Raw genomic sequence first — 72,089 nt, 5'->3', positions numbered from 1 at the left:
TGGATGCGGCAAGGACCATGATGGCGGAGTTCAAGTCCCCTACAACTTTTGGGCTGAAGCCATCAACACCGCATGTCACACATCTAATCGGCTCTTCCTCCGCAAAGGCTTGAACAAGACTCCATATGAGATACTCATCGGTGACAAGCCCAACCTCAAGTACTTCCAGGTATTCAGGTGTAAGTGTTTCATTCTCAAGAAAGGTGTCCGTTTGTCTAAATTTGAGGCTAGAGCTTGTGAGGGCGTATTTGTTGGTTATGCCACAAACTCTCATGCTTATCGTGTTCTCAATAAGTCTACGGGACTTATTGAGGAAACATGTAATGTGGAGTTTGATGAGAATAACGGCTCCCAAGTGGAGCAAAGTGGTACTTGTGATGTAGGTGATGAAATTCCTCCTCAAGCCATAAGAAGAATGGGTATTGGTCATATCCTACCCATTGAGGAACCCCTTGTGGCCAAAGGAGAAGGACAATGTTCTACTCAAGTGGAACCTTCACCAGCCCAAGACCCACACGCTTCCGAAGAACATAGTGAGGGCCCTCAACCTCAAGAACAAGACCAAGGGCAAGATCAAACTCAAGATGGTGTTGTAACATCAAGTGATGCCCAAGGTCAAGCTCCCTCCTCCGAGCAAGTTCAAAATCAAGTTTCACGATATCAAGAACAAGCTCAAGACGACGCTCAAGATGATCAAGTGACCACTCCTCGTCTCACCCCTGAGGAGGAATTGGAGTGTCGTGCAGCCAAGGTTGCTTCCAAGCTTTCCACCAAGGATCATCTCATGACGAATGTGCTTCGAAGCTTAAGAAAGGGGGTAAACACTCATAGACAATTAGCAAACTATTGTGAACATCACACGTTTGTCTCTTGTGTCGAACCCCACGAGGTCTATGAGGCACTCGAAGATCCGGATTGGCTCAATGCCATGCATGAAGAACTCAACAACTTCGAGCGTAACAAAGTGTGGAGATTGGTGCCAAGGCCAACGGTGAACCACAATGTCATTGGAACCAAGTGGATATTTAAGAACAAGCAAGATTCTCATGGGATTACCATTCGCAACAAGGCTCGTTTGGTATCACAAGGCTACTCCCAAGTCGAGGGTATCTACTACGGTGAAACCTTCGCTCCCATTGCTTGTCTTGAATCCATTCGCATGTTGATTGCATATGCTTCTCATCATAACTTTAAGTTACAACAAATGGATGTGAAGAGTGCTTTTCTTAATGGTCATATTAATTAATTGGTTTATGTCAAGCAACCCCCCAGGTTCGAGGATCCCTACTTCCCCAATCATGTGTATCAACTCGATAAGGCACTCTATGGCCTTAAACAAGCCCCACGTGCGTGGTATGACCACCTTACCGAGTTGTTACAAGACCGTGGTTTTGAAGTTGGGCTAATCGACCCCACTCTTTTTACTAAGAAGGTCAAATGGGAGTTGTTTGTGTGCCAATTATATGTTGATGATATTATCTTTGGTTCCCCTAACAAAGCTTTCAATGAGGAATTTGTTGCTCTCATGACCTCAAAGTTCGAGATGTCTTCCATGGGAGAGTTGAAGTTCTTTCTCGGATTCGAAGTGAAGCAAAGGAGAGAAGGAACCTTCATCAACCAAGCCAAATACACTCAAGACATGCTTAAGAGATTCAAGCTAAGTGATGTCAAGCCGGCGTCCACTCCCATGCCCACCAAGTGCCAACTTGACATTGATCCCAATGGTAAAGCGGTGGATCAAAAGGTATATCACTCCATGATTGGTTCCTTGCTTTACCTTTGTTCATCTAGACCGGATATCATGTTGAGTGTGGGAATTTGTGCACGGTTTCAAGCCGCACCTAAGGAAAGTCACTATGTGGTGGTCAAACGAATCTTTCGATATTTGGCTCATACCCCAAACTTTGGCTTATGGTACCCAAGAGGAGCAAACTTCAAGCTTGTAGGTTATTTAGACTCGGATTGGGCGGGAGAAAAAGTGGATAGGAAGTCCACTTCCGGAGGGTGCCAATTTCTTGGCTGCTCTTTGGTGAGTTGGTCTTCCAAGAAGCAAAGTTGTGTGTCTCTCTCGTCCACGGAAGCGGAGTATGTGGCTGTCGGTAGTTGTTGTGCTCAACTTTTATGGACGAGGCAAACTTTAAAGGATTACAGTGTCATTTGTGACAAAGTGCCTCTTTGGTGTGACAATGAAAGTGCCATCAAGATTTCTCCTAACCTGGTGCAACACTTCAAGACGAAGCATATTGATATTCGGTATCACTTCATCCGGGATCACATAAGGCGAGGGGAAATCGAGCTCAACTACGTCAACACTCATGATAACCTGGCATATATTTTCACAAAACCCTTGGATGAAGCAAGATTTCGCGAGTTAAGGCATGAGCTAAATATCATTGATTCGAGCAATGTTGCTTGAACCCTTGCACACCCCACCATACTCAACTTGTTATCTTGTTTAGATGTAGGCATGGACATAGGGGGAGTGGTGTTCTCTCAATGAACTCTTCCTCCCCTCATTATGCATAAATTGATCAACTCTTTCACATTGTCTTGTTGAAAGACGAGTTTTGATCATGTGCCCAAGGATAATTCTTCGCGATGCCATACCAATTAACTCATACATAGGTGGCTACGGCCTCCGACCCCCTTGATAGTGTTGTGCCTTGTGTTAGTCCTTCTTGTCCTTGCCTTAGTTTGTTTTCTTAGGCGCTAGGTGTTGGGGTCTCCAAGTGTGGTTCTCTTTCGTTTTCTTTTTGTTTTTTCTTGGAGACCCACCTTTTTCCCCGTGCCTTCTCTATCCCAAGCCTTCCCTTCCTCAAGCCATCTAGTCTAATTGCACACACTTGTCCTTGGATTTGGTGATGGTGACCGGGCGGTACAACCGGGGTCACAGGCGGTTCTACCGCTGGTGCTCTCCAGGCGGTCTCCCAGCGGTGCTTGAGCGGTTCCACCGTTCAACCACTGGGGTGCCCGTTTGGCCGGTTCTACCGGTTGGTTACGACGGTACTACCTCTGCCTCTTGGCGACGGAAGTACCGCCCGCAACCACTGGCTCGTACCAGGCAGCGGTACAACTGCTTCCTTGAGCGGTACAACCGCCGCGCAACTTTGGGCCTATATATTCCCATCGGGGCTGTTGGGGGTTTCTTTTCTCTCTCCCCCAGCACTTCCCATCTTGTGCCCTAGCCGCCGGCCACCATTGCCTTTGCCCCGGAGTGCTTCTTGCGCTTCAAATCCGTGGGGTCTCCGTGGATCCTCTCCAAGGAGGCCTCCTCCTTCCCGATTTCTTCCCATGGATGCTGGTAATGCCCTATTGTCCTTCGTTCTTCGTTCTAGGGTTTGTTCCCCTTGTTCTAGGACATTACTTGACATTCCGCGTTTATTGTTTAAACTATTGGGTGGAAGAGATCCCTTTTTGCCTCCTTCTTAGATTGCACGTCTTTGATAGTAGAATATGGCTAGTATGATTTGTATTTCGCGGTTAAATCTAGCCCTACCCGTAGTACCATTGTTCAGCGGTTCTACCGCCTCTGCAGGCGGTACAACTGCTGGAGCGGTACTACCAGTAGGAGAACCGGTTCAACCGGGATATCTACACCATGTAGCCCTGTTTCATTTTCTAAGTCCGTGCAATATATCTTTTCTTCTATTTGTGTGTGTAATCCTCTCATCTTTGCTGGGTTTCTTGTGTTCTCCTTGTGCGTGTGGTCAGGTGGCTCTAGTTCTTGCTCTGCTCCTCGCAAGACCAAGAAGAGGGCACGACGGACCTTGCGTCCGGTTGTGTCTGATGACGAAGAAGAGGTTGTGATTCCCACCAAGCCCACTCGTCGTGAGAAGTTTGCCGCTGCCAAGCAACGTGTGGTTTTGCCCTTGCATCATTGGAAAGCCAAGGATTGGGAAGCTTTCCGCTCGAAGAATCCTTATGAGGTTCCCATTGCTCCTCGTTGGACCACTATTCAGTTCCGGAATGAGATGCAAGTGCGGATTGTTCATGAACTCTTTGAGCATAACAAGAACAGGTATGCCAAGCAGTGGACCATCGATCTTGACCATTGGAGGAACAACTTGGAGTATTTTGGTGAGGCACTGGCTCTCTGTGAGGAGTTTGATCTTGTCAAGCTCATGTCTATCAACTGTGACTTTGATGTTCAACTCGCCCATCAGTTCTATGCCACGGTTCACATTGGAGAAGATGACGCGCGCACTCTCACTTTTCATGTGTCATGATGAGCTCTTTCAAGTTCTCTGGAGGGCCTTTTGCAATGCTCTTGGGTATGACGATACCGGTCTGGAAGGTAGAGGTGGCATTCGCCCTCATGACCATCCTGAGTCTATGCCTAAGGAGAAGCTTGCCCCTCTGTACATTCGGGGTCGTGGTATTATTGGAGAATCTAAGGATTTAGTGAAGGTCTATGACATCATGCATCGTGTGTTTCGCAATGTGCTTCTGTCCAAGGTGGGAAATCAAGATGAAATCCATGGCTATCTTGTTGACTTGATGGTTGCAATGAAGACCAAGGTGGGTTCTGGGGAAACGTTTGACGTGTCCAACTGGCTGTGGCACGAGATGTACAACATGGTCATCTACAGGAAGGTCCCCATTTATGCTCCGTTTGTCATGTGCTTTCTGAACTCAGTATGGGAGGTTCGTCGTCCTGGAGAGGCTCTCACCTCTCCCGATAATCTCACTATTCATGAGGTCAAGCTTCTTAAGAAGAAGAAGCACGCCGAGCCACGCTTCCCTGCCAATGCTCCTGAGGATGTCTATGCCACTTCTGACGATGAGTACTTTGAGATGGAGCTAGGGGCCAAGCCCTCTTGGGTGGAGAAGCTCACTGCCAAGGTGAAGAAGACTTTCTGCCTCCAGTCTGACATCCAGAAGAGTATGTATGAGGCCCATGTCAATGAGAAGCATGCCCGGCATCGCCAAATTGCAAAGATGAAGCACCTCAATATGTCGGTTCAGAGTGGCTCTGAGAAGAGCATCACACCGGAGGAGCGTTGGATATCTACCCACAGCTGCTGGTCTGATGATGAAGCTCCTCCCCATCCATCCACATCCTTTGCTGCAGCTGATGATTCCGTGGAGGAATCCGATCAAGACGATGTTGACGAGTCTGATGATGATACGGATCCAGATGCTACCGAGGAGTCGGAGGAGGATGATTGAGCCTTGGGACGCTAGCTTCGCTCTTTTTCCTTTTTGGTGTGTTGATGCCAAAGGGGGAGAGAGTTTTAGGTCTCGGGATTTGCATGGGTTTTATTTGCCTTGTTGCTTGTGTTTTTCCTTTTCCGTCGTTTGTGTTGTACTTTGTCCTGTGAACCTTGTTGCTTGGCTCTGCTTGCATGGTGTAAGACATGTGCGTATCTAGCTATCTATCTTTCTTTTCCGTGATATTGTTGTGTATTCCTTTATTATCTTTACGTTCGTATTATGGTCTTATTTCTCACCATGTTTAGTAGGAGTGGCGAGTCTATAAAATCTAGGGGGAGTCTCGTCCCTAATATGTGCTCTCAAATAGCCTTCTAAATTTGGGGCACACATCTAGGGGGAGTCCCGTCTACATTTTCTAGACTTTTCACTTGCAAATCGTGGTGTTGTCATCATCACCAAAAAGGGGGAGATTGTAAGGTCATTTCCCTACTTTGTGTTTTGGAGGATGATGACAACCCTTTATTGACCTAATCTTATGCTAAGTGTTTCAGGTTTCGGTTTTAGGTCTTCTTCGGTTAGCTATTCTCTCTGAAGAAAAAAGGATTGAAGACGGTGTTTTCTACTCGTTTGTTTATCTCTTTTGGTCATAGGGAACCCGTACTATCAAGAGGGAATCCACATTGGAAAGTGTTGGGGGTATCCATTCACGTACACTTACCTCACCACTCTCTTGTCTTCCCCTTCCTTCCTACTGTCTACTGTGGGCTCCAGTGGTTGTACCGCTCTCTGGAGAGGTTGTACCGCTGGGTCTTGGCGCTGACCAGTTTTATTCGAGTGGTTGTACCGCTGCTTCCGGGCGGTGGTACCACCAATGCTCAGCAAGGACTAGGGCGGTTGTTCCGGCCAGGCACCGCCCAAGTACCGGTGTGGCCTCTGTTTTGATGCGGTACTCGTGCGGTGGTGGCCCGGTTGGTCCGGTCGTACCGGTACCACCGGGGTCCGGAGCGGTTCTACCGCTCAGGACTTAGCCGCCTGAGCGCTCGAGGCCATGCGGTTGCACCGGCCCGGTACCGCTCGACTACCGCACTCAGGGGTGACTCCCTTCTGTTCCTATGCAGTAGTTGGGCGGTGGCTGGGCGGTTAGTCCGGTTGTTCTTCTCAACCGGTACTACCGCCTGGTCGCCCGGTTGTCCCGCCTGGTAGGGTTCTGCACGTAAATTGTGAGTCCCGGTTGTACCGGGACCAGGAGCGGTTGTACCGCTGCAGCACTGAGAACACAATAACGGTTGGATTTTTAGGATTGCTATATAAGGGTGCTTCTTCCACCTACCACACCTACCTCTAACCTCTCTCTTTCCACCATTAATGCTACTCAAGCTCTCTTTGCCCGATCTCTCTCTCTAGCCACTCAAACTTGTTGATTTTCTAGGGATTGAAGGAGGAGACCTAGATCTACACTTCCACCAAAGGATACTTGCTTCCCATACTTTCTTGTGTTGATTTTGTTACTCTTGGGTGCTTTGTGCATCCTAGACGGGTTGAGGTCACCTCGGAGCCATATTCCATTGTGGTGAAGCTTCGTGGTTTCGTTGGGAGCCTCCAATTAAGTTGTGGAGTTTGCCCCAACCTTGTTTTTAAAGTTCCGGTTGCCGCCTCCAAAGGCACCAATAGTGGAATCACGGCATCTCGCATTGTGTGAGGGTGTGAGGAGAATACGGTGGCCCTAGTGGCTTCTTGGGGAGCATTGTGCCTCCACACCGCTCTAACGGAGACGTACTTCCCCTCAAAAGGAAGGAACTTCGGTAACACATCCTCGTCTTCACCGGGTCCACTCTTGGTTATCTCTTACCTTTACTTGTGCAAGCTCATTAGTGTTACTTCTCCTGGTTGCGTGTTTGTTTGTTGTTGTTGCATCATATAGGTTGCTCACCTAGTTGCATATCTAGACAACCTACTTTGATGCAAAGTTTAATTTGGTAAAGAAAAGTTAAAAATTGTTAGTTGCCTATTCACCCCCCTCTAGTCAACCATATCGATCCTTTCACCAGGGAACTTCGGTCCCCATCCAGACCTCACTCTTAAACGTGGCTTTGGACCTAATGCGACCCCTCATCATCACAGAGGAACCTCTTCTGAATCACGCCCAGCTCGGACTAGGGGCTGGAAATAGGGAATTTTACCTCCCACCCACCACCCACTTCATAGCCACTATCGAGGATTTAACCAACATGCTTGATTACGCCTCCGAAGACATCGATGGTATGGACGACGATGCTGGAGAGGAGCAGACCCAAAACCCGCTGGTCACCGGACGTTGGACGGGCACCTCCTCGTATGACATATACATGGTGGATATACCTAAAGACGGCGACGACAATGATGAGAAATACCCAGTCAAGGATGAACCTCCTGAGATACCGCCAAAACATCGACGTCAGCGGCGCTACTCTAAATCGCGTCACGGTAAGAACGTCGACACTAGCACCGGAGATAATGATACTCTGGAGAACGTCGAAGACGAAGAAGCCCCTATCGGGCCAACATCCGAACAGGACGATCAGGAGGACGGGCAAATTGATCCCAACGAGCAAACAGGGAACGAAGACTCAGAGGACACTAACTATCTGCCACTCTCCGAGGACGACGTGAGCCTCGGCGACGAAGATTTTATCATGCCAGAGGAACCCCTCGAGCAAGAGCGCTTCAAGTGCCGGCTAGTAGCAACTGCAAGAAGCCTAAAAGAGAAGCAGCAACAGCTTCAAGCTGACCAAGATCTACTCAACGGTAGATGGACTAATGTCCTGGCAGCCGAAGAGTATGCCCTCCAATGCCCAACAAAGAGTTACCCGAAGCGTAAGCTGATACCCCAATCCGACGATGAGGCGCTGGAGCCCATACCGCCCGCACATAATGCGGCTGACGGACCCAACCAACCACCATGTGGCCAGGGCAGAACGACAGCTCAAGCCGAACACCAGGCCGCTCCACCTCGCCGTAAAAGCAGAAAAACAACAGCTCGGGGATACACATATGACCTACGACAGGACCTGGAAAATAGAGCATGTCAGACCAAATCAATCTATGAACCGCGGGGGCACGCCCCGACACGAGAGGACGGTCACCAATCCTGGCGCGGCAAGCACAATCAGGCCCCGGCCGAAAACCGCATACGAACTTCATCTGAACTGCGCTGTGACACGGCTCGATATAGGGCGCCGCACACCCTCTATGCTTCACCGATGAGGTAATGGAGCACCAGTTCTTAGAAGGGTTCAAACCCATGAACATCGAATCATATGATGGCACAACAGATCCTGCAGTATGGATTGAAGACTTTCTTCTCCACATTCACATGGCTCGCGGTGACGATCTACACGCCATCAAATACCTTCCCCTCAAACTTAAGAGACCAGCACAACACTGGCTGAACAGTCTACCAGAAAATTCTATCAGTAGCTGGGAGGACCTGGAGGACGCATTCAGAGACAACTTCCAAGGTACCTATGTTCGGCCCCCAGATGCCGATGACCTTAGCCACATAATGCAGCAACCTGGGGAATCGGCCCGACAGCTTTGGACAAGGTTCCTAATAAAAAAGAACTAGATTGTGGATTGTTCGGACGCAGAAGCCCTCGTGGCCTTCAAACATAGCATCCGAGACGAGTGGCTTGCCCGACACCTCGGCCAAGAAAAGCCGAAGTCCATGGCAGCCATCACCGCACTTATGACCCGTTTTTGCGCGGGAGAAGACAACTGGCTTGCTCGCAGAAGCAATAGCACCAACGACCCTGGTACCTCCGAAACCAGGGATGGCAATGGCAAGCCACGACGCGACAAGCACAAGCATCGAAACAATAACGAAGGAGCCCAAGACACGGCGGTCAACGCCGGATTCAGCGGCCCCAAACCCGGTCAACGAAAAAAAGCCATTCAAGGCAATGAGAGATGGCCCATCCAGTCTAGACAGAATACTGTACCGGCCTTGCCAAATTCATGGCACCCCCGATAAACCTGCCAATCATACCAACAGAAATTGTTGGGTCTTTAAGCAGGTCGGCAAACTTAATGCCGAACACAAGGGAAAAGGATCACCAAGCGACGACGATGACCAAGAGCCTCATCAGCCGAACACAGGGGGACAGAAGCAATTTCCCCCCGAGGTAAAAACGATGAATATGATATATGTCACAAATATCCCTAGGAGGGAGCGCAAATGCGCACTACGGGACATCTACGCCATAGAGCCGGTCGCCCCCAAATTTAACCCATTGTCGGCTTGTTTGATCACCTTCGATCGAAAGGACCACCCAACCAGTATCCGTCACGGAGGTTCGGCAGCTTTGGTCCCCAATCCAATCATCGGCGGATTCCACCTTACGCGAGTCCTCATGGATGGCGGCAGCAGTCTCAATCTACTTTATCAAGACACTGTCCGCAAAATGGGCATTGATCCGTCAAGAATCAAGCCCACTAGAACTACCTTCAAAGGAGTAATACCTGGCAAAGAGGCCGACTGTACGGGCTCAATCACACTTGAAGTAGTCTTCTGCTCGCCGGACAACTTCCGAAGCGAAGACTTGATCTTCAACATCGTCCCCTTCCGCAGCGGCTATCACGCACTGCTCGGACGAACCGCTTTTGCCCGCTTCAATGCGGTCCCGCATTACGCGTATTTGAAGCTCAAGATGCCCGGTCCACGTGGCGTCATTACAATCAATGGAAACATGGAGCGCTCCCTCCATACTGAGGAGCATACACCGGCCATTGCGGACGAAGTACAAAGCGGCCCTATCAAGCCGCACAGCTCCTTGGCTATTCGGCCACCGGACTTCTCCACGCAGGACCGGTCAGTTCTACATGCCGGCGGCCCGGCAACTATAGGGCTGGATTAGAAGCCTAGCTAGCCTTCGTCGACCGCCACGTACATCAGCGGAATTCGTATCGTGCGTGCACAATTATGCACTCAAAATACCTTGGGCATCGGCGGAGGCAATATGTGGACAGGCCTATAAAAAGGTTCGTCCTTATACGGCCTTCCCCTTTATTTAATCATCTTTTCTTTTTTACCACAGGTGAATCAAAACCCACACATTCTTCGAACCCACGAGGACTTTTTCCGTGCTCGGTTCTGTATACATGGCCGAAGACCATTCCTTTAAAGGAATCTTTCTTATTTGGGCGAAAAGCGGCGTAGACATGCGGCAGGAAGACAACAAATTTTCTCAAGAACCTGTATAGAGCTTTTCCCTTAGCCCTAGACCCCCGGCATGTAAAATGGCCTTGGTGATTATGGTACCTTCTATAAGATTATGTTTTGACGTATCAATCAGATTTCAGTGAACCAAAATTCTTATTCGGCATCATTTTTTATTCCGCCTATTAAGTGGTCCTACGTACACACCTCGACATAAAATTGCCAGGGGCTCTATAAGGCAACTTATGTGTTGCCAAACAAAAGTCCGAACAACTTTACAACACAATTCGGCATCCCGAGCTTGACATTATATGCATCGGCTCCGAATCATGTCTTTGGTCAATAGTTGGGTTGCCTGGCTCCTGTGCTTGCTACCTTACGTTCCGTCTGATCGGCTAGGGTAGTAAAGGGAGAACTACTATGATTGCGTTTCTGGTTTGTCCGGTTAAGCACCTGAATAGGGAAAGCTGAAAACTGACTGTCATGATGCGGCAAGAGCTGGTCAACCACTCGGCGATTCATTACAATCCTTAGCAATTTTTCCGTATTACACGAAGGACCGTTTCCCGGTCACATATGTAACGCACCCGCATCAGGGTAGCCGCGTACATACTAGGGACTACCTAATAGACCCATTGTCAAACTCCTATAGCTAAGTGAGAGCAATAAAATCGAATAGTCCGATTGTCTGGTTCGCCGCACTAACACCTCCTTTAAGGACCAAGACGTTGGGTTAAGTGTAGTTATGTGCAATTCCGAACACCCCAGTAGCATCTACATGGGGGCTGAAGCCGACGACTGGGAACTCTTAGATATAACAAATGGCTGCACAGGAGGATAAAAACTTTTCATCAAGGAATGAATATATTACAAAACATTTAGTTTGTAACACAAATCCTAGGACAGTTCGGCCCCTTTTATTCGAACACTACGTCCTTAGAGCATTGGCCCTCTATAAGGCGAGCACCTTTTAACACGTCCTCAAAATAGCGCTCCGGTGTGCGGTGGGCCTTGCTTTCGGGAGGACCCTCAACTGCCACCTTTTTGGTATTCATTTTTCACCCAGTGCATCTTGACACAGGTGAAATCTATACGCGCTCCTTCCATACATGACCATGATAACCCGCAAGTATAGGGGATCGCAACAGTTTTCGAGGGTAGAGTATTCAATCCAAATTTATTGATTCGACACAAGGGTAGCCAAAGAATATTCTCAAGTATTAGCAGCCGAGTTGTCAATTCAACCACACCTGGAAACTTAATATCTGCAGCAAAGTGTTTAGTAGCAAAGTAATATGATAATAGTGGTAACGGTAGCAAAAGGTAGCAGTAGCAAAAGTAGTGTTTTTGGTATTTTGTAGTGATGATAGCAATAGCAACGGAAAAGTAAATAAGCGAAGAACAATATATGGAAAGCTTGTAGGCAATGGATCGGTGATAGAGAATTATGCCGGATGTGGTTCATCATGTAACAGTCATAACCTAGGGTGACACAGAACTAGCTCCAATTCATCAATGTAATGTAGACATGTATTCCGAATATAGTCATACATGCTTATGGAAAAGAACTTGCATGGCATCTTTTGTCCTACCCTCTCGCGGCAGCGGGATCCTAGCGGAAACTAAGGGATATTAAGGCCTCCTTTTAATAGAGTACCGGACCAAAGCATTACCACATAGTGAATACATGAACTCCTCAAACTACGACCATCACCGGTAAGTATCCCGATTATTGTCACTTCGGGGTTAACGGGTCATAACACATAATAGGTGACTATAGACTTGCAAGATAGGATCAAGAACTCTCATATATTGATGAAAACATAATAGGTTCAAATCTGAAATCATGGCACTCGGGCCCTAGTGACAAGCATTAAGCATAGCAAAGTCATAACAACATCAATCTCAGAACATAGTGGATACTAGGGATCAAACCCTAACAAAACTAACTCGATTACATGGTAGATCCCATCCAACCCATCACCGTCCAGCAAGCCTACGATGGAATTACTCACGCACGGCGTTAAGCATCATGAAATTGGTGATGGAGGATGGTTGATGATGACGATGGCGACCCGGAGCCCCGAACGGACTCCAGATCAGCCCTCCCGAGAGGTTTTAGGGCTTGGCGGCGGCTCCGTATCATAAAACACGATGAATCCTTCTCTCTGATTTTTTCTCCCTGAAACACAACATATAGAGTTAGAGTTGGTGTCGGAGGAGCTCCAGGGGCCCACGAGGTAGGGGGCGCGCCCCCACCCTCGTGGACAGGTGGTGGGCCCCCTGGCCTTCATATTTTGCAGGTATTTTTTATATTTTCCAAAAAGTTGCTCCATGAAGTTTCATGTCATTCCGAGAATGTTTATTTCTGCACATAAATAACACCATGGTAATTCTGCTGAAAACAGTGTCAGTCCGAGTTAGTTCTATTCAAATCATGTAAGTTAGAGTCCAAAACAAGGGCAAAAGTGTTTGGAAAAGTAGATACGGCGGAGACATATCAACTCCCCCAAGCTTAAAGCTTTGCTTGTCCTCAAGCAATTCAGTTAACAAACTAAAAGTGATAAAGAAAAACTTCTACAAACTCTGTTTGCTCTTGTTGTTGTAAATATGTAAAGCCAGCATTCAAGTTTTCAGCAAAGATTATAACTAACCACATTCGCAATAACGCTCAGGTCTCAAGGTTACTCATATCAATGGCATAATCAACTAGCGAGCAATAATAATAAATCTCGGATGACAACACTTCCTCAAAACAATCATAATAAGATATAACAAGATGGTATCTCGCTAGCCCTTTCTGAGACCGCAAAACATAAATGCAGAGCACCTTTAAAGATCAAGGACCGACTAGACATTGTAATTCATGGTAAAAGAGATCCAGTCAAGTAATACTCAATGTAAACTAATAATAATGAATGCAAATGACAACAGTGCTCTCCAATTGGTGCTTTTTAATAAGAGGATGATGATTCAGCATAAAAGTAAATAGATAGGCCCTTCGCAGAGGGAAGCAGGGATTTGTAGAGGTGCCAGAGCTCGGTTTTGAAATAGAGATGAATAATATTTTGAGCGGTATACTTTCATTGTCAACATAATAACCAAGAGATGGCGATATCTTCCATGCTACACATATTATAGACGGTTCCCAAATAGAATGGTAAAGTTTATACTCCCCCTTCCACCAACAAGCAAACAACGAGTGCCTCCAACTAACAAGAGTCCTAGGGGGAGTTTTGTTTGCAATTATTTTGATTTGATTTGCATAAAGCATGGGACTGGGCATCCCGGTGACCAGCCACTTTCTCGTGAGTGAGGAGCGGAGTCCACTCCTCTTGAGAATAACCCGCCTAACATGGAAGATACAGACATCCCTAGTTGATACATGAGCTATTCGAGCATACAAAATATGATATTTATTTGAAGGTTTAGAGTTTGGCACATACAAATTTACTTGGAACGACAGGTAGATACCGTATATAGGTAGGTATAGTTGACTCATGTGGAATAACTTTGGGGTTCAAGGGATTGGATACACAAGCAGTATTCCCGCTTAGTACATGTGAAGGCTAGCAAAAGACTGGGAAGCGACCAGCTAGAGAGCGACAACAGTCATGAACATGCATTAAAATTAATCAACACCGAATGCAAGCATGAGTAGGATATAATCCACCATGAACATAAATATCATGAAGGCTATGTTGATTTTGTTTCAACTACATGCGTGAACATGCGCCAAGTCAAGTCACTTAAATCATTCAGAGGAGGATACCACCCTATCATACCACATCATAACCATTTCAATAGCATGTTGGCACGCAAGGTAAACCATTATAACTCATAGCTAATCAAGCATGTCATGAGAACTATGATCTCTATTTGTCATTGCAAACATGTTTATTCATAATAGTCCGAATCAGGAACGATGAACTAATCATATTTACAAAAACAAAAGAGGTCGAGTTCATACCAGCTTTTCTCATCTTAGTCAGTCCATCATATATCGTCATAATTGCCTTTCACTTGCACGACCGAACGATGTGAATAATAATAATTCTGCACGTGCATTGGACTAAGCTGGAATCTGCAAGCATTCAATAAACAGGAGAAGACAAGGCAATATGGGCTCTTTTGTCAGATCAACAATTATTCATATAAGAGCCTCCTCAACAATTTAATCATGGTCTTCTCCTATCGACCCCCCAAAGAAAAGAAAAGAAACAAAACTATTTACACGGGAAAGCTCCCAACAAGCAAAAAGAAGAACATGAAATATTTTGGAGTTTTCTTTTTAGTTACTACTACAAGCATGGAAAGTAAACTAATTAAAAGCTACAACTATTTTTTTGGTTTTTCTTAAGGTTTATTAAACACACAAGAAGAAAGCATAAAAAGGAAAGTAAACTAGCATGGATGATACAATGAAAAAGTATGAGCACCGACATCTAGCAATGAGTGTGTGAACATAAATGTAATGTCGGTGGGAAATACGTACTCCCCCAAGCATAGGCTTTTGGCCTAAGTTGGTCTATGGCCACAGCTGGCCTGGCGGATATCCATAATAGTAGTTGAGGTCGTACTACGAAGAGGAAGAAGACTCCGATTGCCATTGGTTGGCAATCATCTCCGGATCCCACTGGTAATTAGACTATTGTGAAGGATCAATTTGTGGTTCCGGCTCTGGCTCCATGGCTGGTGTAGGGTTCCGGTAGGCGTGAATAGCCTCTAACAGAACAAGGTACTGGCCTGCAGATAAATCAAACAAGGAAGGAGCAGGCACGGTAATAGTCTTAGGATGATGTTTATCAAAGAACAATTTATATTTAAGCTCTCCTTCCCTATTCTTAACAATGAAATCATGTGCCACCATACTCTTATAATCTAAATAAACACAAGGCATCACTTTTTCTTCCTTCTTATAATGCCTAATAGGTATGTTAAAATGTGCACCTAGGCGTGAAGCATAGATGCCTCCAAAGATGGGGCCCTTTGTACGGTTCAGACTTAACCGTTTAGCAATAATGCCGCCCATACTAACAGAGTTATCTCCGAATAAACCATGGAGCAAAATAATAATAACAGGGATACTAAGGTTTCTACAGTTTCCGCGACCAATTAAACAACGACTAGCAAATAATGCGAAATAGCGTAAAACAGGAAAAATGTATGCTAGTGATTCGTGCATCGGAAACCTCCCTTGTTTCCCCTACAGTGATAGTATCAATAAACCCATCCACATCCTTGCGATGTGGTTCCTCTGTCTTGCCCTCGAAAGGGACTAAACAAACCCGACAAAAATCATAAAGTGTCATCTCCTTATGCTCATCATATAAATGAAACTCCACCGTAGGTGGTGAGCTCCTAGAATGGAAATGAAAGTTTTGCACAAAGATATTTGTGAGTAAGAGATACTGATCGCGTTGGTCATGGAGGAAAGCGGTGAGGCCGTCATTCTTAGCCAATTCATCAAAATCTTCATAAATCCTGGCTGCTCTCAAGAAATCATCGGAAGGCCATTCACACGACCGAACCTCCGCGGTGTGAGGCAAATTATATTTAGGCTTCTGTGCCTTTTCCTTCGAGCTTCGACTCGATGAGCCCCTCAAAAGTCTCTTCATCATTTTTTTTAAAAATTATGAAATTTTTAGTAACTTCAAAATAAAAGTAAACCAAACTCAATAATATTGATAGCAACTACTCCTACAAGTGCCTAGAGCCTATATCATGCATCAAAACTACTTGGAACCATATAAATTTGACATGCAAGCTCAAGAACATGGTCACCTAGGCAGCACAAATTTGCAATGAATAAAGCACTAGAACAAAAACTAATTGGACCAATGGAGGAGTCACATACCAAGGAACAATCTCCCCAAGCAGTTTTGTGAGAGTTGCTTTGAGCAAGCAGATCGAAAATGGCAGCAAGATGAGCTTGGACTCGGGTTTGAGCTGGTTATTCGTGTTTGTGGGAGGAAGAAGGAGTGTGTGGGTGAAAGGATAAGTGGAGGAGGGCCACCATGGGCCCACGAGGCAGGGGGCGCGCCCAGGGGGGTAGGGCGCACCCTCCACCCTCGTGGGTAGGTGGGTGACCCCCCTGCTGTGTTCTTAGTGCCAAATATTCTCAAATATTCTAGAAAAAATCATATTTAAATTTTTGGGCATTTGGAGAACTTCTATTTTCGGGGTATTTTTATATTGCACGGATAGTCAGATAACAGACATAAAAATATTTATTTTTATTTTATTTAATATAAATTACAGAAAGTAAAAGTGGGGTACAGAAGGTTGTGCCTTCTTGTTTCATCCATCTCATGCTCATCAAAAGAAATCCACTAACAAGGTTGATCAGGTCTTGTTAACAAACTCATTCCGAATAACATGGAACCGGAGAAATTTCGAATAACACTATGTTACCTCAACGGGGATATACACATCCCCAATAACAAGAATATCATATTTCTTCTTGACAGTAGGAAGAGGAAATTCAAAACTTCCAAATATAATCGATGGAATTTTTCCAATAGAGTTGATACTATGAACTAGAGGTTGTTTCTTCGGAAAGTGTACCGTATGCTCATTACCATTAACATGAAAAGTGACATTGCCTTTAGTGCAATCAATAACAGCCCCCATAGTGTTCGAAAAGGGTCTTCCAAGAATAATAGACATACTATCATCCTCGGGAATATCAAGAATAACAAAGTCCGTTAAAATAGTAACGTTTGCAACTACAACAGGCACATCCTCACAAATATCGACAGGTATAGCAGTTGATTTATCAGCCATTTGCAAAGATATTTCAGTAGGTGTCAACTTATTCAAATCAAGTCTACAATATAATGAGAGAGGCATAACACTAACACAGGCTCCAAGATCACATAAAGCAGTTTTAACATAGTTTCTTTTAATGGAGCATGGTATAGTTGGTACACCGGGATCTCCTAGTTTCTTTGGTATTCCACCCTTAAAAGTATAATTAGCAAGCATGGTGGAAATTTTAGCTTCCGGTATCTTTCTTTTATTAGTAACAATATCTTTCATGTACTTAGCATAAGGATTCATTTTGAGCATATCAGTTAATCGGATACGCAAAAAGATAGGTCTAATCATTTCAGCAAAGCGCTCAAAATCCTCATCATCCTTTTTCTTGGATGGTTTGGGAGGAAAAGGCATGGGCTTCTGAACCCATGGTTCTCTTTCTTTACCATGTTTCCTAGCGACAAAATCTTTCTTATCATAACGTTGGTTCTTGATTGTGGGTTATCAAGATCAACAGCAGGTTCAATTTCTACATCATTATCATTACTAGGTTGACCATCATCATGAACATTATCATTAACATTATCACTAGTTTTAGGTTCATTACTAGATTGTGTTTCAGCACCAGAGATAGAAATATCATTTGGATTCTCATGTGTTTCAGTAATAGGTTCACTAGAAGCATGCAAAGTCCTATCATTTTTCTTTTTCTTCCTTTTAGAAGGACTAGGTGCATCTACATTATTTCTCTGAGAATCTTGCTCGATTCTCTTAGGGTGGCCTTCAGGATACAAAGGTTCGTGAGTCATTCTACCAGTTCTAGTAGCCACTCTAACAGCATTATCATTATTCTTACTATTCAATTCATTGAGCAAATCATTTTGAGCTTTAAGTACTTGTTCTACTTGAGTGGTAACCATAGAAGCATGTTTGCTAATAAGTTTAAGTTCACCTTTGACATTAGCCATATAATCACCCAAGTGCTCAAGCATATTTGAATTGTATTTCAATTGTCTACCAAAATAAGCATTAAAATCTTCTTGCTTAGCCATAAATTTATCAAACTCATCTAAGCATGGGCTAGCAAATTTAGTAAATGGGATTTCAGCTTTAACATATTTATAGAGAGAATTTACCTTTACTACATATGTCGGGTTATCAAGACCACGAGTTTCTTCAATAGGTAATGGATTAAGATCATATGTTTCTTCAACAGACGGTAAATTAAGACCATGTATTTCTTCAATAGGAGGTAAATTCTTAACATCTTCAACTTTAATACATTTTTCTTTCATAGATTTCTTTGCCTCTTGCATATCTTCAGGATTGAGAAATAGAATACCCCTCTTCTTCGGAGTTGGTTTAGGAATAGGCTCAGGAATTGGCTCCGGAGGTGTCCAATTATTTTCATTTGTTAACATATTATTCAATAGATTTCAGCTTCATCCGGCGTTCTTTCCCTGAAAACAGAACCAGCACAACTATCCAGGTAATCTCTGGAGGCATCGGTTCGTCCATTATAAAAGATATCAAGTATTTCATTTTTCTTAAGAGGATGATCAGGCAAAGCATTAAGTAATTGGAGAAGCCTCCCCCAAGCTTGTGGGAGACTCTCTTCTTCAATTTGCACAAAATTATATATATCCCTCAAAGCAGCTTGTTTCTTATGAGCAGGGAAATATTTAGCAGGGAAGTAATAAATCATATCTTGGGGACTACGCACACAACCAGGATCAAGAGAATTAAACCATATCTTAGCATCACCCTTTAATGAGAACGGAAATATTTTAAGGATATAAAAGTAGAAATTTCTCTCATCTTTAGTAAACAGGGTAGCTATATCATTTAGTTTAGTAAGATGTGCCACAATAGTTTCAGATTCATAGCCATGAAAAGGATCAGATTCAGCCAAAGTAATTATATCAGGATCAATAGAGAATTCATAATCCTTATCGGTAACACATATAGGTGAAGTAGAAAAAGCAGGGCCAGGTTTCATTCTAGCATTTAGAGATTCCTGATTCCATTTAGCTAATAACCTGTTAAGTTCGTATCTATCTTTGCAAGCTAAAATAGCTAAAGAAGCTTCTTTATCAAAAACATAACCCTCAGGAATAACAGGTGCTACGTCTTGAGCTTGCGTTGGTTTTCCCCGAAGAGGAAGGGATGATGCAGCAGAGTAGCGTAAGTATTTACCTCAGTTTTTGAGAACCAAGGTATCAATCTAGTAGGAGACCACGCTCAAGTCCCTCGTACCTGCACAAAGCGATAGCTACTCGCAACCAACGCGATTAGGGGTTGTCAAGCCCTTCACGGTCACTTACGAGAGTGAGATCTGACAGATACAATATTTTTGGTATTTTTGGTATAAAGATGCAAAGTAAAAATTAAAAGCAAAGTAAAAAAGCAAAGTAATGGAGATTGATATGATGAGAATAGACCCGGGGGACATAGGTTTCACTAGTGGCTTCTCTCAAGAGCATAAATATTCTACGGTGGGTGAACAAATTACTGTTGAGCAATTGACAGAATTGAGCATAGTTATGAGAATATCTAGGCATGATCATGTATATAGGCGTCGCGTCTATGACAAGTAGATCGGAATTATTCTGCATCTACTACTATTACTCCACTCATCGACCGCTATCCAGCATGCATCTAGAGTATTAAGTTAAAAACAGAGTAACGCCTTAAGCAAGATGACATGATGTAGAGAGATAAATTCATGCAATATGAAATAAACCCCATCTTGTTATTCTCGATGGCAACGATACAATACGTGCCTTGCTGCCCCTTCTGTCACTGGGAAAGGACACCGCAAGATCGAACCCAAAGCTAAGCACTTCTCCCATGGCAAGAACTACCAATCTAGTTGGCCAAACCAAACGGATAATTCGAAGAGACTTGCAAATATAACCAATCATACATAAAGGAATTCAGAGAAGATTCAAATATTATTCATAGATAGACTTGATCATAAACCCACAATTCATCGGTCTCAACAAACACACCGCAAAAAGAAGATTACATCGAATAGATCTCCACAAGAGAGGGGGAGAACTTTGTATTGAGATTCAAAGAGAGAGAAGAAGCCATCTAGCTACTAACTATGGACCCGAAGGTCTGAGGTAAACTACTCACACTTCATCGGAGAGGCTATGATGATGTAGAAGCCCTCCGTGATGACGGCCCTCTTCCGGCGGAGCTCCGGAACAGGCCCCAAGATGGGATCTCGTGGATACAGAAAGTTGCAGCGGTGGAATTAGGTTTTTGGCTCCTGTTCTGATCGTTTGGGGGTACATGTGTATATATAGGAGGAAGGAGTACGTCGGTGGAGCACCAAGGGGCCCACGAGGCAGGGGGCGCGCCCTAGGGGGCCCCCCACCCTCGTGACCTCCTCTTTGATCCCTTACAGTAGGGTCCAAGTCTCCTGGATCACGTTCGGTGAGAAAATCACGTTCCCGAAGATTTTATTCCGTTTGGACTCCGTTTGATATTCTGTTTATCCAAAACACTGAAATAGACAAAAAACAACAATTTTGGGCTGGGCCTCCGGTTAATAGGTTAGTCCCAAAAATAATATAAAAGTAGAAAATAAAGCCCAATATAGTCCAAAACAGTAGATAATATAGCATGGAGCAATCAAAAATTATAGATACGTTGGAGACATATCAGGCATCCCCAAGCTTAATTCCTGCTCGTCCTCGAGTAGGTAAATGATAAAAAGAGAATTTTTGATGCGGAGTGCTACTTGGCATAATTTCAATGCAAATCTTCTTAATTGTGGTATGAATATTCATATTAGAAAGATTCAAGACAAAAGTTTATATTGACATAGAAAATAATAATACTTCAAGCATACTAACAAAGCAATTATGTCTTCTCAAAATAACATGGCCAAAGAAATTTAATCCCTACAAAATCATATAGTTTGGCTATGCTCCATGTTCCCCACACAAAGTATTTAAATCATGCACAACCCCGATGACAAGCCAAGCAATTGTTTCATACTCTAACTTTTTCAAAACTTTTTCAATCTTCATGTAATACATGAGCGTGAGCCATGGATATAACACTATAGGTGGAATAGAATGGTGGTGGAGAAGACAAAAAGGAGAAGATAGTCTCACATCAACTAGGCGTATCAACGGGCTATGGAGATGCCCGTCAATAGATATCAATGTGAGTGAGTAGGGATTTCCATGCAACGGATGCACTAGAGCTATAAATGTATGAAAGCTCAACAAAAGAAACTAGTGGGTGTGCATCCAACTTGCTTGCTCACGAAGACCTAGGGCAATTTGAGGAAGCCCATCATTGGAACATACAAGCCAAGTTCTATAACGTAAAATTCCCACTAGTATATGAATGTGACAACATATGAGACTCTCTATATGAAGAACATGGTGCTACTTTGAAGCACATATGAGACTCACTATATCATGGTCCTACTTTGAAGCACAAGTGTGGAAAAAAGGATAGTAGCATTGCCCCTTTTTTTGGGCCTTCTTTTTTCTTTGGCCTTTCTCTTTTTTGGGGACAATGCACTATTGAATAATGATCATCACACTTCTATTTATTTACAACTCAATGATTACAACTCGATACTAAAACAAAGTATGACTCTATATGAATGCCTCCGGCGGTGTACCAGGATATGCAATGAATCAAGAGTGACAAGTATGAAAGAATTATGAACGATGGCTTTGCCACAAATACTATGTCAACTACATGATCATGCTAAGCAATATGACAATGATGGATGTGTCATGATGAACTAGATGGTGGAAAGTTGCATGGCAATATATCTCGGAATGGCTATGGAAATGCCATAATAGGTAGGTATGGTGGCTGTTTTGAGGAAGGTATATGGTAGGTGTATGATACCGGCGAAAGGTGCGCGGTATTAGAGAGGCTAGCAAAGGTGGAAGGGTGAGAGTACGTATAATCCATGGACTCAACATTAGTCATAAAGAACTCATATACTTATTGCAAAAATCTAGAAGTTATCAAAGCAAAGTATTACGCGCATGCTCCTAGGGGGATAGATTGGTAGGAAAAGACCATCGCTCGTCCCCGACCGCCACTCATAAGGAAGACAATCAATAAATAAATCATGCTCTGACTTCATCACATAACGGTTCACCATACGTGCATGCTACGGGAATCACAAACTTCAACACAAGTATTCTTTAAATTCACAACTACTCAACTAGCATGACTTTAATATTATCACCTCCATATCTCAAAACAATTATCATGCTTCAATCTTTTCTTAGTATTCAACACACTCAAAAGAAAGTTTCACAAATCTTGAATACCAAGCATATTATTATTAATCAAATTACCATGCTATTAAGAGACTCTCAATTAATTTAAGTGAAGCATGAGAGATCAATAGTTTCTTTAAAACAAATCCACCACCGTGCTCTAAAAGATTTAAGTGAAGCACACAGAGCAAAATTATCTAGCTCAAAGTATATAAGTGAAGCACATCGAGCAAAACTATCTAGCTCAAAAGATATAAGTGAAGCACATAGAGCAAAACTATCTAGCTCAAAAGATATAAGTGAAGCACATAGAGTATTCTATCAAATTTTAATTCATATATGGCTCTCTCAAAAGGTGTGTACAGAAAGGATGATTGTGACATACTAACAAACAAGGACACAAATAATACAAGACGCTCCAAGCAAAACACATATCATGTTGGTGAATAAAAATATAGCTCCAAGTAAATTACCGATGGAAGTGGACGAAAGAGGGGATGCCTTCCGGGGCATCCCCAAGCTTTGACTTTTTGGTGTCCTTGGATTAGCTTGGGGGTTCCATGGGCATCCCCAAGATTAGGCTCTTTCCACTCCTTGTTCCATGATCCATCAAAAGAATAAACCCAAAACTGGAAAACTTCACAACACAAAACTCAAAATAGAAAACTCATGAGCTCCGTTAGCGAAAGAAAACAAAAGACCACTTCAAGGTACTTTAATGAACTCATTCTTTATTTATATTGGTGTTAAACCTACTGTATTCCAACTTCTCTATGGATTATAAACTATTTTACTAACCATAGATTCATCAAAATAAGCAAACAACACACGAAAAACAGAATCTGTCAAAAACAGAACAGTCTGTAGTAATCTGTAGCTAGCGCAAGATATGGAACCCCAAAAATTCTAAAATAAATTTCTGGAAGTGAGGAATTTATCTATTAATCATCTGAAAAAATAATTAACTAAATATCACTCTTCAAATAAAAATGACAGCAGTTCTCTTGAGCGCTAAAGTTTCTGTTTTTTACAGCAAGTTCAACAAGACTTTCCCCAAGTCTTCCCAACGGTTCTACTTGGCACAAAAACTAACTAAACACAAAAAAACACAACCAAAACAGAGGATAAATAATTTATTTATTACTAAACAGGAGCAAAAAATCAAGGAATAAAAATAAAATTGGGTTGCCTCCCAACAAGCGCTATCGTTTAACGCCCCTAGCTAGGCATAACAAGCAAGGATAGATCTAAGTATTGCCATATTTGGTAGGCAATTCTTCAATTAGGCACCTACCATATTTAGGAATTTCTTTCTTTTTTATTAATTGTAAAACTTTTAGGAACAAGATCGAAAAATTCATTTGTAATGAATGGTTCTTTAATGATAGCAAAAAGATTGGGATGAATACTTATAGATTTAAGATCAGCAGTTTCCTTACTAGATGATTCACCCTTATTTTTAGGAAGATACATAAGCTTGGCAATTTTAGTAGGAGGACTAGGAGTATTTTTTTTACAGAAGAAAAAGCGGTTCCCAAATTTGTAATGATACCCTCAAGTTTATCAATTCTAGTAGAATCTAAGTTCATCTTCTCATTAACTATGGGTTCCTTTTCCTTAATATTTTTCAAAGTCATTCCTACCTTAGATCCATATTGAGTAATTTGATTGTGGATCTTTTTATCTAGATTTTCAATTGATTCAAGAGTGTCAACTTTGTTTTCAACAATTTCAAGTCTTTGCATAACATGCTCCAAAGTTAACATGGTTCCATTAACCAAAAGAGGTGGTGAGCCAAATAAATCTATCATAGAATTATAAGAATAAAAAGTATGGCTACCCAAGAAGTTCCCACCGATAATGGTACTGAGGATATATCTATACCAAGGATTAACACCTACATAAAAATTGCGAAGAAGAACTAAGGTAGATTGTTTCCTGGTAGATCTATTTTGCGCATTGCAAATTCTATACCAAGCATCTTTTAGATTTTCTCCCTCCCTTTGTTTAAAATTTAGAACTTCACTCTCGGGAGACAACGGAGAAGATATGCGACTAGTCATGACGGCAAGAAAACAAGAGTGAACGGGCAAAAGAGGCAAACAGAGAGGGAGGATAGAGAGAGAGGGTGAATAAAACGACAAGGGTGAATTGGGGGGAGAGGAAAACGAGAGGCAAATGGCAAATAATGTAATGCGAGAGATATGTATTGTGATGGGTACTTGGTATATTGACTTTTTGCGTAGACTCCCCGGCAACAGTGCCAGAAATCCTTCTTGCTATGTCTTGAGCTTGCGTTGGTTTTCCCCGAAGAGGAAGGGATGATGCAGCAGAGTAGCGTAAGTATTTCCCTCAGTTTTTGAGAACCAAGGTATCAATCCAGTAGGAGCCCACGCTCAAGTCCCTCGTACCTGCACAAAGTGATAGCTACTCGCAACCAACGCGACTAGGGGTTGTCAAGCCCTTCACGCTCACTTACGAGAGTGAGATCTGATAGATATAATATTTTTGGTATTTTTGGTATAAATATGCAAAGTAAAAAGTAAAAGCAAAGTAAAAAGCAAAGTAATGGAGATTGATATGATGAGAATAGACCCGGGGGCCATAGGTTTCACTAGTGGCTTCTCTCAAGAGCATAAGTATTCTACGGTGGGTGAACAAATTACTGTTGAGCAATTGACAGAATTGAGCATATTTATGAGAATATCTAGGCATGATCATGTATATAGGCATCACGTCCGTGACAAGTAGATCGAAACGATTCTGCATCTACTTCTATTACTCCACTCATCGACCGCTATCCAGCATGCATCTAGAGTATTAAGTTAAAAACAGAGTAACGCCTTCAGCAAGATGACATGATGTAGAGAGATAAATTCATGCAATATGAAATAAACCTCATCTTGTTATTCTCGATGGCAACGATACAATACGTGCCTTGCTGCCCCTTCTGTCACTGGGAAAGGACACCGCAAGATCGAACCCAAAGCTAAGCACTTCTCCCATGGCAAGAACTACCAATCTAGTTGGCCAAACCAAACAGATAATTCGAAGAGACTTGCAAAGATAACCAATCATGCATTAAAGAATTCAGAGAAGATTCAAATATTATTCATAGATAGACTTGATCATAAACCCACAATTCATCGGTCTCAACAAACACACCGCAAAAAGAAGATTACATCGAATAGATCTCCACAAGAGAGGGGGAGAACTTTGTATTGAGATTCAAAGAGAGAGAAGAAGCCATCTAGCTACTAACTATGGACCCGAAGGTCTGAGGTAAACTACTCACACTTCATCGGAGAGGCTATGATGATGTAGAAGCCCTCCGTGATGACGGCCCTCTTCCGGTGGAGCTCCAGAACAGGCCCCAAGATGGGATCTCATGGATACAGAAAGTTGCGGCGGCGGAATTAGGTTTTTGGCTCCTGTTCTGATCGTTTGGGGGTACATGTGTATATATAGGAGGAAGGAGTACGTCGGTGGAGCACCGAGGGGCCCACGAGGTAGGGGGGCACCCCCACCCTCGTGACCTCCTCTTTGATCCCTTACAGTAGGGTCCAAGTCTCCTGGATCACGTTCGGTGAGAAAATCACATTCCCAAAGATTTTATTCCGTTTGGACTCTGTTTGATATTCTGTTTATCCGAAACACTGAAGTAGACAAAAACAACAATTCTGGGCTGGGCCTCCAGTTAATAGGTTAGTCCCAAAAATAATATAAAAGTGGAAAATAAAGCCAATATAGTCCAAAATAGTAGATAATATAGCATGGAGCAATCAAAAATTATAGATACGTTGGAGACGTATCAACAGAAAAGTCTTCATCATCAATTTCATCAGTAGTATCAGATTCAATATTTTCATTCTCTAGAGCCCTAGCAAGTTGTTCATCAAGAAATTCACCAAGTGGCACAGTAGTATCAAGCATAGAAGCAGTTTCATCATAAGTTTCATGCATAGCAGAAGTGGCATCATCAATAACATGCGACATATCAGAATGAATAGTAGAAGAAGGTTTAGGTGTCGCAAGCTTACTCATAACAGAAGGTGAATCAAGTGCAGAGCTAAATGGCAGTTCCTTACCTCCCCTCGTAGTTGAGGGATAAATCTTGGTTTTAGGATCTCTCAAGTTCTTCATAATGATAAGCAGATATAAATGCCAAGTGACTCAAAGAGTAGAGCTATGCTCCCCGGCAACGGCGCCAAAAAATAGTCTTGATAACCCACAAGTGTAGGGGATCGCAATAGTTTTCGAGGGTAGAGTATTCAACCCAAATTTATTGATTCGACACAAGGGGAGCCAAAGAATATTCTCAAGTATTAGCAGCTGAGTTGTCAATTCAATCACACCTGGAAACTTAATATCTGCAGCAAAGTGTTTAGTAGCAAAGTAATATGATAATAGTGGTAACGATAGCAAAAGGTAGCAGTAGCAAAAGTAGTGTTTTGGTATTTTGTAGTGATGATGGCAATAGCAATGGAAAAGTAAATAAGCGAAGAATAATATATGGAAAGCTCGTAGGCAATGGATCGGTGATAGAGAATTATGCCGGATGCGGTTCATCATGTAGCAGTCATAACCTAGGGTGACACAGAACTAGCTCCAATTCATCAATGTAATGTAGACATGTATTTCGAATATAGTCATACATGCTTATGGAAAAGAACTTGCATGACATCTTTTGTCCTACCCTCCCGTGGCAGCAGGGCCCTAGCAAAAACTAAGGGATATTAAGGCCTCCTTTTAATAGAGTACCGGACCAAAGCATTAACACATAGTGAATACATGAACTCCTCAAACTACGGTCATCACCGGTAAGTATCTCGATTATTGTCACTTCGGGGTTAACGGATCATAACACATAATAGGTGACTATAGACTTGCATGATAGGATCAAGAACTCTCATATATTGATGAAAACATAATAGGTTCATATCTGAAATCATGGCACTCGGGACCTAGTGACAAGCATTAAGCATAGCAAAGTCATAGCAACATCAATCTCAGAACATAGTGGATACTAGGGATCAAACCCTAACAAAACTAACTCGATTACATGATAGATCCCATCCAACCCATCACCGCCCAGCAAGCCTACGATGGAATTACTCACGCACGGCGGTGAGCATCATGAAATTGGAGATGGAGGATGGTTGATGATGACGATGGCGACGGATTCCCCTCTTCAGAGCCCCGAACGGACTCCACATCAGCCCTCCCGAGAGGTATTAGGGCTTGGCGGCGGCTCCGTATCGTAAAACGCGATGAATCCTTCTCTCTGATTTTTTTCTCCCCGAAACACAATATATAGAGTTGGAGTTGGAGTCGGAGGAGCTCCAGGGGGCCCACGAGGTAGGGGGCGCGCCCCCCACCCTTGTGGACAGGTGGTGGGCCCCTGGCCTTCATCTTTTGTAGGTATTTTTTATATTTTCCAAAAAGTTGCTCTGTGAAGTTTCAGGTCATTTCGAGAACGTTTGTTTCTGCACATAAATAGCACCATGGTAATTCTGCTGAAAACAACACCAGTCCGGGTTAGTTCCATTCAAATCATGCAAGTTAGAGTCCAAAACAAGGGCAAAAGTGTTTGGAGAAGTAGATACGACGGAGATGTATCGGACCACCTCTTGACGGCGTGAATCCGGGGCAGCGCATCAACGAGACACCGCACGAGGCCGAAGTAGTTGTCCGGAATGACTTCAGCCGGCCACAACCGGACTATGACGTCCTTCCTAGCCATGCCGGACATCTTATGCAGCTCCGCCCATTGCGCCATCTGGTCGTTTAGCAGTAGGGAACGCTCCTGCCCCACAAACTGCGACCAGAAGAGCTTCTCCGACTCGTACCCCTCCCGGGCCTGGAAGAATTGGGCGGCATCGGTAGCAATCATTGGTAGATCCGCATATGCGTCTGGAGAACTCCACAGTCGATTAAGCAAGGCATACTTCCGGTCCCCAAATTTAGCCTGTAAAAGAAAAGGCTTACCAGCCGCTATCTGACCAGCTTGACAGATTTCCTCGCGCATTGCGCGGGATTCGGACCGTGCCTCCGAAGCATCTTGGAGGGCCTTGGCGAGTTCGATCCCCTTCGCCTTATTTTCTGTTTCCAAGGACGAACACTTGGTGGCGGTGTCCTTGAGTTTTTGATCCATCTCGGTCACCTATTCCTCAAAATGGCACCGAGCGGCCTGTTCGGCCATCAAGTCCGCAGCCGCCTTATCGGTGGCTGCCTTGCTTACCCTTGCTTGCTCCTTGGCTTGAGCAAGCTCTCTTCTGAGGGTTTCCACTGCGGTGGCACCATCTGTACAAACACGCACATTGCAGCTCTTGAATTTCCACAGAAAACACGGACATAAAAAGGCATACAGTAAGATGTATCTTCTACCTTGCGCCTGGTCAAGCCGCGTGTTAACAAGGATTAGGTCCTCCTCGGCTCGCTTCAGTTTCCTCTTGAGTTAGGAAACTTCCTTAGATTGGGCAGTCGCTGCTAACAGCGAAGCCTGTTTTAATCCAAATAAAATAGTGTGTTACCACCTGATAATTGATTATTGATCCTCAACTCGCTTTTCTTTCAAAACCGAACAGAGTCTCAGGGGCAACTATCTGTGTACAGGAATGTAGTTCACAACAATGATAAAAAATGTTACATTGTGTACCTCAAAACTTGCTAGCAGGCTGGAGAAGGCTTCATTCAGCCCGCTCTTGGCGGACTAAATCTTCTCAGACATGTTGCCCATCAGGGTGCAGTGCTCGTCTAGGACAAATGCACTTTGAAGTGCACCCGCCATTGTATTCGGCGCCTCTGGATTAGTTGAGGTCGCCGCTCCCTCTTCACCCATAGGAGGTTGTTCACTAGACCCCGGGGCCGTGTGGGTCTCCGGAGTAGTCTACGGCTGGGGGACGGATTGACCGGGGCCCTCGTCACTGGCCTTCATGAAGACCGTCCCCCCCGGCCCTCCGGCAGCCGAGGTATTACCCTCTGGCGCCGTTAAATCACCCCTCAGCATCTCTTCAAGGCCTAGGGAGGGCCTATGAGACGACACCTCGGCATCATCCGCCCTAGGCGGTGGGGAGGCTAATGCAGGCGACCCGCTCTCCATCGCCTCCGATGGGAAATCCCCCGAGGACAAAGTTAGTGGGGGAAGATCGCGGGCCGGGCTAAAAGACAGAACTTAGAGTTACCATCATAGTTCATTAATTGAATAAGTGTGAAAAATCCCGGACCACTTATGAGTCGGCTTGGGGCCTAGTCCGGCGCCGGTGCTTCGGGACAACCTCGGCGTCTGACTCCGAGTCATCGGGGAGGGTAATTTTGTCCCTCTTGGACGCTTCGGCTTCCAGATCTTTGGAGGCCGCCCTCTTTTTGCCCTTGCGAGGAGGATCTTCTTCTTCTTCCTCCTCCTCCTCGTCGTCATCACCCTCGTCAGAGGACTGGGCATCAATGTCTCCGGACACTGCGTCCGAAGTGCCCTCCTCTTTTTTCTTCTTCTCTTGTGCTTCTTTGTCGATACCTGGTATGGCACCGGGACCAACATCCTCATTAGAAGGGGATTGGCTGGGTCTTCAGGGAGTGGAGCCGGACATCGGATCTGCTCCGCCTTCTTAATCCAGACCTGTTTGGGGGTGGATTACTTAGCACCTCTTCCTCGGGTTAACGAAGCCTATTGGTGTTCGGAGTTTTTAGAATTTACCTCAGAGGCCGGATGGTTGCGGTCGAGGCCGGTGTCGTCTGAGGACCTCGGCCATGATTTCTGCTTCTTAAGAAGCATCTTCCAGATCCCCTTATGCGTTGTGTCGTAGAACCGTTGTAGGGTCCGCGACCCTTCCGGATTGAACTCCCACATCTTGAGGGGCCGCCTCTGGCAGGGAAGTTCTCGGCGGATCAACATCACTTGGATTACATCGGCAAGGGTAACGTACTTCGCTATCATGCTCTTGACGCATTTCTATAGCAGCAACACCTCAGGGACCAACCCCCAGTCCAAACCCTTGTCCGTACAGGATGTAAGCCTCAGCGGGGGTCCGGATCTAAAGGCTGATGCGGCTGCCCACTTGGAGCCGCGGGGTTCTGTAATATAGAACCATTCCTGTTGCCATATTTTGACGGTGTCCACAAAGACTCACTTCGGCCAATTTACTTTGGGGAGCTTGCTCACCATGGCGCCACCACAGTCCGCATGTTGCCCATTGACCACCTTTGGTTTCACATTAAAAATCTTGAGCCATGAGCCAAAGTGTGGAGGGACACGGAGGAAGGCTTCACACATGACGATTAACGCCGAGATGTGAATGAACGAATTTGGGGCCAAATCGTGAAAATCCAACCCGTAGTAGAACATGAGACCCCTTACAAAGGGATGAAGGGCGAATCTGAGTCCACGGAGGAAGTGGGGGATAAACACCACCCTCTCACCAGGCTCCGGTGTGGGGATGACCTGCGCCGGATCGGGAAGACGGTGCTTGATTTCTGCAGTCAAATACCGTGCTTCCCGCAGCTCCTTGATGTTTTCCTCCATGATGGAGGAGGACACCCACTTTCCTTGAGAGCCAGCCATGGTCGGAGGAGTTATCAAGGAGAGAAAAGCTTGGAGTTTGGGCGTCGGAGCTCGGGGACGGAGAGGCAGAGAGAATGAGGCGTGGGGTGGAACAGATGGGTTCTATCCACTTATATGGACTGCGAATATCAAGCGTCCCCCCTTGAGCCTTAAAACTTGCCTGTTCCCAAGGGATCACACGAACTGCATGGTTAGGTTACCAAAACTCATATTGATGAGAATCCTGTAATAAGGTTGCACGATCTCTGCTTTGACAAGACGTGTCGCCGGAGGTTGCGCCTCGAAACGCGAAACGGGAGGCCGAAAAATGGTTTGAAATAATAAAATGGCCGGACATAACATCTCACCAATAAAATCTTCAGAGGACAGAACTTATCCGTATTTTGCCCTTGTGATTCAGAAGTATGACTGTTGTACAAAGCCGGATACAATACTGATAATCAATTACTTTGTAGAATTCAGAGGAGGAACCCGCCTTGCAATGCCAAAGACAATCTGTGTGTCGGACACATCGTCATTGAAGACTGGTTCAGGGGCTAATGAGGGAGTCCAGGATTATGGGGTCCTCGGGCGTCCGGGCTATGTGATATGGGCCGGACTAATGGGCCATGGAGATACAAGACAAAAGACTTTCCCCATATCCGAATGGACTCTCCTTGGCGTGGAAGGCAAGCTTAGCGTGTGGATATGAAGATTCCTTTCTCTGTAAACTGACTATGTACAACCCTAGCCCCCTTCGGTGTCTATATAAACCAGAGGGTTTAGTCTGTAGAGGCAGTCATAATCATAGAGGCTAGACATCTAGGGTTTAGCCATTCCGATCTCGTGGTAGATCAACTCTTGTAACCCCTATATTCATCAAAGTCAATCAAGCAGGACGTAGGGTATTACCTCCATCAAGAGGGCCCGAACCTGGGTAAACATTGTGTCCCCTTTCTCCTGTTACCTTTGATCCTTAGACGCACAGTTCGGGACCCCCTACCCGAGATCTGCCGGTTTTGACACCGACAGTGGGTGGGATGTAAAATTTCCCGCTCTCAGCCCATAGTCCGGGCTGGGCATAGTTCGGAGGCGATACTTCCGTAATGGCGAGGGATCGCATTAAGTCCACGGCCTCGTTTAAGAGCGAAGGCCGAACGGGGAGCAGAGGACCTGCAGGGCTAGGCACGACAGATTCTGCCAGGCTGTGCTCACTAGATACAGACCTTGACAGTTCGGAGTTTGCATCCTGAGGCAGGTTCGACTCCCCGAGACAGGGAGGGTCTTGCTTGATTCCAGGCTCGCCGAAGACATAGTTGCCTCTAGGCCTCCGGAGAAAAGCTCCGTAGAAGGAGAGAGTCCGGTGGGTTTCAGATACCCATCTTCAGAGGAAGTAGTCTACCTTGGATCTAACGCTAGGGCCGGGATGACAGTTGGTCCTTGAGTGGTGCCTGATGACAGGTCCGACGAGTTTTCCTCTTGAAGCAGAGGAACAATGGTCAACGCCGTGAACCATTCGAAGATCAAGTCTCCCCGGATATCGACGACATAATTTAGGCTCCCGAATTTGATCTGATGACCAGGGGCGTAGCTGTCGATCTGTTCGAGGTGACCAATCGAATTGGCACGCAGAGCAAAGCCACCGAACACAAAAAGTTGACCGGGGAGGAAGGTTTCCTCGGAAACAGCATCATTGTTGATGATTGAACGAGCCATCTAACCTTCTGCCGATGACACAGTGGAACTCTCAATGAAAGCACCAATGTTGGTGTCAAAACCTGCCGATCTCAGGTAGGAGGTCCTGAACTATGCGTCTGAGGATCGAAGGTAACATGAGACAAAGGGGGCACGATGTTTCCCAGGTTCGGGCCCTCTTAATGGAGGTAAAACCCTACTTCCTGCTTGATTGACTTTGATGAGTATAGGGGTTACAAGAGTTGATCTACCTCAAGATCGTAATGGCTAAACCCTAGTAGTCTGGCGTATGTGTTTTCTGATTGCCTCTATGGACTAAACCCACCGATTTACATAGACACCGGAGGGGCCTAGGGTTGTACAGAGTCAGTTTACAGAAGAAGGAATCTATACATCCGGACACCAATCTTGCCATCCACGCAAAGCAGAGTCCCATCCAGACACGGGGGAAGGCCTTCTACTTTGTATCTTCACAGCCCATCAGTCTGGCCCATAACACACGGGCTGTACACCTGAGGACCCCTTAATCCAGGACTACCTCACCCGGGTCTATTTTCTATCATATTTGTTTCTGATCTACTAGTTTTCAATCTTTTATTTTCATATCTATGAACCAAAAAACCAAAATATTTAGTTATCTTTTGTTTAGTTTTATCTATCTCTATCAGATCTCGCCTTTCCAATTGACCATGAAGGGATTGACAACTTTATCGCGTTGGGTGCAAGTGTTTGATTGTTTGTTTAGGTGCATAGATTGGGGACTTGCTTGTACCTTGATACGTCTCCACCGTATCTACTTTTCCAAACACTTTTGCCCTTGTTTTGGACTCTAACTTGCATGATTTGAATGGAACTAACCTGGACTGACGCTATTTTCAGCAGAATTGCCATGGTGTTATTTTTGTGCAGAAATAAAAGTTCTCGGAATGACTTGAAAATCAACAGAGAATATTTTTGGAATATATAAAAAATACTGGCGAAAGAATCAAGGCCAAGGGGCCCACACCCTGTCCACGAGGGTGGGGGCGCACCCCCTGCCTCATGGGCCTCCTGGTGCTCCACCGACCTCAACTCCAACTCTATATATTCACGTTCGGGGAGAAAAAAATCAGAGAGAAGGATTCATCGCGTTTTATGATACGGAGCCGCCGCCAAGCCCTAATCTCTCTCGGGAGGGCTGATCTGGAGTCCGTTCGGGGCTTCGGAGAGGGGAATCTGTCGCCATCGTCATCATCAACCTTCCTCCATCACCAATTTCATGATGCTCACTGCCGTGTGTGAGTAATTCCATTGTAGGCTTGCTGGACGGTGATGGGTTGGATGCAATTTATCATGTAATCGAGTTAGTTTTGTTAGGGTTTGATCCCTAGTATCCATTATGTTCTGAGATTGATGTTGCTATGACTTTGCTATGCTTAATGCTTGTCACTAGGGCCCGCGTGCCATGATTTCAGATCTGAACCTATTATGTTTTCATGAATATATGTGAGTTCTTGATCCTATCTTGCAAGTATATAGTCACCTATTATGTGTTATGATCCATTAACCCCGAAGTGACAATAATCGGGATACTTACCAGTGATGACCGTAGGTTGAGGAGTTCATGTATTCACTAAGTGTTAATGCTTTGTTCTGGTACTCTATTAAAAGGAGGCCTTAATATCCCTTAGTTTCCAATAGGACCCCGCTGCCACGGGAGGGTAGGACAAAAGATGTTATGCAAGTTTTTTTCATAAGCACGTATGACTATATTCGGAATACATGGCTACATTACATTGATGAACTGGAGCTAGTTCTGTGTCACCCTAAGTTATAACTATTGCATGAGGAATCACACCCAACATAATTATCAATCACTGATCCATTGCCTACGAGCTTTTCATATATTGATCTTTGCTTAGTTACTTTTCCGTTGCCACTATTACAATTACTACAAAACTGCTACTCTTACTTTTGCCACAATTACCGTTACTTCCATACTACTTTGGTACTAAATAATTTGCTGTAGATATTAAGTTTTCCAGGTGCGGTTGATTTGACAACTAAACTGTTAATACTTGAGAATATTGTTTGGCTCCCCTTGTGTCAAATCAATGAATTTTGGTTGAATACTCTACCCTCGAAAACTGTTGCGATCCCTTATACTTGTGGGTTATCAAGACTATTTTATGGCGCTGTTGCTGGGGAGCATAGCTCTATTCTTTGAGTCACTTGGGATTTATATCTGCTGATCACTCTGAGGAACTTGAAAGATGAAAGAACTAAGATTTTTCCCTCAACTACGAGGGGAGGTAATGAACTGCCATCTACCTCTGCAGTTGATTCACCTTCTGTTTTGAGTAAACTTGCGACACCTACTCCTGCTATTCATTCTGATATGTCGCATGTTATTGATGATGCCACTTCTGCTTTGCATGATACTTATGATGAAACTACTTCTATGCTTGATAATAATGTGCCACTAGGTGAATTTCTTGAGGAACAACTTGCTAGGGTTAGAGAGAATGAAATTATTGAAACTGATAATATTGATGAAAGTGATGATGAAGATTCTCCCCCTAGATATGAATTGCCTGTTGTGCCTGAGGGTTATGTTATGGATGAAGAAAATGGTAGATACTTTTTAGGTTGCAATGATAGATCTGATCTTAAGAAATTATTAGCTAAGCTTAAAGAAAAATCTTTGAATGCCAGAATGAAATATGACCCTGCTTTTGCTACTTCACCTATCTGCATTTCTGATAAGGATTATGATTTCTCTGTCGGTCCTGAGTTAATTACTTTGGTTGAAGCTGATCCTTTTTATGGCTATGAATCTGAAACTGTTGTGGCACATCTTACTAAGTTAAATGTTATAGCCACCCCGTTCACTAATGATGAGAAAACCCGCTATTACATTATCCTTAAGTTATTTCCGTTCTCATTAAAGGGTGATGCTAGAACATGGTTTAATTCTCTTGATCCTGGTTGTGTGTGTAGTCCCCAGGATATGATATATTACTTCTCTGCTAAATATTTCCCCGCTCATAAGAAACAAGCTGCCTTAAGGGAAATATATAATTTTGTGCAAATTGAAGAAGTGAGTCTCCCACAAGCTTGGGGGAGGCTTCTTCGATCACTTAATGCTTTGCCCGATCATCCTCTCAAGAAAAATGAAATTCTTGATATCTTTTATAATGGACTAACTGATGCTTCCAGAGACCACCTGGATAGTTGTGCTGGTTGTGTTTTCAGGGAAAGAACTGTTGATCGAGCTGAATTGCTATTGAATAATATGTTGAGTAATGAAAATGACTGGACCCTTCCTGAACCAACTCCTAAGCCAACTCTGAAGAAAAGGGGTATTATATTTCTCAGTCCTAAAGATATGCAAGAGGCAAAGAAATCTATGAAAGAAAATGGTATTAAAGCTGAAGATGTTAAGAATTTACAACCTATTGAAGAAATACATGGTCTTGATAACCCGACACAGGTAGTAAAGGTAAATTCTCTCTATAGATTTGATGAAGGTGATATTCCTTGTTATAAGTCTGCTAGCCAATGCTTAGATGAGTTTGATAACTTTATTGTTAAACAAGAAAACTTCAATGCTTATGTTGGTAGACAATTGAAACGTAATGCTTATATGATTGAACACTTGAGTGATTATATGTCTAGAGTTAAAGGTGAACTTAAACTTATTAGTAAACATGCTTCTATGGTTACCACTCAAGTAGAACAAGTACTTAAGGCTCGGAATGATTTGCTCAATGAATTAAACAATAAGAAAAATAATAATGCTGTTAGAGTTGTGACTAGAGGGGGTAAAATGGCTCAGGAACCTTTGTATCCTGAGGGCCACCCTAAGAGAATGATCAAGATTCTCAGAGAACTAGTGTTGATGCACCTAGTTCTTCTAAGAAGAATAAAAAGAAAAATGACAGGACTTTGCATGCTTCTAGTGAACCTGTTGTTGACACACCTGAGAATCCCAATGATATTTTTATTTCTGATGCTGAAACACAATCTGGTAATGAACATGAACCTAGTGATAATGTTAATGATGATGTTCATGTTGATGCTCAACCTAGGAAGAACAATGATGCAGAGATTGAACCTGCTATTGATCTTGATAACCCACAATCAAAGAATCAACGTTATGATAAGACAGACTTCGTTGCTAGGAAGCACGGTAAAGAAAGAGAACCATGGTCACTACAAGAGAAACCCCCCTACACCAACACATATTTAGCAACGGAGCTGGCATATGCGTTGGCAGGCCGTGGACTCAACGTCCCCACCTCCCCACGAATAGTTAACTTCCTCCCTCTACTCACTTCTTCCTTGATTATCTACAGTTCTCCACATCACACGGCCAAACATGTGGAAAAGGGGGGCGACACAACTTTATCTCCTTGCAGACCTCCCTAAAAAAATATCTCACTACGGGCCGCCACCACAAATCCTCAATCGATCTCACCTGATCCACCGCCGCCGCCACAAATCCTCCATCGTTCTCACCTGATTTCCCTGCGCCGCCGTTGGCTTGGCGCACATCTAGGTTTCCCAACTTGGTCCTTGGGCATGAGGGTTCCCTCCCACGGTATGTAGATCACGGCTGGACAAGAAACTGTCACGGTGCCGCTGGCCGTGTCCACCGCCGGCACCATCGCGCTCTTCCTGGAAGCCCCGCTCCCCGCGCTCCATTTCGATAGTCACCACAGGGAACGACTACAAGAGGAAGACGCACAAGGTTTCTTCTCCCCTTCTTTTGGGTTTTCTATTTCACTTTGTTGCCTTGGGAGTTCTTAATTCCTTCTCTAGTGTGTGCATGAAGGTGTCAGAGATGCGGCAGGGATGGGGAAGGTTATGCCTCGCTGCACCGGGAGGTAGCATCTACTCTGCTATAAGAATGCTAAGCAAAGTAAGTGGCTCTGCAAGATGGTATATGCTTCTTTAGTTTACGCAGATTTTTCTTCCTTTTTCAGCTAATCATAGTTCAGTTATGAGAAGTCAATAAGAATTCAGTACTGCCAGAAATGTCCATGGTCATGTAGTTTGGTTGGTGTCATGTTCGGAATGCCTGGTGAGATTTCCAGGACTTCATTTGAGTTGTTCCTTTCTTTGCACCATCTAGGTTCAGCCAAAATATAGCTTCTCCTTTGTACTCCTATGATCCTATCTAGATCTCAATGTGCAGGTTGTTATTACTTTGGCTGAACCTGGATGGTGCAAAGTCAGGCTTGCTTCTCTCAGTTTCCTATCTAGATCTCCATGTGCTGTTTGTTACTAGTTGTCTTGATTTATTTAGATAAATACCACTTTGTTTACCTCTTGTTTGATAGGAATTTGGATCAGATGTCAATAGCGTAGGGGCAGGGGGCTACTCGATGGGCCAAAAAATCGGAGGTTTGGTTGCAGTTCCCAAATGCACAGCAGCGGAGCGACGACTCCCATATGCACAACGGTGGCAAGACGACTGCGAGATGTACAAAAGTGGTGCAGACGCTCCACAGTGATGGTTTGTAGTGCAGTACGGTCAGCTAAGCCATCTGCCCCATCCCGTCCAATCCAATACCATAGCTCAGTCACCTAGGATGATATGTCCATTCATATTTCTAATGCCACATTAACACATCAATGATTAGTGGTTGGCATTTACTGTAGTTTTTTGCGACTCTCTATGGGTTTGTGTTTCTCGTATCTCTATTGATTTATACTTCTCGATAGGGTCTTAGCCATATTCCTACAATACAATGCAATATGCAGCAGCTATAAGTTATACGGATATTACTAGTTGTAGTTGCAGCTATTAATTTTGTATTAGTATAGTTGTTTAGTCAAGTAGGAAAACTTAGATGCATGTACATGTATGGAACTGACTATGCAGTATTTAAGTTTCCAGCAATTTTTCGTTGAAAAAACTAATCACTGTTGAAAAAGTAGCTTCCAATTTTGATAGTGATCTTTTACTACAAACACTGAACCATCTCACTTGACAAAGTTTATCTATTAATTAAATATGTTGGCAATACCAAAATGCATCAATTTCTCAGTATTATGGATTGTCTTGAGAGAGTTCAAATTCAGAGTAACATTTGGTCTAGAGACTTTGTGTGAGTAATGATTTTCTGTTGACTTCTCCATTCTAACCATGGTACTGGCTTATGGAGATCATAGTTTCTCTATGGAGAAAATTTAATGTCAGTATACATACATTCAAAATATTGTTTTGTGGTCTTCTAAATTACCAATACATATGTTGTAACTTCGGGCTATAGAAACTGAATTGTTTCAGGTAGTGATGACATTACGTGGTGACTGATGTCAAACGACAACACATGGTTCAGGTTTGCCGCTTGTATTTTACTACATTTAAGTGTAGTACGTGAATGTATAATTAGAATATATAGCTTTGAAATCACAACTTGTAAATCCTAGCACCACCACTAGTTCCATGTCAATATTCTTGGCACTTAAACATGGAAGATCACTAGTGCCAGATAGGAATTTTTATGATGTAATTTGTAACTGTAGTTCTATCACTACAAAGGGAAATTGGACTACTAATTGCCATCCTGAATATTATTTCTTATCTACCATATACCTATCTTTCCCCCCCACCTAATTTGCACAAAAATAACACTTTTCTTGCATGCTGCTTCTACGAGATATGACTCGTTACAACTAGATCAGGCAAACCAGTTCATCACATACTGTGTGTGTAAATTACATTCCCTTGCTTCCTATAAAACACTATTTCTATCGACATGATGAAACTTAATTATGGAATGAGGTGAGTTAGTTTAGTACGCTAATATCTACTTACAGCTACAGATGTGTGATACTTTCCAAATCTAACTAGTCTGGGTTTTGCGAATATATCACACCATATTCACTCATGCTATCGCCAACTAGTCACATAAGTTTATTCTATATCAATTAGATATGTAGTTTTTCTATGGTTAAGAAACTAATGACTTGTTGTTTTTCTTCCGTAGAGATGTACATGTAGAGTTGGTGCTACATTAGCAAAATCTGACCCATTGACACGACCACTAAAAATGTTAAAAATTATTGGCCATGCAGCCGGATTAATTATTGCATGGCCTTCAACCTTAGATTGTTGTTCTTCTAAATTTTGCTGCTCTATTAACCTTTTTTTCTACCATAAGTTACTGATCTCATTTCTTTATTTTTGTAGATTCATAAGATATTTTGACGATGCATGGCTTAGACGTTGATTGCAAGGTCCAGAATGGTGCTACTGGATAGTCTTATCACCTGATTGCAAGGTTGAGAATGGTGTTGTTGCTGGATAGTTTTATCATGTGACTGCAAGGTCGAGAATGGTGGTGCTGCTATATAGTCTTATCATCTGATTGCAAGGTCGAGAATGGTGTTGCTGTTGGATAGTCTTATGTTATATTTTAGGATATCATTTCCAGTGTCAATGTTTCAAAAATTCTAATTTCGAATAGTTGAGAAAATGATTGAAAGATCCAGAATTGGGATAGTACTATAATCTTTGGATCATGTTGTTTGTAATGCAACAGAGGAAATTATATATTAGACCTTTCTCATATATAGTGCCTCCTATGTACTATCCCCATCGACCTTATCATTATCAATGGCTATATATAAAATACATGTTATATCCATTTGAATATCCTTTTGTGTTGCGTGGCAGCAACAAATATGAACTATTGTTAAGCTCCTACTAAATACGTTGCTATCTTGCAACGCTTATTCACATCGTTTACCAACGCATGTGTATATGTTGTTGTAGACCTTTGCAACGCCACCAATGGCAATGAATATTAATCCGTTGGTATAGACCCTAGCAACGGTTATATAGACATACAACAACGCATCGATGCGTTGCTGAAGGGGGGTTGAAACCCATGCCTTTTCCTCCTAAACCATCCAAGAAAAACGATGATGAGGATTTTGAGCGCTTTGCTGAAATGATTAGACCTATCTTTTTGCGTATGCGTTTGACTGATATGCTTAAAATGAATCCTTATGCTAAGTATATGAAAGATATTGTCACTAATAAAAGAAAGATACCAGAAGCTGAAATTTCCACCATGCTTGCCAATTATACTTTCAAAGGTGGAATACCAAAGAAACTGGGAGATCCAGGAGTACCAACTATACCATGCTCCATTAAAAGAAACTATGTTAAAACTGCTTTATGTGATCTTGGAGCCGGTGTTAGTGTTATGCGTCTCTCTTTATATCGTAGACTTGATTTGAATAAGTTGACACCTACTGAAATATCTTTGCAAATGGCTAATAAAGCAACTGCTATACCTGTCGGTATTTGTGAGGATGTGCCTGTTGTGGTTGCAAACGTTACTATTTTAATGGACTTTGTTATCCTTGATATTCCCGAGGACGATAGTATGTCTTATTCTTGGTAGACCCTTTTTGAATATCGTAGGGGCTATTATTGATTGCAACAAAGGAAATGTCACTTTTCATGTTAATGGTAATGAGCATATGGTACACTTTCCAAGGAAACAACCTCAAGTCCACAGTATCAATTCTATTGGAAAAACTTCAACAATTACTATTGGAGGTTTTGAATTTCCTCTTCCTACTGTCAAGAAGAAATATGATATTATTATTGTTGGGGATGTGCATAGCCCCGTTGAGGTAACCTAGTGTTATTCAAAAATTGTCCGGTTTCATGCGATTCAGAATGAGTTTGTTAACAAGACTTGATCAACCTTGTTAGTGGATTCCTTTTGATGAGCATGAGATGGATGAAGTTAGAAAACACAACTCTCTATACTCTCCTTTTAGTTTCTATTATTTTGATTTAATAAAGCAAAAATAGTATTTCCTATTTGTTTTCTGAATTATCCTTGCAATAAAAAATACCCTGAAAATAAAAGTTCTCCAAACAACAACAACAACAACAACAACAAAGCCTTTAGTCCCAAACAAGTTGGGGTAGGCTAGAGGTGAAACCCATAAGATCTCGCAACCAACTCATGGCTCTAGAACATGGATATCAATAAAAGTTCTCCAAATGTCCTAAAAATGAAATATGATTTTTTGTAGAATATTTAAGAATATTTGGCACTGAGAACACACCAGAGGGGGCAACCACCTGGCCATGAGGGTGCAAGGCGCGCCCCTGCCTCATGGACCCCATGTGGGCCCCCTCCACTTATTCTTGCACCCACACACTTCGTCTTCCTCTAGAAAAAAATCCTCCACCAGCTCAAACTCGTGTTCTAGCTTGTTTTGCTGCCATTTTCGATCTCCTTGCTCAAAGCTCCATTCATAAAACTGCTTTGGGGGATTGTTCTTTGGTATGTGACTCCTCCAATGGTCCAATTAGTTTTTGTTCTAGTGCTTTATTTATTGCAATTTTTTGCTGCTTAGGTGACTCTGTTCTTGAGCTTGCATGTCAAATTTCTTTGGTCCCATGTAGTTTTAATGCATGATATGGTCTCTAGGCACTTGTAGGAGTAGTTGCTATCAATCTTGTTGAGTTCGGTTCACTTTTGTTTTAGGTCACTAAAATTTCAGAAATTTTTCAGAGAAAGAAAATGATGAAGAGATTTTTGAGGGGCTCTTCGAGCCGAAGCTCGAAGGATAAGCAAAGTGAAGAGAATAAGAAGCCCAAATATAATCTCCCTCGCACTACGGAGGTTTGGCCGTGCGAATGGCCTTGTGATGAGTTCTTGAGAGCAACCGGGATTTATGAAGACTTTTATTATTTGGCTGAGAATGCAGGCCTCACCGACTTCCTCCATGACCAGCTCGAACAATATCTCCTACTCACTAATTTTTTTGTGCAAAATTTTCATTTCCATGCTAGGAGGTCGCCACCTTCTGTGGATTTTTATTTGTATGATGAGTATAAGGAGATGTCACTTTATGACTTTTGTGCGATTTGCAAGTTGCCCTTTGAGGGCAGCATAAAGGAACCACATCGTAATGATGTGGAAGGGTTTATTGATATGATTGCTGTAGGGGAAACGAGGAAAGTTTCCGGTGCAAGAATTACTAGCATACATTTTCCTGTTCTACGTTACTTTGCAATATTTGCTAGTAGATGCTTGATTGGTCATGGGAACAGTGGAAACCTTAGCGCCCCTGATATTGTTATTTTGCGCCATTCCTTGTTTCATGATGCTACTTTCAGTTTAGGCGCTATTGTTGCTAAACGGTTAAATCTGAACCGTATGAAGGGTCCCATCTTTGGAGGCATCTTTGCTTCGCGCCTTGCTGCACACTTTAACATACCTATTAGGCATTATGAGAAAGAAGAAAAGTTGCTGCCTCCTATTTTTCTAGATTAGAAGAGTATGGTAGCACATGATTTTATTGTTAATCATAAAAAGAAGATGCTTAAATATAGATTGATATTTGATAAAAATTACTGTGAGATTATTACCTTGCCTTCTCCCTCTTTGTTTATCATATTTTCAGGCACGTACCTCATTTTGCCAGAGGCCATTTATGCATACTTGAGCGTGACACCAGCTCCAGAGCCTGAGCCGGAGCCACCCCTTGACCCTTATCGCCAGTCTGTTTATCAGTGGAATCCAGAGGAGATCGCCAACCAGTGGCACCCAGAGGATACTCCTCCGTACACCGGAGAGGGCAGATTTGAGCCGTGGCCATAAACCAGCTTAGGCCAAAAGCCTAAGCTTGCGGGAGTACGTATTTCTCACCGACATTACATTCATGTTCACACACTCATGCCAGTTGTCGGTACTCATACTTTTTCATTGTATTATCCATGCTAGTTTATTTTCTGTTTTAAGCATTCTTCTTGTGTGTTTGAAAAACCTTAAGAAAAAACAAAAAAATTAGTTGTAGCTTTTAGCTAGTTTACTTTCCATGCCTATAGTAGTAGTAATTAAAAAGTAAACCCAAAAAGATTTCTTGTTCTTCTTTTGCTTGTTGGGAGCTTTCCCGTGTAAATAGTTTTGCTTCTTTTCTTTTCTTTTCTTTTCTTTTCTTTTCTTTTCTTTTCTTTTCCTTGGGGGTCGAGAGGAGAAGACCATGATGAAAATGTTGAGTGGCTCTCATATGCATTATTGTTGATCTAGCAAAGAGCCCGTATTACCTTGGCTTCTCCTGTGTATTAAATGCTTGCCGATTCCAGCTTAGTCCAATGCACGTGCACTATTATTATTATCCACACTGTTCGGCCGTGCAAGTGAAAGACAATAATGGCGATTTATGATGAACTAAGTGAGATGAGAAAAGCTGGTATGAACTCAACCTATCTTATTTTTGTAAATATGATTAGTTCATCGTTCCTGATTCAGCCTATTATGAATGAAACATGTTTGCAATGACAGTTAGAGATTATAGTTTCTCATGCCATGCTTAATTTCCTAGGAGTTTATAATGGTTTACCTTGCGTGCCAGCATGCTATTAAAATGGGTGTGATGTGGTATGATAGGGTGGTATCCTCCTTTGAATGATTCGAGTGGCTTGACTTGGCACATGTTTAGTTGAAACAAAATCAACATAGCCTCCACGATATTTATGTTCATGGTGAATTATATCCTACTCATGCTTGCATTCAGTGTTGATTAATTTTAATGCATGTTCATGACTGTTGTCGCTCTCTAGTTGGTCGCTTCCCAGTCTCTTTTTAGCCTTCACTTGTACTAAGCAGGAATACTGCTTGTGCATCCACTTCCATAAACCCCAAAAGTTATTCCATATGAGTCCACCATACCTTCCTATATGTGGTATCTACCTGCCGTTCCAAGTAAATTTGTATGTGCCAAACTCTAAACCTTCAAATGAAATTCTGTTTTGTATGCTCGAATAGCTCATGTATCAACTAGGGCTGTCTATATCTTCCATGCTAGGCGGTTTATTCTCAAGAGGAGTGGACTCCGCTCCTCATTCAGGAGAAAATGGCCGGTAACCGGGATGCCCAGTTGATAACCCACAAGTATAGGGGATCACAACAATTTTTGAGGGTAGAGTATTCAACCCAAATTTGTTGATTGAACACAAGGGGAGCCAAAGAATATTCTCAAGTATTTGCAGCTGAGTTGTCAATTCAACCACACCTAGAAACATAATATCTGCAGCAAAGTGTTTAGTAGCAAAGTAATATGATAGTAGCGGTAACGGTCGCAAAAGTGACGGTATCAGTTTTGTAGTGATTGCAACACTGGCAACGGAAAAGTAACGAAGCAAGGATCAATAAGTGAAAAGCTCGTAGGCAATGGATCAGTGATGGATAATTATGTCGGATGCGATTCCTCATGCAACGGTTACAACATAGGGTGACATGGAACTAGCTCCAGTTCATCAATGTAATGTAGGCATGTATTCCGAATATAGTCATACGTGCTTATGGAAAGAACTTGCATGACATCTTTTGTCCTACCCTCCCGTGGCAGCAGGGTCCTACTGGAAACTAAGGGATATTAAAGCCTCCTTTTAATAGAGTACCGGACCAAAGCATTAACACTTAGTGAATACATGAACTCCTCAAACTACGGTCATCACCGGTAAGTATCCCAATTATTGTCACTTCGGGGTTAACGGATCATAACACATAATAGGTGACTATAGACTTGCAAAATAGGATCAAGAACTCACATATATTCATGGAAACATAATAGGTTCAGATCTGAATCATGGCACTCGGGCCCTAGTGACAAACATTAAGCATAGAAAAGTCATAGCAACATCAATCTCAGAACATAACTAACTCGATTACATGATAAATCTCATCCAACCCATCACCGTCCAGCAAGCCTACGATGGAATTACTCAAGCACGGTGGTGAGCATCATGGAATTGGTGACGGAGGAAGGTTGATGATGACGATGGCGACGGATTCCCCTCTCCGGAGCCTCGAACGGACTCCGGATGAGCCCTCCCGAGAGAGATTAGGGCTTGGCAGCGGCTACGTATCATAAAACGCGATGAATCCTTCTCTCTGATTTTTTTCTCCCCGAACGTGAATATATAGAGTTGGAGTTGAGGTTGGTGGAGCACTAGGGGACCCATGAGGCAGGGGGCGCGCCTAGGGGGGTAGGCGCGCCTCCCACCCTCGTGGACAGGGTGTGGCCCCTGGCCTTGATTCTTTCGCCAGTATTTTTTATATATTCCAAAAATATTCTCTGTTGATTTTCAGGTCATTCCGAGAACTTTTATTTCTGCACAAAAATAACACCATGGCAATTCTGCTGAAAACAACATCAGTCCGGGTTAGTTCCATTCAAATCATGCAAGTTAGAGTCCAAAACAAGGGCAAACATGTTTGGAAAAGTAGATACGATGGAGACGTATCAACTCCCCCAAGCTTAAACATTTGCTTGTCCTCAAGCAATTCAGTTGATAAACTGAAAGTGATAAAGAAAAACTTTTACAAACTCTGTTTGCTCTTGTTGTTGCAAATATGTAAAGCCAACATTCAAGTTTTCAGCAAAGATTATGAACTAACCATATTCACAATAACATTTAGGTCTCATGTTTACTCATATCAATGACATAATCAACTAGTAAGCAATAATAATAAATCTCAGATGACAACACTTTCTCAAAATAATCATAATATGATATAACAAGATGGTATCTCGCTAGCCCTTTCTGAGACCGCAAAACATAAATGTAGAGCACCCCTGAAGATCAAGGGCTGGAAATTGTAATTCATGGTAAAAAGAGATCCAGTCACAGTCATACTCAATGTAAACTAACAATAATACATGCAAATAACAGCGGTGCCCTCCAACTGGTGCTTTGTAATAAGAGGGTGATGACTCAACATAAAAGTAAATAGATAAGCCCTTCGCAGAGGGAAGCAGGGATTTGTAGAGGTGCCAGAGCTCGATTTTGAAATGGAGATGAATAATATTTTGAGCGGTATACTTTCATTGTCAACATAACAACCGAGAGATATCGATATCTTCCATGCTACACACATTATAGGCGGTTCCCAAGCAGAATGGTAAAGTTTATACTCCCCCACCACCAACAAACATCAATCCATGGCTTGCCCGAAACAACGGGTGCCTCCAACTAACTACAGTCCCGGGGGAGTTTTGTTTGCAATTATTTTGATTTGATTTGAGCAAGGGATTGGGCATCCGGGTGACCAGCCATTTTCTCATGAGTGAGGAGCGGAGTCCACTCCTCTTGAGAATAACCCGCCTAGCATGGAAGATACAGACAACCCTAGTTGATACATGAGCTATTCGAGCATACAAAACCGAATTTTTATTTGAAGGTTTAGAGTTTGGCACATAAAAAATTTACTTGGAACGGCAGGTAGATACCGCATATAGGAAGGTATGGTGGACTCATATGGAATAACTTTGGGGATTATGGAATTGGATGCACAAGCAGTATTCCCGCTTAGTACAAGTGAAGGCTAGAAAGAGACTGGGAAGCAACCAGCTAGAGAGCGACAACAGTCATGAACATGCATTGAAATTAATCAACAATGCAAGCATGAGTATGATATAATTCATCATGAACATAAATATCGTGGAGTCTATGTTGATTTTGTTTCAACTACATGCGTGAACATGTGCCAAGTCAAGCCACTTGAATCATTCAAAGGAGGATACCACCCTATTATACCACATCACAACCATTTTAATAGCATGTTGGCACGCAAGGTAAACCATTATAAACTACTAGCTAATTAAGCATGGCATGGGCAACTATAATCTCCAATTGTCATTGCAAACATGTTTCACTCATAATAGGCTGAATCAGGAACAATGAACTAATCATATTTACAAAAACAAGAGAGGTCGAGTTCATACCAGCTTCTCTCATCTCAATCAATTCATCATATATCACCATTATTGCCTTTAACTTGCACAACCGAATAGTGTGGATAATAATAGTGCACGTGCATTGGACTAAGCTGGAATCTGCAAGCATTCAATTCAAGGGAGAAGACAAGGTAATATGGACTCTTTTATTAGATCAACAATAATGCATAAGAGAGCCACTCAACATTTTCATCATGGTTTTCTCCTCTCGGCCCCCAAAGAACAAGAAAGAAATAAAACTATTTACACGAGAAAGCTCCCAACAAGCAAAAGAAGAACGAGAAATCTTTTTGGGTTTCCTTTTTAATTACTACTACTACATGCATGGAAAGTAAACTAGCTAAAAGCTACAACTATTTTTTTGTTTTTTCTTAAGGTTTTTCAAACACACAAGAAGAATGCTTAAAAAGAAAATAAACTAGCATGGATGATACAATGAAAAAGTATGAGCACCGACAACTGGCATGAGTGTGTGAACATGAATGTAATGTCGGTGAGGAATACGTACTCCCCCAAGCTTAGGCTTTTGGCCAAGTTGGTTTATGCCCACGGATCAAAACTGCCCTCTCCGGTGTACTGAGGAGGGTCCTCGGGGTGCCACTGGTTGGCGATCTCCTCCGGATCCCATTGATAAACAGACAGATAGTGAGGATGAGATAGTGGCTCCGACTCTGGAGCTGATGTCAGGCTCTGGTATGCCTAAAAGGCCTTTGGCAAAACAAGGTACATGCCTAAAAATATGTTGAACAAAGAGGGAGCAGGTAAGGTAATAGTATCAAAGTAATTCTTATCAAATATCAGTCTATAGTTAAGCATCTTCTTCTTATTCTTAACAATAAAATCATGTGCTACCATACTCTTGTAATCTAGAAAAATATGAGGCATCAACTTTTCCTCTTTCTCATAATGCCTAATAGGTATGTTAAAGTGTGCAGCAAGGCGCAAGGCGAAGAGTCCTCCTAAGACGGGACCCTTTGTACAGTTCAGATTTAACCGTTTAGCAACAATAGCGCCTAAACTAAAAGTGGTATCACGAAACAAAGCATGGCGCAAAATAACAATATCAGGGCACTAAGATTTCCATAGTCTCCATCGTATCTACTTTTCCAAACACTTTTGCCCTTGTTTTGGACTCTAACTTGCATGATTTGAATGGAACTAACCCGGACTGACGATATTTTTAGCAGAATTGCCATGTGTTACTTTTGTGCAGAAATAAACTTCTCGGAATGACCTGAAAAATCAACGGAGAATATTTTTGGAATATACAAAAAATACTGGCAAAAGAATCAAGGCCAGGGGCCCACATCCTGTCCATGAGGGTGGGGGTGCGCCTACCCCCTGGGCGCGGCCCCTGCCTCGTGGGCCCTGGTGCTCCACCGACCTCAACTCCAACTCTATATATTCACGTTCGGGGAGAAACAAATCAAAGAGAAGGATTCATCACATTTTACGATACGGAGCCGCCTCCAAGCCCTAATCTCTCTCAGGAGGGCTGATCTGGAGTCCGTTCGGGGCTCCGGAGAGGGGAATCCGTCGCCATCGTCATCATCAACCTTCCTCCATCACCAATTTCATGATGCTCACCACCGTGTGTGAGTAATTCCATCACAGTCTTGCTGGACGGTGATGGGTTGGATGCAATTTATCATGTAATCGAGTTAGTTTTGTTAGGGTTTGATCCCTAGTATCCATTATGTTCTGAGATTGAAGTTGCTATGACTTTGCTATGCTTAATGCTTGTCACTAGGGCCCGAGTGCCATGATTTCAAACCTGAACCTATTATGTTTTCATGAATATATGTGAGTTCTTGATCCTATCTTGCAAGTCTATAGTCACCTATTATGTGTTATGATCTGTTAACCCCGAAGTGACAATAATCGGGATACTTACCGGTGATGACCGTAGTTTGAGGAGTTCATGTATTCACATAGTCAATGCTTTGTTCTCGTACTCTATTAAAAGGAGGCCTTAATATCCCTTAGTTTCCAATAGTACCCCGCTGCCACGGGAGGGTAGGACAAAAGATGTCATGCAAGTTCTTTTCCATAAGAACGTATGACTATATTCGGAATACATGCCTACATTACATTGATGAACTAGAGCTAGTTCTGTGTCACCCTATGTTATAACTGTTGCATGAGGAATCGCATCCGACATAATTATCCATCACTGATCCATTGCCTATGAGCTTTTCATATATTGATCTTTGCTTTGCCACTGTTGTAATTACTACAAAACTGCTACTGTTACCTTTGACATCGTTACTGTTACTTCCATACTACTTTGCTACTAAATACTTTGCTGCAGATATTAAGTTTTCCAGGTGCGATTGAATTGACAACTCAACTGTTAATACTTGAGAATATTCTTTGGGTCCCCTTGTGCCGAATCAATAAATTTGGGTTGAATAGTCTACCCTTGAAAACTGTTGCAATCCCTTATACCTCCTACTGGATTGATACCTTGGTTCTCTAACTGAGGGAAATACTTATATCTACTTTGCTGCATCACCCTTTCCTCTTCAAGGGAAAAACTAATGCAAGCTCAAGAAGTAGCAGGGCCCAGAGATACCTCTCCGATACATGGAGTGACAAATCCCAATCTCGATCCATGCCAACTCAACAGACACATCCAGAGATACCTGTAGAGCTTCTTTATGATCACCCAATTACGTTGTGACGTTTTATAGCACACAAGGTATTCCTCCAGAGTCCGGGAGTTGCATGATCTCATGGTAGAAGAAACATGTATTTGACATTAAGAAAGCAGTAGCAATAAATTGAACGATCATATGCTATGCTAATGGTTGGGTCTTGTCCATCACATCATTCTCCTAATGATGTGATCCCGTTATCAAATGACAACTCATGTCTATGGTTAGGAAACCTTGACCATCTTTCATCAACGAGCTAGTCTAGTAGAGGTTCACTAGGGACACGGTATTTGTTTATGTATCCACACATGTATTTAAGTTTCTGGTCAATATGATTCTAGCATGAATAATAAACCTTTATCATGATTTAGGAAATATAATAATAACCATTTTATTATTGCCTCTAGGGCATATTTCCATCAGTATCCCACTTGCACTAGAGTCAATATTCTAGTTCACATCGCCATGTGATTAATACCCATAGTTCACATCGCCATGTGACTAACATCCAAAGAGTTTCCTAGAGTCAATACTCTAGTTCACAACACCATGTGATTAACACCCAAAGAGTACTAAGGTGTGATCATGTTTTGCTTGTGAGAGAGGTTTAATCAACGGGTCTACCACATTCAGATCCGTATGTATTTTGTAAATTTCTATGATTACAATGCTCTGCATGTAGCTACTCTAGCTAATTGCTCCCACGTTCAATATGTGTCCAGATTGAGACTTAGAGTCACCCAGATTGGTGTCAAAGCTTGCATCGATGTAACCTTTTAGGACGAAATCTTTATCACCTCCATAACCGAGAAACATTACCTTTCTCCTCTAAGGATAATTTTGACCGTTGTCAAGTGATCCACTCATGGATTATTATTGTACCCTAATAACCCAAAAGTATAGGGGATCCCAACAGTTTTTGAGGGTAGAGTATTCAACCCAAATTTATTGATTCGACACATGGGGAGCCAAAGAATATTCTCAAGTATTAGCAGCTGAGTTGTCAATTCAACCACACCTGGAAGACTTAATATTTACAGCAAAGTATTTAGTAGCAAAGTTGTATGGAAGTAATGGTAACAATGAAAAAAGTAATAGTAGCAGTTTTGTAGCAAGCGTAATAGTGGCAACGGAAAAGGAACGAAGCAAAGATTAATATGAAACGAGATCGTAGGCAATGGATCAATGATGGATAATTATGTTGGATGGCATTCATCATGCAACAGTTACAACTTAGGGTGACACAAAACTAGCTCCAATTCATAATATAATGTAGGCATGTATTCCGAATATAGTCATACATGCTTATGGAAAAGAACTTGCATGGCAATTTTTGTCCTACCCTCCCATGGCAGCAGGGTCCTATTGGAAACTAAGGGATATTAAGTCCTCCTTTTAATAGAGTACCAGACAAAAGCAGTAGCATTTAGTGAATACATGTACTCCTCAAACTACGTTCATCACCGGGAAGTGTCCCGACTATTGTCACTCCGGGGTTGCCGGATCATAACACGTAGTAGGTGACTATTACTTGCAATATCGGACCAAGAACACAAATATATTCATGAAAACATAATTTTTTCAGATATGAAATCATGGCACTCGGGCCCTAGTGACAAGCATTAGGCATAGCAAAGTCATATCAATATGAATCTTAGAACATAGTTGATACTAGGGATCAAACCCTAACAAAACTAACTCGATTGCATGTTAAATCTCATCCAACCCATCACCGTCCAGCAAGCCTACGATGAGATTACTCACGCACGTCAGTGAGCATCATGAAATTGGTGATGGAGGATGGTTGATGATGACGATGGCGACGAATTCCCTTCTCCGGATCCCAAAACGAACTCCAGATCTGCCCTCCAATGGAAGAACAGGGCTGGGCGGTGGCTCCATATCGTAAAACGCGATGAATCCTTCTCTCTGATTTTTTTCTCCCGAACGTGAATATATCACTATAAAAAAATACACTTCCGTGATGATACGTGTTTGTCATAGTAGGTCACGTTTTCTGTCATGCATGTACATCCATGACAAATATATGACAGAATCAAGATAGTCATACCTGTGTTGTCGTAGAAGTGTTCCATGACATTACCAAAATCATCATCACGGAAGTGTCCACTTCCATGACGATAAATCGTGCATCACAGAAGTTCTTTCGTCAAGGGTGACCAACACGTGTCGGCTCACCGTTGGGACAGATGTCATCCACTCATTGGACCCAAACCGCCTATGATACGTCGACACGTGGCATGGCCCAACAGAGGCCCATTCCTGTGAAAAGGCCGGCCCATTTGACTTGGTCAAAAGATGGCGGGCCGGCCCATGGCAAGCCTGTTAACGGCCTGTTCGCATATAGCCCATTTACAACCCGCTATCCCAGGGCCCGTTTACGGCCTATCCGAATTAGGCCTAGTAGCGTTATCTGGTCCGTTTAATATAATTCCAGCCCATTTTAACTTTCGGCCCATGTATGGCCCATGACGTCTTTCGGCCCGTATGAGGCCTTTAGTAACCCTCGGCCCCTTAATGGCCCGTGGTAAAACTGGTCCGTAATGAATAGTGTATCACTTTATACCCATTAACGGCCCATTATTCCGTTGGGCCGTTTCCAGCCCATGCTATCTTTCGGCCTTCTCAGGGCCCATTTATTCTTGGGATCATTTCCAGCATTCGGTTACTTACGGCCTGTTACTATCATTTTCTGCTTGTGGGCCAAATTCAGCCCGTGGTTACAGTCGGCCCGTTTGTGGCCCGTTAATACGTTGGGCCGTTTTCATGTCGAAAAAAACCCGTTGGGCTGTTTTCATAGAGTTATCAAATACAGCCTATTAATGGCCCGTTATTGTCCACGAATAGTATGGCCCATGATTGGCAAAATGATGATACACCCCGTAGAAGGCCCATGGATCCTACGACGCGTAAAAGTCCCATGGATCGTACGGCCCGTAGAAGGCCCATGGATCGTACGACCCGTAGAAGGCCCATGGATCCTACGACCCGTATAGAAGGCCAATGGATCCTACGGCCCGTAGAAGGCCGATGGATCATACGGCCCGCAGGAGGCCCATGGTTACAACAGTCCGTGTGTTACCATGATTATTTTGGTCTAGTTTCCAAAAATAGGTTATTATGCTCACTAGAAAAACACAGAAAAAGAACTGCAGTGACTACAAGCAAACAACTAAACAATACAATAAGGAAATAAATAAGCAAGCAATTAATGCTAGCCTATTACCGCTATTACACATATTACATCCACTAGGCATCAAAGTTCGCCGCCAATGCAAATATAGGGAACAAAGCAGCATATTACATACACTGGCCGTCAAAATTGGCCACCCATGCAAATAAACCCGTCAGCAAAACAAGAGCATAACTGAAACAACTTCAGAAGAGCTCAAGAAACATGGTATCCACCATGCTGGCAATAAGCTTAGCAAGCTTATTAGCTTTGTCCTGTTTGGCGCTAAAATCCTCCAACGCTTGCTGTTGCACTAGAAAGTATGCATCTGAATGCTCCAGGGACTTCCACAGTCCTTCCACTTCTTGTCGCAGCACAACTGATCGATGTCTTTCAGCTTGTAGTTGAGACTCAAGAAACCGAACTGATTCAGACAGTGAGTTCGAATAGCTTGTGCAAGCGGTAGTGGCCAGTAACTCAAACACTAAACCAAGACAGGACTTTGGGGTTGTCTCATTGTCTTCGAGATAGTCTTCCTTAGCTGTTTTATCAGCTTTGTTGGAGACCAACAAGGATGTGTTAATATCCTAAACCTTATCTGAATTACTTCCTTTACCATTGCTTAACAAGGCACTCTTCCCCAATATTCTGTCAGCATTCTAAAAGAAGAAACAAGTAGACACATAACATGTTTAGCATGTACTAGTATATGAAACTCATTTCGGTGAACCAGTTCATTAGTAAGGTGGACAGGATTAAACTACCAAGTCTTCTACTGCCAAGTACTAGTACATAATAAAAACATCAAACAAACATACATCTATGTCCTATGGTCACTGCATTGTCTTGCCAAATCAAAATAGAGACACGGTTCAAATCATATCGGTTCAAGACAAAGCAGCAGTGAAAGAATACAAAGCGTGGGAAACTACACGACACAACAAGATTTCAGATGGGTACCACGGGTCTACATGTACAACAACACTATTGGCTCTATTGTGATGCTAGTAATCTGCATGATATGAGAAGTCAACTGTATACACAATTGAAATTGAAATCAACATAGCTATTGATAAGAGCAAGCCTGTTAAAGAAACATGCGTGAACATACCTGCTGTGCCATTTTAGTTTCATTGGATCCTTCAATTTAAAAATAAGTCTGTATGAGTAAATACAGTGATACAAGAGCAAAGCAGTATGCACGATAGCAATCATAGTTAAAAAAGGCGCGCCTAAGCGAGCACTTAAGCGCGCCTAGGCTCTAGGCGTTGGTGAAATGCATTGCGCATAACTATGTTTAATCTGTGCATAACTGCGCATAAGCATGCGCTTTGGTCAGTAAAGCGCAAGGCGGTGGCGAAACACACAATTAACGCCTAGTGCTTTTTTGAACTATGATAGCAATGGAATCTTAAATTAGAACAGTTGTTCTTCAAGTTTAGGCACTTGTTCTACATGAACAGAGTACAGTAAGACGCACAAATATAGTACTTAAAAATAGAAAGACCTTACCACATTCTTGGTTCGGGACCAGTACAGAACAAGGCGTTCCCATTCATCGTCCAGTAAATGTGTCTCAGGAGAACGTAAGGGAATTTGATGAGTTTCTTTGCCGGTGAAGTACGTTTTCTTCAGGTAATTCCGATACTGCCACCTAGCATTCTTGAAGATAGTAGAGGTATTAGCACAGGTTACCTCATCCTGAGTTTCCAAATCAGTCCTTCTCTATAGAGAAAAATGGGAAAATTTGTTGTATTATAACCATCATGGAGGTAGGATGTATGGGACAAAGCAAAGTAATTGCCATGAATAACATTACTTACATATAACTCCTGGACAAACACCTGCAACTGGCATTTTCCTTCATCTTTAGTATAATATTTCCAAGATGGGAAGATACGCACATATGATTTAACAACATCAAATGCAATAGATGCTAAACTATGACTACTTGGTTGTGCTTCCTCCACAGGAATAGGCGTACTAACTGGTGGAGTTGGGGTTCGCCATGGTAGTACTGGCCCTTTGGGCACTGGAGCTGCCTTACTAACTGCTCTTGTTTGGGAGCTCTGTGGTGGAGATGGTGTTGTGTCAACAGGAACTGGGTTACTATGTGCTGGGGTTGGGGTTAGATTGGGTGAAGCTGGTTCTCTGTCCATCGCAGTAGGGGTACAATCTACGAGAGTTTGGGTTATGTGTTATAGGGCTGGATCTCGTGCATGTACAACCGAGGTGCTATCTCCACCAAGAGGTAGCACTGTTTTAGCTGGTTCTCTGTCCATCGCAGTAGGGTTACAATCTGCGAGAGTTTGGGTTATGTGTGGTAGGGCTGGTTCTCGTGCATGTACAACCGGGGTGCTATCTCCACGAAGAGGTAGCACTGTTTTATTTGAAGACAATGTTTTTAGTATGCTAGATGCTGGCATCACCCGCTCCAATTCAAATGGCTGATAAACAGGAAACATAGTTGAATGTATGGACATTGTATGAGAGACAGATGCAATAGATAGTGTGGAAAAAGAGGGCATGAAATAGTTGACATGTATATTGTTTAACTAAAATGGATAGCATGACATAATTTCACATATATGATGTCTATCTAAACTGGATAGCATAGCATAACATAATTCAAAGATATGATGAATAACTAAACATGATCGCATGACATAATTCACCTACATGTTATCTAAGTAATCAGGATCGCATCATTTAATTCACATATGTGATTTATATGCTAAACAGAGGGCATTAGATATGATGTCTGAACTAAGAACATGGTGTTGAATATTGTGTATATGATGTCTAAATTATGCAATGCAAGACACCATATGCATGATATGAGCAGTATAACCGTGCCAAGTTAGAGCATACACCTCTGTGGGGGAATAGGACTAGTCATCTGTCTCTGAATCCATCTCTGAGGAGCTATCGGGACCCAACAAGAGATCTGCTTCGACAGGTAGCACTGTCTGCTCTGAAGGCCTTGTTTTCACTCCAAATTTTTCAATCTCCCACCCAAATGGCTGATTCATGGCAAGAGTAGTTTAATGTACAAACATTGTCAACAAATGGAAATGTAATGAAGAAAAGGATGGGCAAGATATCATTCAAATATATGATGCCTGGTTAAACAGGATGTCATTGCACATTTCACGTATATTATGGTTAGCTAAAAGACATGAGACTGCATAATTCCCATATATGATATAGAAACTAAACATGTGGCATTATAGAACATGTCTAAACTAAGCAGATGACATATATGATGTCAAAGTAGGAAATACAAGGCAACATATGCATGATATGGCTAACATCATCATGCCAAGGTAGAGCAAACACCTTGGGGGGTAAATAGGAGTGGTCAGCGGCGTCTGAATCCGCCTCAGAACAAATATCTTCCTCTAGATTACAATCTGGAGAGGGGTGGGGAGGGTTTGCCATTGAAGCCACCATGGAGCGATGTCTGCATGACATTGTATTGCCGCGCAAAACTCTTCTCTTTTTCTCTACATGTTCAGCATGACTGTGTACAATATCTGACATGCATACGAAAAAATATGGTGAGATTATGTAAGGAGAGCATGCAGAAATTTAGAGTGATGAAAAAAAACAATGGATGGATCAAAAAATAATGATAATAGGCTGATGATTGCTTTAATTTAATAAAAAGACAGATGATGATTGCTTTACTATTTGTTTCCCACCCAAGATGAACAACATAGGTATACCCTAGGTGAACCAGATATTATACAGAGATACTATTCATTGCTTCCTCGATATGTGCCCCACAACTAATTTGGACCTAACTTGGAGTCCAAGAGGTGAACATGACGATAAAGTAGCAGGTAATTTTAAGCAGTGCATAACATAAGTAGAAACAAAAGAGTGCGACCTCTCTTGTGGACCCGTGTACTCCTCACGTTCATCTACTGAGTCGATGATGGTGATATCGTTGCTGTGGGTGCCGGCGGCAGGGAAGGAGATCTGAGGCGGCGATATACGGTCAGGAGTCATGATGTCTGGTTTGGTGGATGTTTCTGTCGATGGAGCAGCTCAGTTGAGGTGGACGACATCGTGGCAGGAGCAGGACAAACCACATGAAGTTCCCTTCGACACCTACCTGTAACTGAAGTAATTCTGTAAGGGCTCATTTGGCTTGCATGATTCTAAAAACACAAGGATAGGAAAAACACCGGAATCGGATAGGAATGCACATGGTAAACAGAGCATTTGTAAACACAAGATTTCTGTCAACTTGAGTGTTTGGTTTATAGGAATTGGAAGAGCAGAGGAATGCAAAGAAACATGGCCAAAATAAAGTGAAACAATATGAAAGAGTGTATAGTTAGAATGTTATTCTGGCACTAATGCACTAGGTCTTGTTTTCATGCATAGGATTTTGAAAAGTAGGTCCAGGTGGATGTTTTGCTTCATTCCTTTCAACAAAATGCATGAATAATTGAATAGTAGAGTGCCATTGGAAAATTCACTATTGCTATGTTTTTCCGTCGAACCAAAATAACCCTAATGGATCGACATGAATGTATAGTAATAAGTGATGCAACAAGTGTATAACCTCTTTGCCGTAGCCGTGTCGACCTTAGCATCATTGGATTGGTCGCTGAAGCAGTTAAGGCAGAGGTGGTTGTCGGAGGTGTGGAGGAAGATCTGAGGAATCTGTAGACGGCGTCCAAGGCACTGGTCTGTTGTGATGGACCGTTCTGTCGTTGGAGCAGCACCGGTGAGCCGTAAGACGTCAAGGCTGAAGCAGCACAAGACAGACATCGTCAATCTCAAGTGGGATTCTAATAGCATCTCCAATAGATGATGTAGAATAGATGTAAAATTTACATCACCAAAAACCACCTGACTACAATAGATGAGGTAAAAGCCGTTGACTCTGAACTTAACTGTCGAAACTGAAATTTACTGTGGAATCTGAATGTTACTGTCGAAACTGAACGCAATGGTAGCAGAGAGCCACTTGACATGTAGTTTAGGGAGGGCATGCCGTTCATCTTCAACCTGCACCCCCCTGAGCCGCTAGCCACCACCGGCCGAACCGCCGGCCCCAGCGCCGCCTCGCCCCCCCGAAACAACTCCCCACCGTCGGTCTGCCGCCGCCCCGGCTAGCCCAATAGCCCCCCGCCCCACCCTGAAACCTAAGATAGATAGTGGGGTACCTCTCCGGTGAGCCCCCGTCCCCGCTGCGGGTGGTTCTTCCTTAACTCTGGCGAGCCCCCCACCCCCTGAAAATCGACTGACCCAAAAGTCGATTCAGTTGACTGAAGTGTAGCTAAATCGGAGCAGAGCAGCATCACAAGCAAGGGGGAGAGCAGCAGCATTGCGAGCGCGCGAGAGAGAGCCGAAGCAGCAGCAGCTGGGCGAGCTAGCCATCGAGCGAGAGCCGGAGCAGCAGCAGCACGAGCGAGCGAGCGAGAGCAGTAGCAGCAGCAGATCCGGCCGATATAGACGCCGCTGCTGAAGGGGCCTCACACTGGGGGAGAGCCGCCGTGGAGAGGTCACCCGCGGTGCCGGCTTCAAGGTAGCCGCTCCATGGGGGTGCGGGATGGAGCACCGTCGGCGCCGGGAGGTCAAGCTAAGGAGAAGGTGCGATGCGATGAGTGTACAACCTCTTTGGTGGCGCCGAGTAGGCCTCGGCTTCGTCTGAGGAGTCGGTGAGGATGCTGCGGTTCCGGTGGAGCAGGTTAAGGCGGCGCTGTGGGGATGGAGCAGCCGCGATAGATGAGGCGATCGTCGGAGCAGCTCCTTGGAGGTGGAGGACGGGGCGGCTGAACCGGCAGGATGACGAGATGGACGACGGATCCTCATCCGGGGAGGTGGACGAGGGACGTCGAGCTGTTGCGGTGGACGACATCGTCGGGGAAGAGGCTCCGGCTGGGCAGCGGTGAGGTGGCGGACGGAGGAGGGTGGGGTTTCGCGGCTAGAGCAGAGAGGTTATGGCGGCCTGGGATTTCGAATGGCAAAAAGGAGGTGATGGGAGGGGGTGAACCATGACTTAGGGATGCGCTTGTCCAAAATGTAGGGTCTGTTACAAAAGTACCCCACTGATTTGAACTAGCGGCCCATTCGGCTCAGTGTTAGAAGGCGGATTTCGCGTGTTGGGATTTGGCAGCTGGAGGGAGTTTTCGCGCGCGTTGTAATTTCGGGATAGCAATGCGCGGGTTGTGAAGGCGCCAGTTTTGGGAGCACGATATCTGAATTTTCGGGATATAACAAGGCGTGGGTTGAATTTTAGGGACAAGCCTAACGTGTAATATTGTACTTTTACGTACCAAATCAATTCGCCCTTCCCTCAACCAAAAAGAAAATGAAAAAAAATAAAAATATTCACACCACACAAAGAGAGAGTCTTACCCTGTTTTACTATAAAAATGCTATTCAAAGCTACTCCCTCCTTCCATCTATATAGGGCCTAATGCGTTTTTCAATGCTAACTTTGACCAAATATTAGAGCAATAATATATGACATGCAACTTACACAAAGCACACCGCTAAATTCATGTGTGAAAGGTTCTTCCAATGATATAATTTTCACATTGTGCTTGTCATGTACTATTAATCTTGTCAATAGTCAAAGGCGGTCTTAAAAAACACATTACACCCTATATAGATGGAAGGAGGGAGTATGAATCCATGTTATGTCTAATTAAATTTTTTTGCTTGCTGTATAATGCATGTAACCTACTCATACCAACATTTTAGTGCATTCCAAATGTCTATACTACCGCTGCAATTCGAACTGAATTTGAATTCATTTCTCTATTTCAATAAGAATATACAATCATGATTGTTGGCAACTTCAACCATCATTCGTGTATTACCTTCAGAACACACCACATGATTACTATAGAGATAGATATGAACTATGTGTATTACATTAACTCGAATTCTATTTTTTGAATACTCTTGATGTTGATTCCAAATAATAGTACATTTGATGTACTAACTATATATTCATAATCTAAACCATGTTCCATACGTGTACACCGTGTTTATCACACATAGTATAGTGCCCCGCCCCCTACATTGTGACAAGTATTTAGACCTGAGCTGCAAAAGCCACACATTAGCCCAAATTATGATCAATGTTCTATATATTATACATAGTACTAGCAAGATGCCCATGCATTTCACAGAACATCAACATGATCAAGGGGAGGCCTAATTTGCAAATGTGGAGAGGGGTGTGGGTATCTTTTTTCAAAATTGCCATAGTTTCCTTCCTATCCGTCAGATATAAATCGGACGGCCTATATTGCAGGATGGCAGGCACACCATCATCAACAACTCCGTTTTGATAAGAGTAGAGATAAAATATATTATATGTAGTATAACATGTTCATGACCACACCATGTGTATCACCGTTATATATATTCACACATGCGTCGGTTTAAAACACTATGATAAATTCTTCAAATATCTGAATTCGCTTTTTATAATGAAGTATGATCTCTATTCGCCTTTTACACCCACACAATCCTCTTATCTTTGTAGCTAGCTAGCGCTAACTTTCTCTCGTGCATGTACACGCCCGCATCCCTCTCACCCTCTCTCACCATTCTCTAGATCCATTGCACAAATTCGTATTTTCAGTTTAGGTCGTTCACCCATGGTGTGTGTAGCCCCCCAGCTCCTTTACGACACACATTGATTGATATGCCTCTCTAGCCAGGTGTGCCTAGCACAAACACAAGCTTCCCCTCTTCTCTTACCATCGTCCATGCCTCACTCCCACCACTCTTTTCATCGATCTCATACTCGCACACTCCTTCCCCCTCAATATAGTATGACTCTCACACCACCTCCCAGATGCATCCCTCTCTCTCTATCCTTCTCACCGTGCCTCATTTGCTTCTAACACACACATGCATGTATACCGATCGATCTCCCAACATATACCTAGGTCGACTTTAACTATCCCCCCCATCGATCGACGTACCTCACAAGTTATGTCTCTCCTTTCTCTGACAAAGGACGATTGATCTTCCTATGTAGTTATGTCCGCTTACCAAAGCCATATCGTCCCCCCTCATCATTCATGCATGCCTCCTGACCCGTCTCTCACACGCACATGCACAGACAGGCAGCCATCCCCTCTCTTATTGATATTGCAGGCGTGCCCTCTGGTTGTCTAGAAAGCCTATCCCACCATTTGTTAGAAGCAACTCCACTACCACCCCCTCCAACACTCTAGCTCCGTCTCTCTCTGTTGGTGTCAAAACCGGCAGATCTCGGGTAGGGCGTCCCGAACTATGCGTCTAGGCCGGATGGTAACAGGAGGCAAGGGACACGAAGTTTTACCCAGGTTCGGGGCCTCTCGATGGAGGTAAAACCCTACGTCCTGCTTGATTAATATTGATGATATGGGTAGTACAAGAGTAGATCTACCACGAGATCGGAGAGGCTAAACCCTAGAAGCTAGCCTATGGTATGATTGTTGTTATGTATGTTGTCCTACGAACTAAAACCCTCTGGTTTATATAGACACCGGAGAGGGTTAGGGTTACACAAAGTCGGTTACAATGGTAGGAGATCTACATATCCGTATCGCCAAGCTTGCCTTCCACGCCAAGGAAAATCCCTTCCAGACACGGGACGAAGTCTTCAATCTTGTATCTTCATAGTCCAGGAGTCCGGCTGAAGGTATAGTCCGGCCATCTGGACACCCCCTAATCCAGGACTCCCTCAGTAGCCCCTGAACCAGGCTTCAATGACGACGAGTCCGGCGCGCAGATTGTCTTCGGCATTGCAAGGCGGGTTCCTCCTCCAAGTACTTCATAGAAGATTCTGAACACAAAGATAGTGTCCGGCTCTGCAAAATAAGTTTCCACATATGGCCATAGAGAGAATAATATTTACACAGATCTAATCCGCTGACGTATTCCGTAGTGCGACATCGCACCATGGCCAAGACTTTATTCGAATCGTTTTATTATCCCACCTCAGCGCGTCATGCGAGGCGGTTTCCTTGGCACGTCTTGTTAAAGCAGAGATCGTGTCCCCTTATTCCGGGATTCTCATCAATACGGGCGTGGGTAACCCAACTGCATCTAGGACTCCTAGACTATAGGCAAGTCCAAATGGCCACAGAGAGGACGCTTGATATTCACCCTCTTTATAAAGGGACAAGGCTCTTACTTTTTTCCCTCCCGTGCTCAATCGAATCCTTCCCCCACCTCAAGCTCAAACACCCAAGGTTCAGGTCAGGTGTTCCGAACCTTCGATCATGTCCGGATCTAGCCTTCAAGGCCGATGGGTGCCTTCCTCCGTCACGGAAGAAGACATCAAAAAGTTGAGGGAGGCCAGATATCTGACCGCCGAGGTTGTGCATCGGCTGCCCGCCCGAGGTCAGGCCGTCCCCTCCCCCGAGCCCAACGAGAATGTCGTGTTCGTCTCCCACTTCCTCTGAGGTCTAGGCCTTGCTCTGGATCCTTTCTTCAGGGGTTTGATGTTTTATTACGGGCTATATTTCCATGATCTAGCTCTGGACTCCTTTCTTCATATCACGACATTTATTGTCGTGTGTGAGGCCTTCCTCCGGGTTACCCCTCACTTTGGCCTGTGGCTCAAGAGCTTTGAAGTAAAGCCGAAGATGATCAAGGGGCAACATGCAGCGTGTGGAGGTGCCTCAATATGCAAGATGACGGGAGCTCCATGGCCCAAAGGTTCCATTCTAGAGGTGTCTGAATTGTGGCAACAGGAGTGGTTCTACATCACGGCTCCTAGAAGTGCCAAGTGGGCGGCCGCCCCAGTTTTCCGCTTGGGCCCTCCACCACAACTGATGTCATGGATCAGCAGAGGTCTGACCTGGGGTCGAGCCAAGGACGTGCCTATACTGCAAAGCCGCATTCGAGATCTCTTCAATGGAGATTTTAGTTTGGTTGCGGTAATACAAGTTATGCTGGTTCGTCATGTCCAGCCTTGCAAACGCCGGCCCCTTCGCTTGTGGGAGTTCAATCCCGAGGGGCCACATGTCATTCAAAATTTCCTTGGCCTGACGCACGAGGAGATGTACAAGTCATTCTTCGGACCTCAGGTAGAGTGTCCGGAAATTACCAAGGACGTGGGCCTGAGCAGTAACCGCGCCGCCGAACAGGTAAGGAATCTTCCGGCCGAACATACTATCTCTCACTTGTTACGAAGTTATTTCTGAGAGTTTGCTTTTTGACCAGGACTGGCTGACAAAAGGCGAAGTTGATTCGGTGTTCGGCCCCCCTCCTTGAGGGTTTGGAGAATCCGGTATTGGAAAAGATGCTCCAGGTCGCACCTTGCCTGGAGCCCTTGAAGGAAGATACTGGGGAGGATAATACGGGCGGACGCGGGCCCCCAACGTTGCCCATTCTAACCGAGGGAGTGAGCGTCTCCATGAAGGAAGACGACCGGAGGAGGAAAAGGACTGCGCCCGGGGATTCGGAAGCCGAAGCTTCCAAACAAGAGAAGAAGTTTCCCACAAAGGGTCCTACCTCGGGGGGTGCTTTTGTCGCACAAAGTCTGCGGGGGGATCAATCCTCCAGCGAGTCGTAAGTGACCCGAAATACTTTAATAGTACAGGTATGCCATCTTTTTCTTCTGAGAAAATAACCACCACATATATCTTTGCAGTTCGGGTCTTAGCCCCTCTCAAATGAGCTCGTCTTCGGGGATCTTCTTCCAGAGATGATGGAGAGCGAAACGCCCCCTCCGGACTCCTCCGCTCTGGAAGCGGGCGACCCCGAAGTGTCGTCGCGGAGGGCCTCTCCGGGTCCGGTGAGGCCAGAAGATAATCCCATTGACCCCCGAAGCTCCCAGTGTCCGGCTCCCGAAGAGAGCGGAAAAAAGAGTCCGACACCGTCTGGTGTGCGAACGGATGTTCTGAGGGAGTTGGTGGGGCGAGCGGCTATCTCAGATGAACACTGTGTGATGATGAATATGGTGATGGAGAGAATCTCATCTGCCGAAAGCGGATTGCATGAAGCTTTTATGAGTCTACTGACAGGCTTTGAGGTATGTAAAATAATGTATGATAGTCCTGCACATGCTAGGTGTGCCCTGTGTAGATAGTAGCCCCTGAGACTCTGGTTGTCGTCGGAAACGACGACGAACAGAGGATCATATTCCCAGGTAATAGCCATACTGCCTCTATGTGCAGGTGATGGAAGCTCCGGTGGCTAGGCGGACTAGAGAGTTTGCCCATTTAAAACGGCAGTTGGATGCGGCAGACGCCGACATCGAGCTTGTTAACCAAAGGCTTGACGAGGCACAGGGTAAGTGTCATTATCTGGTAAACGCCACATAGTAAGAGGAGCATTATGCCAGTATCTTTAATATGTTGTGACTATAGATGGAGCTGCCACTGTTGAAGCCTTGCGGGCAGAACTTGCCCGAGCCAAGGAACAAGCGAGGTTTAGTAATGCGGCTGCTTTGAAGGCGGCCAAAGAGTTGAAAACCGAGAAGGCCGCGCATGGCGAGAGCCGAGATCAGATGGCCAAGATGGCCATAGAATTAAAAGCTGTCACCGACCGTTGCCGGGTTCTTGAAAAGGAAAACCTAGCAAAGGCATCGGACCTTGAGAAGGCTGCTGCGACGAGAAAAGACATCCGCTCTGCTATGAGGGCGAAGAAGGAGGAGCTGTGGGAAGCCGGGGATATTGTAGCTGGGAAATCCTTTATGTTGCAGAGGAAGTTCGGAGATCCACGGTATGCCTCTCTGGATCAGCTGTGGAGTTCGGAGGATGTGTATATGGATTTGGCGGCGAGCGCTGCCGATGCGGCCAAGTACTTCCAGGGTCAGACGGACCGTGAAGTGGACCAGCTGTTTTGGACACAATTCCATTCTCCCGAGCGTCCGCTTTCATTGACTAACCAATTAGCCGAATGGGCCGAATCGAATAGGTTGTCCGGACTCGCCATGAGGTTTGTTGTGGATCAGCTATGGCCGAAAAGGCCAAAATCGAACAACTATTTCAGCTTGGTGCAGCAGCTCCTTGACGTGGTGCCGCGCATTAATGCGGTGAAGAGGTCGGCGTGCATAGAGGGCTCACGGATGGCCTTTGCCCGTGTTAAAGCATACTGGGCGGAGATGGATGCTAGCATTGTTGTAGCGCGGGATTCGGCCATAGGTCGAATGGCTGCTGAGCACTACTTTGAAGAAGTTCTTGAGGGTGCTCGTTTGATAGAGACCCAGTGCTCAAAAAATATTATGTTTGAGTGATATGTAATCTCATTGTAAGCGAAATGCTTTTATAAATTTTTATAAGGCTATTTTTATACTTTTGCCTGAAAGTAATATGATGCCTCCTGGGCGGCCGTTTATGTATACATGTGTATAACCTGAAAGATTGCAGCCGTCGGCTTCGACCCCCACACATATAATGCAGAGGTGCTCGCAAAAAAAACGCGTTCACACTTAACCCAACGTCTTGGTCCTATTAAGGAGGTGATAGCGAAGCGAGTGAGGCAACCGGGCTATAATGCTTTAACACTTTCACTTAGCCATAGGAGTTTGACAGTGGGGCTACTAGATAGCCCCTGATGGCTCCGCACTCTCTCGATCCCGGGGTGCGTACATGCCTGGCCGGAAAACGGCCCTTCGTTAAGGCTGAGGAGTTATGACATCCCAACAGGTCATCGAGTGGTTGACCAGTCTCACGCTATATCATGATAGTCAGTTTTCGGCTTTCTCTACTGAGGTGCTCGTCCGGATGAACCAGGGCACAGTCGCAGTAGTTCTCCTGGTGCTACCTTAGCCGGTAAAGCAGAATGCAAGGCACCAAAACGCAGGAGCTGGGCAAACCCAACATTTGACCAAAGACAATGATTCGGAGCTGATGCATATAGGGCCAAACTCGCGACGCCGAACACTCCCTAAGGTATTCGGTCTTTGTGGTATAAACCGGGCCTAAATAATGGCCTTTGTAAGAAGCCCCTTGTGTCCAGGTACGTGCATTGTTCTGGCGTGGCCACATGCCAAGACGTCAGCATCCTTCTCAATGGTGGATATGTATCAACAAGAGACAGTAAAAAGCTTTATGCAGGGTCTTAATCTAAAAAGAATCCTTAGGGCGGGTCCCTGCTGCACGTCTGCGCTTGTGTCTCCGTTGTGCCGTATCCTGGACGGGTGTAGCACGATGATCGTCTGTAAAAGAGAGGAATTTAGGTGAAAAAGTTGTCATGCAAAAAGGACAATTTTTAAAGAAACCATGTATAATTCAAGATGAGAAGAAATTGCCACTCGTCTGCACGCGTTGAGCCCCTTGTATTGACAAATAGGGGTGTGACCATGTATTCGGTATAAATAGCGGCGCCGGAGTTGATTAGTTATGTCTGAGGTCTTGACGACCTATTGGATGCTTTCGCTGGTCCGGGCGCCTTTAGTGTGTGGCTGCCAAGGCAGCCGCACTCTCTTCGGCGCGCAGAGATCGCTTGATATTTCCTTTCACTGAAATGATGCCACATGGACCGGGCATCTTGAGTGTGAGGGAGGTGTAGTGTGGTATTGCATTAAAGAAAGCGAAAGCTTCGCGTCCGAGCAGTGCTTGATAGCCACTTTGGAACGGAGCGATGTGGAAGGTTAAATGCTCGCGACGGAAGTTATCGGGGGAGCCGAATATAACTTGTAGTAGGAGGGAGCCCGTACAACGAGCCCCTGGGCCTGGCGTTACTCCTTTAAAGGTAGTATTGCTATGGTGAATTTTTGTTGGGTCTAACCCCATCCCGCGGATTGTATCTTGATATATTAGGTTTAGACTGCTACCACCGCCCATCAAGACTCGTGTGAAGTGATATCCGCCAATTACTGGGTCTAATACCAGGGCAGCCCATCCTGCGTGTCGGATGCTTGCTGAGTAATTGCGATGGTCAAAAGTGATCGGTTGAGACGACCAGTGGCAGGACTTCGCGGTGACAGGCACTTGGGTATATTTTCCTGGGAGTGCCACGTTGTTTTTTCCCTTGATCACATGTAACATGTTTACTGTTTTGACTTCTGGTGGAAATTTCTTTTGTTCCCCAGTGTCTTGCTTGGGAGGCTCGTCCTCGTCTTCACTTGGTGTATCCTCCCCCTTGTGTACGGTGTTGAGCTTGCCGGACTGCTTGAAGACCCAACATTCTTTGTGGGTATGATTAGCCGGTTTACCAGGGGTACTATGGATCTGACATACTTGGTCCAGAATTTTGTTGAGGCAGGACAATTCATCCCTGGTGCCTTTAGAGGGCGGCTTTTGCTGACCTAGCTGAGAGCTTTTGAATCCGGCATTTACTGCCGTGCCCTTCGTGTTGTCTTCTTTATTCCAGCGTTTGTTATTGCTGTTGCGCCGTGATTTACCATTTCCATCTCTAACTTCAGATGTACTGGGGTCGCTGGTGCTGCATCTGGCTAGCCAGCTATCCTCACCCGCACAAAAGCGGGTCATGAGGTTTGTTAATGCGGCCATCGTTCTTGGCTTATTTTGGCCGAGGTGTCTGGCGAGCCATTCGTCACGGACGCTATGCTTAAAAGCTGCCAAGGCTTCGGCGTCCGGACAGTCGACAATCTGGTTCTTTTTAGTAAGAAACCTGTTCCAAAGCTTTCGGGCCGACTCTCCGGGCTGTGGAGTTATATGACTCAAATCGTCCGCATCCGGAGGTCGGACATAAGTCCCTTGAAAATTTGCCCGAAAGGCGTCTTCGAGCTCTTCCCAACTTCCAATGGAGCTTTCGGGGAGGCCTTTAAGCCAGCGACGAGCTGGCCCTTTGAGTTTGAGGGGTAAGTACTTGATGGCGTGGAGATCATCTCCTCGAGCCATATGGATATGAAGGATGTAGTCCTCAATCGAGACCCCAGGGTCTGTTGTTCCGTCGTATGCCTCTATGTTTACGGGTTTGAATCCCTCTGGAAATTCATGGTCCAGCACCTCATCGGTGAAACATAGGAGGTGTGCGGCACCCCTGTAGCTGGGTGTACCGCGTTGTTCGGATGTTTGTTGTGTTGCATTGTATGCTGGGGCGCGCTTGCGTGGTCCATAGATGGATCTTGTTGCGCCGTCCTTTGGTGCGAGCCCTCGCATGGGTCGCGTGTTGTATTTTGAGTGGCGTTGTATGCCGCTCTGTGTTGGTAGAGGGGTCGTCTATCCGGCCAGGTGGCTGCTTTGATATTTGGTTGTGGGGGGTCTGAGGCCTCCTCATCGAATTCAGGTAGCAGCTTCCGCTTTGGGTAGCTCTTGGAGGGGCGATTGTCGCCGTACCTCACTGCTGTGTTGAGTATTTTACTCCATCTGATTTGGAGTGTGTCTTGCGCAGCCTTGAGCCTTTACTTCTGCTTTTTAAGACTCCCCGCGGTGGCAACAAGCCTTTTACGGGCATTCTGCTGCTCCGGGCGCCTGTCTGGCGTTATGTCGTCCAGACTATTATCCTTGATAGAATTTGTTTGTTCGGCTTGATTATCCGGATTGCCGTTGTCCGGCAGCGGTTCACCCTGCTCTAGCGCTGGGTCTGTGTGATCGTTATTTCTGTCGAGGCGGGATTTGGGGCGGCGCTTGCGTCGCCGCTTTGACTGCTTCTCGAGGGAACAAGCCTTCGGTGCGTCCTTCCGCTCCTCGTTGTCATCTTTTGGTGCGTCCACCATGTATACGTCATATGACGAGGTGGCTTTCCTGGGCCCAATAGGCGTTGGTTCTTCATTGTCTCTTTCATCGGCGTCCATACCGTCGATGTCTTCGGAGTCGAAGTCGAGCATGTCGTTAAATCATCGACAGTGGCTACAAAGTGGGTGGTGGGTGGGCTTTGAATTTCTTCATCGTCCGTATTCCAACCTTGCTGACCGTAGTCCGGCCAGGGCTCTCCTGATAAAGAGAGATACTTTAGTGTCTTCAGAATATCGCCGAAAGGCGAGTGCTGAAAGACGTCCGCGACAGTAAACTTCATGATTGGCGCCCCATCGGATTCGATCGGCAGGGGCGCGGAGGGTTCGGAGTCCGGAGAGGAGTCCGGCTCCTTGGAGTCACGAGTCTCGCGGAGTGCGGGGCTGGTGTTCGGCTCGATCGCCATTGGGATCACAGCCCCCGAGGCGGCGTCCAACCACCCATCCTCGATTGGCGCAATTGGCTATGAATTAAGGGTCGAAGCCGATGCGGGTGCGGCCTCCAGGACACTGTTCGGCGGCGGAGCTAGATCACGCTCGTCGTGGCAGTGCGGTGCGCTCGGCAGTGGCTCGAATCCATCGAGGATCAAGTCCCCGCGGATGTCAGCCGTGTAGTTTAAACTTCCAAATCTGACCTGACGGCCAGGGGCATAGCTTTCGATCTGCTCCAGATGGCCAAGTGAATTGGCCCGCAGTGCGAAGCCGCCGAAGACGAAGATCTGTCCAGGGAGGAAGGTCTCACCCTGGACTGCATCTCTATTGATGATCGTAGGAGCCATGAAGCCTAGCGGCGACGCCACAGAGCAACTCTCAATGAAAGCACCAATGTCGGTGTCAAAACCGGCGGATCTCGGGTAGGGGGTCCCGAACTGTGCGTCTAGGCCGGATGGTAATAGGAGGCAAGGGACACAAAGTTTTACCCAGGTTCGGGCCCTCTCGATGGAGGTAAAACCCTATGTCCTGCTTGATTAATATTGATGATATGGGTAGTACAAGAGTAGATCTACCACGAGATCGGAGAGGCTAAACCCTAGAAGCTAGCCTATGGTATGATTGTTGTTATGTATGTTGTCCTACGGACTAAAACCCTCCGGTTTATATAGACATCAGAGAGGGTGAGGGTTACACAAAGTCGGTTACAATGGTAGGAGATCTACATATCCGTATTGCCAAGCTTGCCTTCCACGCCAAGGAAAGTCCCTTCCGGGCACGGGACGAAGTCTTCAATCTTGTACTTCATAGTCCAGGAGTCCGGCTGAAGGTATAGTCCGACCATCCGGACACCCCCTAATCCAGGACTCCCTCACTATCCCAACCTTATTCCTCTCCTACACATATGCATGGATGCCGATCGATCTCCCTCAATACATGAGGTAGATCGATCCCCCTTAATACATGAGGTAGGCCTCTCTCCTCCTCCACACATATACCAGCCATTGTACCTCTATAGTTAATTAGGCCTCCCTCCCCGCCACCACACACCGATAGTCGAGCGCTGTAGGTAGGTATCCATGCCACAGAGACAAACTGCACCTGTCCCCTCTCTTGTTCTAGTCTGCCAGCCACTCTATATCTTTGACATGGGCACACACAAATTCGATGGTACTCTTTATCGACCGCGCGCGCACACACACACATCATCCCTCTCTTCGATTCTATGGACACCTCAAGTCAATGATACCTCCACTCTCTTCTCGTGGATCGCCCCCTCTATATATATGATATATCCAGGACTCTATTTCACACACATTGCATATGTTACATTTTTTGATTGACCCCCCCCAAAACTCTCACGAACCCACACACTATATCTCTCTACGTTTGTATCTCTCTCACACAACCCCAGGTAGGTGGTGTACATATACAAGAAGAGAATAGGTGACCGTGCACGTACTCATGCTTCGTGCCCAGCCACACCTGCGCGGGTACACGATGGAGCTCATTTCTGTATGAAATGGTAGCTCACATGCTAATTTGAACGCGTGTAGCGGTTGTTTACCTATGGAGGTCGTGTACCACGCGTGCAAGAAACAAAGTTCGACTTGATGCGTTGGCGCGTTATTTTTAAATAAAGTTGTATCGCTCAATGGCACGCACACAGAATATAAAACGATTTTGATGGAGAAAAAGGTAGTCCGCTCCACTATATAGAATGGAGCCTCCCTGCCTGGTTTGTCTCTCTTCAGACTATCTCACACAAGGCTGCGGTGGCCTCTCTCTCTCTCTCACTGTTGGTCACTGATCCGGCCGCATCCCGTCCACCGGCGGAAAGTGATGATGTGCATTGTTTCTCCGTTCGACGACGCCGAGGCAGCACGTCCCGATCTATGGTACACGCCGTTCTCTCTGACCAAGCTCCGGCGCGGTAGGGCCTACGCCACCTGCTCGCTGCCACAGTATGGGCAGATTCCGCCCGCCGCCGCCCACCTAGTTACATCCCGATGACCTCCAGGTATCCCCTCCGACCTTGCTCCACTGCCCGTCTTCCCACGTCGCTGCATGTGGATGTTCCATAGTTCTTTGCACAAAACTTAGCTTGTCCGGCGTACTTTCCATATTGCAATCTCGACCTCACACCGTTTTATACAAACACAACCGTGTTGTTATCTTCCCTTAGGACAAGGAATATGCTTCTTTTTTGTCGTCGCAACTGTCATCAACAATATTTGTATTTTTAAAAATTTCAAATGGGCATATTTTAGAGTGTAGATTCACTCATTTTGCTTCGTATGTGTACTCCCTCCGTCGCTAAATATTAGTCTTTCTAGAGATTTCAACAAGTGACTACATACGGAGCAAAATGAGTGAATCTACACTCTAAAATATGTCTATATACATTAGTATGTAGTAGTCCATTTGAATCTCTTAAAAGACAAATATTTGAGTAGTCACTCGTTGAAATCTCTAGAAAGACAAATACTCTGGAGTATATTTAAGAACCGAGGGGGTAGTGCACAACCGCATGGGAGAATCAGACCGGTCGTTGCGCCGCATTAATAGTGAGTAATGAGCAGTCAAATCATAAGCCCCACCTTTCCCGCTGTAAGTTGCTCGGAAGAAGCAACCATCAATACGCTCTTCTTCAAATCCGCTCATACTACTCCATCCGTCAGTGTTTATAGAGCACGCTTCAGAAAAAGAGAAAATCTCTGGGACCAAGGCGACTAGCGATCGGCCTGAAAAATAGCATTGGTAGTTATAGCACGGCGTCTATTACTAGAGGAAATAATGCGTACACACATG

This window comes from Triticum dicoccoides, chromosome 5A (assembly GCF_002162155.2).
Source record: "Triticum dicoccoides isolate Atlit2015 ecotype Zavitan chromosome 5A, WEW_v2.0, whole genome shotgun sequence".
Lineage (NCBI taxonomy): Eukaryota > Viridiplantae > Streptophyta > Magnoliopsida > Poales > Poaceae > Triticum > Triticum dicoccoides.
The sequence above is the reverse complement of the archived record's forward strand: the minus strand, read 5'-3'. Positions refer to the sequence as shown.